Raw genomic sequence first — 60,948 nt, forward strand, 5'->3', positions numbered from 1 at the left:
AAAACCACACACTGAATCCTCCCGACATTTAGACAGACTTACGAAACTATACCTGTATATTAGTTTTAATGTGACAATTAACATAATTTATAATGAACTATAAAACATTGAGACCAACCATTTTGTTCATTTACCAGTATGTTAACATTTGATTAAAATGCTCTGTTTTACTCCTTTTTGTGTGTGTGTGTGCATTTCTTGACATTTAATATGTAATATAATTATTAAAGTTTACCTACTGCATAATTTTTTTGTACTTCAAATAAAATATGTCGCATTAAATATATGTATAACGTCAATACTTTAATTTTTTTGTTAATACATAACGCATGGGATGACATAATGAATTATCCGTTTTGAAAACAAGAAGAGATTAGAAAACGGAAGCTTCACATAACAAGTCGAAAGTTCGAGACTTCTAGATCTGTCATTAATTTGCCTTATTCAACTGCATATTTAGGGACATCTGTTTTTATCTGATTCTACACAAGGAGAAAACTGTTTCCTCTTCTTTGACTCGTCAGAAGGATTGCAGTGATAGTAATCGGATGCACTTCTTGAAGGTTTTGAGTGGAGACTAACTGATAATGTGCAGAACACTTCACTGTAGATTATTTAATGACCCTGATATAAACACGGGGAATGACGTACTTTTAACAATGCTGCCATAGAAACCATTTGATCTGATTTAAAAAGATATTTGAATTGAAGCTCAATTGTCAGGTGTCTTCCATTTAAGTTCCAAGGAGATCGAGAGCAGTCACGTAGCCAAATGGGTGAATAAAACATGATTTTACTTATATTTCATAAAACTAATAATTTTTCTCAAATATGACAATGATCTAAATGTTAATTCTTTGTTTTCATTTTATTGGATGATAGATTGTTTTTAATGCCAGTTTATTGAAATACTCTTTAACAAATCTTGCAAAGATACTTGTGGAATACATAATAGAAATGGGTGAAATTTCCAAGTGATCTATAATTACTAAAACTTTTGTTTGTTACCTGATTATATGTTGACAGCAGAGTTTAACAAAAGACAGTTTTGAAGTCGAATAGATAAATACAAGTTTGTCATCCAAAAAGCCGTCCAGGGATATTTTCTCTTTAAATTTGATGCTGCTTAATGGTCAGCTTAGAGGTTTAGAAATTTTTTTGCTTCTTTGAAAGAATTTGTTTAAAAAAGTGTTTAAATCAATTCATAGTCTTTAATGCCTGTGGACAATTGACACATATCTGTAGTGCAAAAGAAAAAAAAAGTTTAAAAAAAACGTGCAGACACAACCCCTATGACCGAGTTAATTGAAAAATAAAGATGTTGAATTTCAGACACAAATACACAGTGTCTTAGGAAAGTGAAATGTTTAATATTCTTTTAATTTTAGGTATGACAATATTTGTATTTGCCGTGGTCATATCTGTTATTTGTTTGGAGGAGATTGGTGGAGATATTCAAAACATGTCTGCTATAGAGAAAATGTTCATCAAACATATATTTCAAAAGTATGGAAACGAGTCAATGCTATCATTTGAAGGATTTGAACACCTTTACCAAAATTTAGAAATAGGTGATATTCAAATAACACACCCCTTAAATGAACATTTTCAACATGCAGACTTTGTATCATTGCATTCTGATCATAAGCATCAGCCGAAGAGGAATAGAATTTTGCGAAGAAAACATAAACATCGCAGGCATCAGGATATATTTTCTAAGGTAAGTTTGGACTATACATATCAGGTGATTTTTATGAATAAGCAAGTTATAAAGTTTCAGAGAAAATGAATATTTTCTCCTTTCTTTCTCTTGAAAATCTATCGCCTTTAATCAATCAATTAACTTTAAACTACTAGGATTTAGATCTGGGCCCCGTTTTACAAAAGAACTTACAACTAAGACTAATTTTTTCTCTTAGTTCTAAAATCTTATCAACTTCATAATTTTTTTCGATTATACTGATATAAAATATTACCGAATTTTTCTTAATCACATTATAATCACAATAATGTCAACATAAAAAATTAAATAAACTGTAATTACAAATTTGATCTTAGTCGTAAGTTTTTTTTTATATGAAACGAGGGCCTGGTTTTAGAAAGCCATCTGTATAAAAGAATGTTTAAGAAGTGGGCTCTTCCATCAATGCAACGCACCGATCAACAAAACAATATTTACATATTTTTACACACTTTATACAGATATAAATATAAACAATAAATTGTCTTTCTTTTATTTGTCATTATGAGAAGTAATAGTATAAACGATAAAATGTCTTTCTTTCTAAATATTGGGAATAACGGTTGCAACCATTGCAAAAAGCGCTATGTATTTTTCAGCATATTTGTTAAGCTTTAAAATACCGCATTAAAAAAGAAAGCATTAAAAAAAACAACAAAAAAACAAGATGTGTTTGTGAAACACTGATGCCCCCGTATGGCAGCTTATGATGAAGGTTAAAGTTTCTCAAATGCAAGTCAAACTCCAGGTCAAGAGATCAAAAATGTTGTTACCCAAAGAAAGGCCTTGTCTCAAGGAATATACCTGTGAAATTTGAAAGCCCTAGCACCAACTGTTCAAAAGTTATGGCGAAGATTAAAGTTTTTTAAAAGTAAGTAAAACGTCAAGGCCAAGGCCAAATGGGACCCCAAGGGAAGGTCTTGTCACAAGAGATACACATGTTCGTGAAATGTGAATGCCCTAGAACCAAACGTTCACATGTTATGGGCAGGATTAAAGTTTTTCAAAAGAAGGTCAACCTCCAAGGTCAAGGTCAATGCCAAAATTGCTGGTATCCAAAGGAAAGTCTAGTCACAAGGAATGCACATGTGAAAGGCCTAGCACCAAATGTTTAAAAGTTAAGGCCAAGGTTAATGTTTTTTAAAAGTGGGTCAAACTCCTAGGTCTAAGGGTCAAAGTTGTTGGTATCCAAAGAAAGGTCTTGTCACAAGGATTACATATGTAAAGGATGAAAGCCCTAGCACCAACCATTCAAAAGTTATGGCCAAGGTTAAAATTTTTGAAAAGAAAGTCAAACTTAGGTCAAGGTCAAAGAGTCAAAGTGGGTGGTATCCAAAGGAAGGTCTTGTCACAAAGATTACATTTGTTAAGTATGAAAGCCCTAATACCAGCCATTCAAAAGTTATGGGCAAGGTTAAAGTTTTTCAAAAGTAGGTCAAACTTCTAGGTCAAGGACAAAGGGTCAAAGTGGAAGGTCTTGTCACAAGGATTACATATGTGAAGTATGAAAGCCCTAGTACCAACCATTTAAAAGCTATAGCAAAGGTTAAAGTTTTTTTTAAAGTAGGTCAAACTCCTAGGTCAAGGTCAAAAGGTCAACGTTGTTGGTATCCAAAGGAAGGTCTTGTCACAAGGAATACACATGTGAAGCATGAAAGCATTAACTGTTCAAAGGTTTTCGCCAAGGTTAAAGTTTTTTCAAAAGTAGGTCAAACTTCAAGGTCAAGGTCAAAGGGTGTCAAAGTTGTTGGTATCTAAAGGAAGGTCTTGTCACAAGGAATACACAAGTGAAGTTTGAAAGCCAAGCACCAACTGTTCAAAAGTTATGGCCAAGGTTAAAGTCATAAACTTTTGCAAAATAGGTCAAATCCAAGGTAAAAAGGTCAAAGATGATGAAATCCAAAGAAAGGTCTTGTCACAAGGAATACACATGTGAAATATGAAAGTCATAGCTCCAACCAATCAAAAGTTATGGGCAAGGTTAAAGTTTTTGCGGACAAACAGACAAACAGACAGACAGACGGACGGACAGAGCAAAAACTATATACCCCCGACTCTTCGATACGAGGGCATAAAAAATCTAATTCACAAAGTGAATTTACTTTACACATTAACTTGAACATTTTTCAGACTAAGAATCAAACACGAGTGTAGAATGTTTCTTCATCTTTTGGTGTTCGACATAGAACTACACTGTATTATACACTGTACAAATATAGAATTGATGGAAATATATAATAATGTTAACACTATATGATATTGCTTACTTTTTTGCGTATATTACTCATTTAAATAGTATTTGAGAGTAATTGCTGATATTTGACGTAATAAAATTTTCTTTTGATAATTTTTTTTTAAAAACTGAACTCCACATTAATTTATTTTTAGATAGGGATGAAATGATATGTACTAAAAGGAACGATTAAAACATCAAGTGCCCTCGATTGCAACAAGTGTAGTACTTAAAACGCAGATATGAATAACAAGTGGTGACCTCGCAGTTGTCCAGTATCATCATTAACTGTATCAAATGACTGAAATGAAAGGCAAAAATGTAAATCAGTAGTGAGGTCTATTTAAAAAAAGGCATTTAAGTGTATTTTTAACACATGAGCATTGATAAACTACTAGTACTTTTAAATTAAACTGTCCATTATTTTCAAAGTGCCTTTTTCCTGTTGACATGATGAAACTTTTCGGGTTCAGTACTCTCGATGTCATTACTGCTGACCAATTTCATCACATGTGTCCTGTCATTATGGCCCAGGTGGATGGTGTCGCCTGTCCCCTTGCGCATGTGCAGCATCATAAGCTCTTGACAGATTCCCATGGAATGGAGGGACTTATCAAAATTCCACCAGAAGGTTAGAGCACTTCAATTTCTTTTGGCTTTTATTTAGGGTTAAAGTGTAGTCAGTGATAAAATTAGGGATAGAGTTAATTTTTTTAAAAAGAACTTCTACCATAAAATACTAGTATTGGATGTATTAGAACATCTGTATATTCCAATTATCTTGATACACTGCAAAAATAAATCTGTTAATTTACAAATTTAAAATGCGGAAGTAAAATTATTCTAAAAAAAAACCGGTTTTAATTCATATGGAAAAATATCTTTACTCTGACAAATATAACAATCATAAATCATAAATTGTCTACATGAATGGTTATTTAAAGCGTATTCGAGACCTCTCTATCCGGATATTTAATAACCTAGCGTTAAAATGAAACACGTGTCAACATCAATACGAGTCCATATTGTGTTAAACTACATTGGTATTGACTGTCCTAAGGGCAATTTGTTGAGATTTATTTATCATTAGTGCACGGCAAATGGAAGCAATGTATAGGCAATTAAAGTAATCTCTATTTTACAATGAACAATTCAAATTACTGTTGTCCCATATTGTAAAATAAAATTGACATATAGGACAAGAAATAGGTATAATTAGAAGTCAAATAATAAGATGGTTGATACACTAACAAAATTTTTGCAAGTCTCATTTTTTCACATATACTTTTCCAATATCTTTTATGTATTTTCTCTGAGTGAAACTACATAAAAATCAAACACAAACATTAGCGTCTACAGATATAATGATGACCGTAAACCAAAGAAAACTGTATACCTGTATTAACCTTATCACCAACATAATAAAAAACACTTCTAAAAATCATTATCATGTTGACCTTTAGTTTTTACAGCTAGCTTCTGTTGTGATTACCTCTCATATAAAATCATTTGATTTTTTCATTGGGACATTTTTAGAGCAAAGGAGCTTTACTAACAGATAACTTCTATTTTTACTTTTGCGGTATTTGACAAAAAAGAAAGAAACTTAGCTATACAACTTATAGCAATTACAGAAAACAGTAACTATCTGATTTTTTTCTTGGTACTGTGTAACTCACGTATGTCTTTTTAAAACACTTCTCTGAAGGTTTACAGATTTTTTATTCCAGCCTGGGGCTATGGATCCGCCTCTATCATTACTATCAGTTTACTAGGCCTCCTGGCTGTCTCCTTCATACCCTGCCTACAGAGAGTGTTTCTGAATACCGTCCTCCAGTTCTTGGTCTCCCTGGCAGTAGGGGCTCTCTCAGGGGACGCCATGCTTCATCTGATTCCACATGTAAATTTCCTCCAAGACAAAAAACTAGAATTAACAGTGAAACACATTTAAAGTGAATTCTGATTAAGCGAATTCGTGCTAACATCAATTGCTTGATCTTTTATTAAATAATGGAAAACAATGAATATTAACTGGATAAAACAAATAACATTGATAATGCTGTAATATCAGCCTACCCTGATCCTGTTTTAAAATATTTTATTTCAACTTAATATGTACATGAAGTAAGCTTTGATAACGATAGCAAACTTTCAAAGTTATTTAGTATTTTTTCACATTTATCTTCTGGTACAGGCCTTCACTGGTGAGAAAGAAGACAGTGATGAAGGACGTGGTGAGGTTTATAAAGGGTTGTGTGGATTAGCTGGCATCTACTGTTTCTTCATCATTGGTCGCCTACAGGGCATCTACATGAACAGAAAGATCAAGGTACTTAAGTATGAAAAAAGTGAAGATAACGAACAGTGATCGATCTCAAAAAAAATCTACAAACAATACAAATCTGTGAACAGGGCATAAAACACGGACCTCTGGACATTCCAGGGGTGGGATCAGGTCCCTAGGAGGAGTAAGCATCCCTTGTCGACTGTGATTACGAGGTATACAAGTATCTTTAGATTGGATGTCAAATACCTATTGATGAAATAATGATCAAAGTATATATAGTGTATTTCTAAGAGGGTTAGATTCATTCACAATAATTTGACATGATAAATAAGATTGATACCTAATCAAGAAATCCTTCAACACATACACATACATGTTTAATTAAATCTACAGCATTATTTCTATTATTAAAGGAGCAAGATAGAGACAGCAAAGAAAACTATTTAGACATTACATTGAATATTATTTCAAAGGGTAAGTTACTTCTATGTATGTATCTCAACATTGTTTGGCGTCAAATTCATATAAAAAGTATTTTAGACAAAAGATCTGAAATATTAATTTGAATGAACAGATGAAGAGACATCAGAAAGCGTCGACCTAAAACCCGTGGACGACAAAGACACCACCGGACAAAAGCAGATAAAAATGGATGAACACAGCCATTTACATGAACACAAACATTCACATGAACAGGAACATTCACATGAATATGAACATTCTAAAGGTCATGGTCATTCGCATGACCAGCCTGTTCCTCAGGATATGGGAGGGCTAGTGTGGCGGGTCATTATTGGAGATGGTATTCATAACTTCAGTGATGGAATAGCGGTGGGTGTAGCATTTGCTACCAGTATCACAGGCGGGCTAAGCACATCAGTCGCCATTCTTTGTCACGAGCTACCTCATGAAATGGGTACGTATTTAAAATATGTTTTAAACAAATATATTTTTGAAAAATGCCTTTTAGAAACTATTCCAAAATGTCTTTCTTGCTACAATAATGTTTATATTCTCTAATCAAGTCACTCACTACTCTAGGATACAAGTAATTTTAATCTGATGTTTAAAGCATATTCTCTGTCCGTTTATTCAGGTGATTTTGCGGTTCTTCTGAAGAACGGAATGACGATTAAGAAGGCTGTCCTGTGTAACTGTCTGTCTTCGTTGTTGTCATTTATTGGTATGGCTGTCGGACTCGCTGTAGGAAACATCGGAGATTCAAGTCCATGGATATTTCTTGGGATCGCTGGCATGTTTCTGTACATCTCACTGGTAGATCTAGTAAGCAATTATAAATACATGTACTTTTAAACTGTAAATCAAATAAATAAATTGAAACGAAATGAATTCTAATATAAAATAGATATAAATCATTATAAATCGGATAATGAAGTTTAATAGGAATAAAATGCCTGATTTTGTGAAATGAACTGTAGTCTTAAACAGTAATATACTTCAAATTTTCCTCTATAAAGGTGGCTATATTTTAATTTATACATAAGACCTTTATCTTTCAGCTGCCAGAGATGAGTTTACTAGACTCGGAGAACAAAGATAAAAGACCGTTTCGACAGTTTTTCTTTCAGTTAGGAGGTGCTGGGATAGGAATTGGAATTATGTTTTTAATTGCTTTGTATGAACATCAACTGAATTCTTTGTTCAACGAATGATTTCATGTCCACACCTACACCTAGTCGGGGCGTATCTGCGGAGGTTGGATAATGAAAGCTTATATATAAAGTGTGCAATAATATATGTCAGATCTTAATTTTAAAGTAAGGTGCAAACAAGTGGTTGGCAAGAGATCATCCAAAGTAGACAAAATAGTGAAAATAAAAGCAGTTTCTTATCCTTGATACCTTGATGTACAACAAACATGGATTTAGGTGTGAAAAAAGACTTTTTGATTGATTTATCAAAAGCATTCACAACATGTATTTGTGAACAAACACAATTTATCACACAACAATATTAAATCATTTATCAGTTTTGTAGATACAAACTAGCCATAACTAGAATATAGAAACGGTTAGTCCATTTTCAGACTGTCATTATGGCTGGGACCATTACATGGTTATTGACCGTCTAATCTTAGTTGATGACAATAACAGACACTAAGTGCATTAATAGTCATTTCCGAATCATTATGAATATTCAAATTATGTTCAATAAAAGTATACAATCACTCCTTAAGCCTTTTTTATGATAGTTATGTATTATTATTTCCATTAATGAAGTGTTAAAAATGTCAAAAGTTTGACCCCCTCTCCCAAATTAAGTTCTTTATGTCAGGTAAGTCCAAAGCTTTTTCTGAAGAAAAATTACAAAATTTAACATAATTTAATTTTCGGTGGCCTTTTCTTCCTTTTTCTTTTTTAAAAAAAAAAAATATTATCTGTATAGCACAAAATGATTTATATCTCAATGAAACGATATTAAATACATTAGGATTAAATTAGGTAAATATAAATTGTTCAAGTTCTCTGACCAAAAGGTCCTTACATCTAAATTAGAATACGATCGAATCGACCTTTACATTAACCAACTAATCGATTCTCTGATAACTTTGAATTTTATATGATTCATTTTAGTTTACACAGAATTTGTTTAAAATATTTTCTCATAAATGTCAAAAGAACCATTAAGGGTTCCTTTTTTAGTTGAACGATGTCTAGAAAGTATTTTTCAATTCAGAAACTTGTAGGTTACCATACAAGTGAAAAACCATTTTGATTATTATATATATACATGTACATGTATACTTTTGTTTTATATAATAATTCAGTATTTCGGTACCTGACTGAAATGACACATCGCCTTTTAAAAACCGCAAACATATCACTTATAGTTTCATCGATCAAACATGAGAAATGTTTGACATTAGTTTTATAAATGAGACATTTGTTACAAAATTTGTTTCTGACGACATGAAGATAACGAACAATAATCAAACTCAATGTCCTATTAAACAATACATATTGAGAACAGAGCAAACACGAACTCTGAAAACATCAGATGTGGGATGGAAGAGTTATAATCCCCTGTTGACTCACTGTGAGTCTTTTGTCTAAACTAGTTAAGGCAAGTTATCCGTAGACAATTCAGTATGAAAATAATGATCTAACAGTTTGTTAAAAAAACCATCAATATTCAACCTAGCGATACATGTAGGTTGTATTTTGCAAACAAAGTCATTAATCGACCATAAAATGTTGATTTTAAACGAGATTGTTGATACCCTTGTATCCTCAGCTTTTTGTGAGTAACCTGCCTCGAATCAACTGAGAGACATAAATGCCTGTCTAGGTGAAAATGGGATATTGCTGCATAAATTAGAGAAGCTGACGATCGACAAATTGACGCCATCAAGTCTATCATGATGTTAAACTTGTTAGTTTGTCATAAATTTCTTTCTCTAGTTATACATCCATATATGATTAAGATATGTTCGAGTGATGTGTTTTATCTTAAGTTCAGTGGGATATACTGAATAAAACATATAAACGATAATGAACATTGTTAATTGATAATGTCGTCAGTATATCTAAATGTCGAATTGAAGGCCTCAGGAGAAAAGACTTTGTTTTTTAATATACATTTAAACAGGTCTGCTAATGAAGGGACACTATTAGTACTCATACGAAATCTAACGGATTTTGAAATACCTGTCTTTACACATAGACAAACTACATAGATATTGTTGATAAGGAAGTTAAGCATCTTTCTAATATCAACTTCAGAGTACCACCTGTGTGCAGAATCAGAATGAGTTTTAACACAGTAAGCGTAGAATATGAAAATTTCCTAGTTTTTGTTTTTAATTGATGAAGCAATAACAACTATACATCGCTATTAACAACGATTTGATCCTTTCAAATAGAAAACAAATCAAGGAATATATGGTGTCATTGCAATTAAAAGATAATGATTTAATGAAATTGTGTATTAGATTGATTATTTGTTGTTTAACGTCCCATTCGAGAATTTTTCAATCAGAAAGAGACGTCACCATATGTCGGTGGAAGGCTTCAAATTTAGACCTATACTCAACACTTAGGGCCATTGAGCAGTGAGGGTCCTTTATCGTGCCAACGTGTACTGTGACATGGGACCTCGGTTTTTAAGGTCTCATCCGAAAGACCCGTGATTTTCACTTCTAGTGCTGGGCGCTTGGTTAAGAAACGGTCACTTCCTATGTTTACGTCTTAACGCGGCGCGGCGAACGAGAATCGATCCCGGGCCTCCCGATCACAAAGCGAGCGACCTGCTACTAGGCTACCGTGGCCGGTTAAATTGTGTATTAGTGATGAAACTGAAATTGTTTACTTGTATTGTAAATGGATACAACTTGAAGAGGTCAGTTTTCAATATTTTTAAGATTCCCAACAATCAAAATGATTTTGAATTATTGTACCTGGATTCCAAAACTCCATAAAAATCCTTACAAACAAAGATACATAGCGGGTTCCAGTAAATGTTCTACCAAGCCTCTTTCTTTACTCCTCAATAAATATTTACAGCAGTTAAGGAGAAACTTCATGAGTGCTGTACAACAGTATATTCCAGAAGTGGTGTAAATCATATTTGGATACTTAACAATTCAAAGGAACTTTTAGAAAATTTGAAATCACAAAATTTCACCAAAATCAATAACATCACAACGTACGATTTTTCAACATTTTACACAACCATTCCTCACAATAAATTAAAGTCCAGGCTTTTTGAAATCACAGACAGCTGCTTTTTCAATAAAAATGGAACTCGTAAATATACTTACCTTGTTACTGCTCATTTGCAATTTTATTTGCTAAAAACATTCTTATTGCACACACAAATACTCTGAAGTTGATATTAAAAAGATGCTTGAGTTTCTGATTGACAATATCTATGTAGTTTTTGGAGATCAGGTCTACAAACAATCTGTTGGAATTTCCATGGTAACCAATGGTGCCAAGTTATAAGCAGACTATTTTTGTATTCATGTGAATCAGAATTTATTCAAAACATCTAGAAGCATGAGAAGAAGAAAACACTTGCTGTGGCGTTCAACTCGACATTTAGATATATCGACGACGTATCATATGTCGATTCGATATATCCCAGTGAACTTAATACAAAAATAAGGACATCACAGAGTCTGACATATCTGTTTCATATTTGGATATTTTACTAGAAAAAGACGTTAGGGATAACCTAATAACAAAACTTTGCGATAAACGTTATGACTTCACTTTTTCTATCGTTAACTTCCCTTACTTTTACAGCAATATGCCCTTATCACCTGCATATGGGGTTTATGTTTCTCAGTTGATTCGCAGGAGCATGCATTACGTATGAACAATTTCTAAAACAAGGCAAGCTATTGACAAACAAGTTGATGAAACAAGGAAATCAACAGTCTCGTTGGAAATCATCATTTTGCAAGTTCTATAGTCGATACAATGTTCTTGTCAGCAAATACAATCTATAATTAAGTCGAATGCTGACCGACTTTTTTTTTATACCAATTGTTATTCACACACTGAACTGTCTACGGATTTTTCCGTTTTCCCGATCATGACAAGGAGCACACGGCGCGTGTGACCAGTCGGCAGGGGATGCTCACTCCTCCATGGCTCCTGATCCCGCCTTCTTTGTTTTTAGGAGGTCCCTGTTTGCTCTGCTTCCGACTTATATTGTTTAAATGGACTATTAGCTTGAATACCGTCCGTTATCTCCATATTTCAGGCACATTTATCGTAAAAATCACAGTATGTCAAAGGATAAATGAATAACTATTGACTGAAGATTCTTTATTTCAATCAAACATTAGCATGATTAAGTTTAAAATTAAAAAAAAAAAGTCGTATGTGTACGAGTGCAATACAAATACTGGTACATTGAATTAAACTTGATATGTAGTTCATGATAACCATTAGTGTTTTATGAATGTCATATGTACTTTTGAGGCTATCAAGTTATACTTATTTGATATTTGCTATTTATAACTAAGAGATTTCGATAATTTGCTTGGTATGGAATGAAGTTACATTACCAATCGCGTCCGCGGTTTGCAAGAAAGTACATTTGCCATGGTAATCAAAAATCTCAAAAGTTCGAGTTTGAAAAGGGATAATTATGGCAGTAGATACTTAGATTAATAGATTAGCTGGATTGGTTATCTATTAAAGACGCATAGTAAATAGTGGTATATTAAGTTTACGTCTAGTTCGTGTTATTCCATCAAAAATAGTTTAAGTTCAAAATATTTCCATGATGAAGTAGGAATGAGATCGGAGATAGAAACACGGCTTTTGAACAAAGTGCATATCCTTCCCTCCATACTGTAGGCGTAAGCAGTGCAATGTCTAGTCTTAACACATCTGTCTGTACATTTAAAGATGGAGGAGGACACTTCATCAGTAATAACCGAATCTGGATTTCGCGGTCTCTCGTATAGTCCAATCAGATCAAACTCTGCTTGTCTGAAAACCACGGCTGTATCTACAATTAGAAAAATCGCAGTTTTGATTACTGACAATGAATCATACTCAAAGAGTTTATATTCATTTGAAGGTAATTGAGGCGTTAATCATAAAATATAGTTGCAACTTCAATTAATTAATTAATTAGTAATTTCATAGTTTATATTCATTGTCTTGATTGACTTTTGTAGATTAAATTACCGTTTACTTCACAGGTAAAATTGAAAGCTTCCCACTTATGATTCTGTTGACAGGAAATGGTCTCTTGATTCGACAGAGTGGACAGTCTGTAGAACTGGTTACAAGTGAACGTCGCAGAAAGTCCGTCTGGGCTCAGAACATAAGCTCCATTGGGTAACGAGGACGGAAATAAAGGACAATAATTATCTAAAACATTGAGAAAGGGAAGCTATCTTAGCTTACATGCATACGATGCACTTATTTGAATTTCCTTATCAAAATCATTGATCATTTAATAAAGCCCCTATTTCCTTTGTTATATTCGATATGAAATCATAATAATGGTATCTTAATGGTTAATTAAACAGGAAGACAAACATAAACATGGAGAAATGCTATCGTTCCACTGTGCTGTACTGAGGCAGGTCACTGTCTTGGAACCAGAACCGTCTGCCATGTGTAGACTATTATTACAAGACACGGTGACAAAGGTACCGAATGTTACGTTGTTGGTGCTCAAGTAATATCCGGTGCCTGGTTCTTCCAGTGAGCTGCAGTTCTTTACTTTAAAGAAGGAAGATCATCGTTGCAATGCAGTTGAACACGTAATTTTGACAATTCAAGCATAAGCTCATATTATTGCATTTTGCTCAAAAAATATTGAAATGAATTCCCTTTGTCTTTATATTTTGTTAGCTTTTGTCAGGCAAAGAAATAGTTTTATAATCAAATGGAGTGATTAAACTCGCACCAATGCATTTTCCTACGTCATCCTTCCAGTAGTAATCACCGCCGGATTCCTGGCACGTTACTGTCTTTAACGTCGCGTTATTGTTCAGAACATATCCTGCATTACATTCAAATTGTAGCTGAGATGTGACAGTGAAGAAGTCGACAGTGTGAGGATGATAAGAAGAGGCAAAAGAAGCTTGCTCCTCAATCTTCCCTTCACAATGTGTATCTGTAAGTTAGAAAACTCTATTGGCTGATGTTGGGTACAAATTTTGCGCATAAATCAAGAGCTTTGCAAAAAAAGAAATCATAGGCAAAATTAGTTTTACTTACCGTATGTTCTGTAAACTGGCAGAGCTGGACTTTTTGTAAAGGGAAAACACCAAGTCTCTTGTACTGTTCCGTAAACATATAGAGAATTTCCACAAAAACAATGTCTTGAAGAGTCTGGAAAAGAACACAAAAATCAATATGTCGTAATTGAATTTACGAAAAAAATACATTAAAGTAATTTGGAGAAATAGAAAGCGATTTATTCAGCACAAGTACTTGAAAAAAGATGCTTCAGACAACTAAATACCTTGATTTTCATAAAAGGAATAAAACTGATAATATGATGCCTTGCAAGTGGCTCTGCAGTCTTCATCTGAAGATACTAAAGACTGAACAACAAAGTCTCCTTCCACATTCAAAAAGCATCCCAAATATCTCGTGGAATCTACGAAAAAACCGATATATAACCGATATGCATATTATTTCAACTTCTCAATAAACGGCGCATTTCACACACAAATTTTCAACGACAAAATATATTCTTACGGTTAAACTGTGACAAAGGTTGTCCATATAAAGATACACGGAGAGAAACCCGCTGCTGAGAAGATTGCGGATACAGTCTTAATTCTCGTGTTATGATTGGCTGGGAGTAAAATTGTATAACGCGACTGTATCTGTCAACATTTCCAGATATCTGAAACAGACAGAATACATATCTAAAACGGAAAGAATACATATCTAAAACACTTTGCTGCCGATTTCTCTCTTTCTCACATCAAGTATGATAAAATACTAGTATCCATATATATATATATATATATATATATATATATATATATATATATATATATATATATATATATATATATATATATATATACATGTATACATATACCATTCAGTAGAAATTCTATTTATGTATTTTTAGAGGAACATATAATAAAATATTTATTTAAAATCAATCACGTTAATAGTAGATTGCTAGAGCACTCAAATACCATGCAACTTACATTTGTTGAGCCATTGATTGCAACGACTATATCTGCATTCTCTAAATTCTTGTACATTAATATATATGACCTCACCCAGGACTCTGTTAGCACATCACCTAAAATAAACTTACAGTATATATCATAATTTATCCAATATTTATACTCATTTACAGGTCAAACAGCAAAACAGTCGCTACAGTAACCCAATTAGAAAATTGATATTTTTTAAATCTGTTCTACCATTACAGTATCATGAGAAATACTTAAAGGGCTTTGATAAAGCTTGTCACCCACATCTTCTACGAATTAATATGCCATTTTAAAAATATATTTACAACATTAAACCAATATAGAATAAGACTAAAATCATAAAGTTTTAAAAAACAATTCTATGTATTTCATATTACTAGTATTTTACTCCCATTATTCCTGTGTTGCTTGTAAGTCAGCATTGTAAAACTAGATTTTAACATTGCATCAACACCATACCTTGTGTCTGAATAGCAGTAATGATGTAGTCTTCTGTAAATGTGAACTTAATGTATGGTTCAGAGTCGGAATCTTCAGGTCTCCAGCTATGATCTATGCTGTAGTTAGCATACGCATTGATTCTGAATGGAAAATTACTTCATCAATATTGTATTAAATAATTGAAATCTTATCTAATTCAACTGATATAACCCATATATTCAACAGTTTACTATGAAAAACCCCCACTCAATATAAATAAATTGAAAAAAAAAACAATTTAATTAAGAAAATAAAATTTAAAAAAAAGCTTTCCAGGTAATAAATTCGTCTCAGAGTATTATGAAAATAGTAATAAACATTAATAAAACCTGTATAAAACTTTTCCTGATAAATTCCATATCATCATAGTTATCAGTGAAACCTTACCGAAAACCTTCATCTGAAATACCAGATTCTGTAGAAGATGGAGCAATGGAATAATCCGTTATAACTGATAGTGACGGGTCTAAAATAATGCAAAGCAAACTCCGTTTATGAATTCATTTTCAGCTGCATCTATTTAAACATGGGGTATTCTAAATGCTGTATAAGGAATGCATATTTTTATACTGGTATTCATTGAATATTTCCTTTATTTCATCATAGGAAAGAAGCTGTTACGAGGTCTTACCTTGGTCAAAACAAGTAACAAAGTATTGTGTGTTGTTTCTTTGGATAAAATATTGGCCAGGGATATTTACACCATAAGAATAAAGTTCTTCACAAGACTGCACGGTTTCCTCTCTGTAAAAGTCTGCAAAAAGATAATAAAAATTGTATGAAAATGTTATAAGAATTTAAAGATTAAAAAATACATTTTCACACGTAATATAGGTTGTTGATTTATGATCTAGAGATCAGTAAAATCAGATGTCTTAATCCTTTTTACTAATATATTTTTTTCAAAAGTAAAAAAAAAAGTTAAATATGTACGAATGAAATATCCATAATCATTTTATTCAATAAGTTGCATAATAATCAAACCTAAATCAACTAGGACTCCACTTTCTTTCGAGTCATCGCCACACATTTGAGTTTCGTGACCAGAACAAGCCTTACATTCACCATATTTGTTCTCATAGGTCAAGTTAGTATAACATCGACATCCTTTTTCACGAATAACACCATAACTAGCACTTCTACCGAGGCAAAGTTGAGTACATATTGATGACGTCATCGGATATATATATTGGTGTTCAAAGAGTAATGATCCATTTAAACTGTTTATGTCAATACATCGAACACTTCCTGGAAAAAAACCAATACCAAAATATATATTCAATAAAAAACACATGCAAAAGAGCATACCTATTTGAAAATACAAACCCAAATATATATTTACCGTTAACTGGGGATTTACATATGCCAAAGTGTTTCCCCGAAACCTCTTCCCATGCAAATGAATCCAGATTTAGTGTCATATATCCCATAGAACCATTAAATGTTACATCAGGTTGTGATCTCACAAAAAACCCTTCACTTGATGTGTAATGATCGTTGTGCAATCTGAATAAATAAAGTTTTTACCAAGCATACAAACAGCTATTAAAAGTATTGGTTAATTCTAGCAAAAATGCATTGTTAATTGTGCAATTTTGCCTGTCTTAGAATAATGCTAACTTTAAGTCCTTTTGCAGTAAGTATTCAAACTTGCGCAAAATGCTGGATTACAGCTTTAACGTGATCGTGTCTAAATAATGTTTCAAACCCTCTCAAATTCTAAAAAAGTGAGAAAATCCATTAAAGAAAAAAAAACACACAATACCTATTGGACGTTCCAATAAAAAGATGAATGTCTGACTGAAAAATTGGAATTATTCGTTTTAGAATAGAGACGAGTTCATCATTCAATGCAGGAAGAAATGGAAGGCTGTCATTTTCAATGCATTGAGTGGCAAATGTCTCTCCGGTTGTTAACATTGTTCCAAATCTGTAACAATGTTCTCTATAACCCCAAAACATAGGAGCAGAACCACAGTCTGTTATGTCTGGAAAGTCAGAGAGAAATTATAGAAATACATGTAGATATCTTGTACATTTAGGTTTACAATAGCATAAACGTTTTATAAAGTAGATAAAATAAATCAGGTCAAAAAGAAACTATATAAATATATATATATATATGAGATATATAAAACCATTAAGAACTTGTCTTCCCTATAAATCGCATAATTACCAGACATAGACAAAGCTTAGGTAAAAACATATGATGACAGACATAAAAATGGAGCAAATCTATAAAGCAAGCGTACACAGAAAAATGATGGAAAACACAATTATCTGTACATTCAAAGTATATCTATTTAATTTCTTCTTTTTTAAAAATCTAATGTGAATTCACACAAGTACCACCACCATTAAAGATCTAATGTGAATTCATACATGTACCACCAACATTCAAAGTTGAAATAAAATATCACATGGCAAATTTACTTATTCAAGCAGGTAGTTAACTATATATCAAACAGCTCTTATCATTTAATTTTTCCATTTACATACATTAAAAGATGATGTTACCAGTAAATCCACAAGTCCGTTTAAAAGTCCCATTTTCATTCTGAATTGTGTATGTAGCGTTATAAAATACTCCGTGTGAATACAGATGATCACAAGAAAAGGCAGGGTATTCAATATCATATTCTAAAATGAAAATATGTTTAAAATTATTTATAGTATAAAATTAATGAAAAAAAAAAATGCAAAAATATTTTGTTAACTTAAAATCAGAATAAAAAATCCATTAATTAAAATGTATTTTGGGAATCTTAGACTATCAAATAATGAAGCTTCCGTGTAAATATAATTCAATGTTAAAACAGAAAATTTTACAAGAGGCCCAAGGTCCTTAACGGTCACCTGAGTATAATACAACAATTTAGAAGTTAAATACACTGACAGATGAAGCTTTGTTGCCCTAAAGCAAGAGAAGTAGGAAGATCAGGATCAACAAAATAATTAGTCTAGTATTCAGTATCAACTCATAACTTAAGTTCTAATCTGTCCCCCACTTAATATTATCACCATGCAGACTATTAACATACTATTAGTGCTTCTGTACTATTTTTAAACCCATATTAAGACCTCTAGCATTGACCTCTCTTATGGTCTTTGAAGAACTTTTGATAAGATAAGTTATTTTTGTCTCATTTTTATTTATCTATTACTTACAGGTCTGCCTGATTATTAAAACTAAGAAAGTACTTTTTGAATTATACGATAAACATTCTTGCATAATTATTTTATTCTATTAATCTTTCAAATACAATATTTACAGTGATTAATTATCAAAGGTGAATGGAAAAGGGGAATAACTTCTCTCAGTAGAATATAAATTAATAGAGCCCTGTCCAGGACCAGAATGCTTAGACAAATTGTCCAGATGTTCAAAAATCTGGTAGAAATACGCTTACTCATATCATTTAAACTTTTACTCAGTTTGCTTTCGATGTGCCCAGAAGCAGAGAAGAATTTCACAGGTACAATGCATTTTCACTACAGATTCAACAAAGCCTTACCCTAACACCAGAACCCAAGACCAAAGGTCAAGAAATTTACAAATTTGGACGAGTTACCCTCATCATCATAACTATGGACTTCAAAGAATTAACACTTTTCCACTATATTATCAAAAGTCCCCCCCCCCTTCCTCGTTATGCCAGAACCCCTGACCCTAGGACCACAAGATTTAAAAATTCTGTTCAAAGCTCCCATCTTCATCATAGCTAAGCAATTTATTTATCAGCTCAACACTAAGGAACAGACAGGATTAGTTAATGATTAATTAATAGAATTCATGCATTTTCACAATATAATCAATAGAGCCCCCCTCCCCCCCCCCCTCCTCAAGAACCCCCAAAACTGAGGCCATGTATTAAAAAAATTTGGAAGAGGCATCCTTGCCTATCATAATCATGCACTTAGTTTGTTTAAATAATCTCCAGTAGCAAAGAAGAAGATTTTCATAGAATCAATGCATTTTCACTATATAATCAATAGAGCCCCGCCCTAACACCGGAACCCCTGACCCTGGGGCCATGAAATACACAATTTTTAAAAAGGCATCCTTATGCATCATAACCATGCACTTAGTTTGTTTAAATAATCTCCAGTAGCAGAGAAGGAGATTTTCAAAGAATCAATGCATTTTCACTATATAATCAATAGAGCCCCACCCTAACACCAGAACCCCTGACCCTGGGGCCATGACATTCACAATTTTTGAAAAGGCATCCTTATGCATCATAACCATGCACTTAGTTTGTTTAAATAATACCCAGGAGCAGAGAAGAAGATTTTCAAAGAATTAATGCTTTTTCACTAGATAGTCGATAGAGCCCCGCCCTAACACCAGAACCCCTGACCCTGGGGCCATGACATTCACAATTTTGGAAGAGGCACTCTTGCTCATCATAACTATGTACTTAGTTACTTTACTTAATACCCAGGGGCAGAGAAGAAGATTTTCAAAGAATTAATGCTTTTTCACTATATAATCTATAGAGCCCCGCCCTAACACCAGAACCCCTGACCCTGGGGCCATGAATTTCACAATTTTGAAAGAGGCACTCTTGCTCATCATAATTATGTACTTAGTTACCTTATTTAATACCCAGGAGCAGAGAAGAAGATTTTCAAAGAAATAATGCACTTTCACTATATGATCTATATAGCCCCACCCTGGGGCCAGAACCCCTGACCCTGGAGCCATGAATTTCACAATTTTGGAAGAGGCACTCTTGCTCATCATAACTATGTACTTAGTTACTTTATTTAATACCCAGGAGCAGAGAAGAAGATTTTCAAAGAATTAATGCATTTTCACTATATAATCAATAGAGCCCCGCCCTTACACCAGAACCCCTGACCCTGGGGCCATGAATTTCACAATTTTGGAAGAGGTACTCTTGCTCATCATAACTATGTACTTAGTTACCTTATTTAATACCCAGGAGCAGAGAAGAAGATTTTCAAAGAAATAAAATAAATGCACTTTCACTATATGATCTATATAGCCCCACCCTGGGGCCAGAACCCCTGACCCTAGGGCCATGAATTTCACAATTTTGGTAGAGGGCTCAATGCTTATTACAATGATGCCAACAGTTTGACTGCTTGATGTCCAGGAGTAAAGAAGAAGATTTTTAAAGATTGCATTATTTTTGGTGGTTTTAGCCCCACCCCTCAGGCCCCAGGGGGGCAGGGACCATGAAATTCACAATTTTTGTTTCCCTTCACCCATAGATGCTATATGCCAAATTTGGTTGAAATTGGTTAAGCGGTTTCAGAGAAGAAGCTAAAAATGTTCAAATGTTAACGCACGACGCACGCCGACGGACGAGAACGGATAGCAATAGGTCACCTGAGTGACTCAGGTGACCTAACAAAAGGAATAACAGAATTTTTAATTGACGAACAATGGTTAAAAAAATTATGCTTTGAATCTAATAATGCTGATGAATATTTTTTTTCAGTTTGTAAAAGGGGGACAATGAAGTAAATCAAGTGATCAAGTAAACGCAAGATACTGATACCTAGATTATAAACATCAACTTTATCCGCATCTGGGCAGTGCTGGATATTGTTTCCCAAGCAAAAGGCATTACTGTTCCCCAAAAGTCTATTGCTGGCACCCAAAGAATCAGGGGTAAGCAAATCTACATCTGTCTGATTACCACACCAGCACGTGTTTCTGCCAACCATGGCAAAATTCTGATCTGCCCCAGAGCAGACTTGTTTGCACTGAGTTAAAGTCATAATGCCATATCCAAGAATTAAAGGTTCTAAGTTGGCAGGATGCTGAAACACTCCGATAAAATCTGAATAAAAAAGTCAAGGTCTCCTACTTATGTTTAAAATGACTTTTCATTAAAAAAATCTTTAAAGTAGAATGTATTAATTTATGCTTTAAAAGCTTTAAAATGTTTTTTTTTCACTTTTGCATAACCGTAAGACATATAAATTGTGAACTTTTAATTCTTCAAAACAATTTAATTGTTTCTCCTGATGGAACATTTTGTATTCACACAATGTAAAGAGATTAATAAACTGAAACACTTGTTCATTTGTCTCTTCTGATACCTTTTTCGGTTTCACACACAGCTGCTGAGGCCTGAGTTGTGTCGGACGAGGTACCGATGAAAGTGTTTAAATACTCCTGGTCCTGGAACAGCACTCTTTGTCGATATGAATCTCCGGAGAAATCAGTATCCGTCATGTATTTTGACATTGAACCAGATGTCCATGCCGGTGCTCCAAGCAAAATCGATTCAAAATATCCCAGCAACACCACGGGCTTAACTAGACGTTCTGAACCTACAATTTGCAAAAGGTAATATACATATTATTTTAAAATATCAAAACTAGTTCTTGCCCTGGGGTCATATGCCGAGATTTCTTTTCATATATTATATTAGTTTTGTTTATAATAAGGAAAATGCCATTTTATATCGACATACCCATGATAACCTTCGCAATGAAATGATGCTGTTGTTGGTTGTTGATTGTAGCCAGCCTACCTCCTTGTTGTGCACATGCAGACCGCCATTCTAGAATTGGTTGGTATCCATAGCCAGTTGTCGAGTTTAAAAGAACACTATAACAGGTTCCGTTTAATGCAAACCATCCCTCTTCACAATCAGTAGAACCATCTAATTTCATAATATTTGATTTTAACTTATTTGAGCAAAAATAAATTTAGCAATCATTTCATTTTGCTATCTAAGAATTTTTCTATACTTTTAAAAAGGAATTTTAATTACCATAGAATTTACAATGCTGAATGCCACTTTTTAGTACATAATGGCCGTGTATTCTTATTCCAGCATCAAACAGTGTTTTACAAGAGCTGTACAATGGATATTCATCTACAAAACAGTGTCAAATGAAATGATTATCTGTAAAAAAAAACAATTTTTAATTGTTTTATATCTTTTATGTTCAAATATATGCATAATGTTTTACAATTCATGATCAAAAACCAATTATTGGCGAACACTGCAAAAATAAACATTAAACATTATAATGATATCTAATGATAAAATGTAATATGTAAAAGTAATGAGATACCTATCTTATAGACGGACACACTAGATTGCAAATCACCACAAATTTGAATCTTGGAGTTGGCGCATCTAGCTGTACAGGATTTCATAGTATTCACCAGAAGTGTGTCATTACATCGACACACTGACGGAGATAGCAGAGCGTAAGTCATATTTTTGGCACGACAAATTTCTACACATAGCTCAATCGTCATGCTATCCGAAGACAGGGCTACAGGAGAACTATCGTCGCTCAAAAAACAGCCCACGTACTCTGTAATGGCAGTTACATTCCAAATAAGTACTCGTATATGTTTTATCATTTATTAATCTACTTCCATCACTTTCTTGTGGTAAGTCATCTAGGATATTATTTTGTTTAATGTGGTTCTTATTCTTCCCACAAGTATAAGTATTCTGGAGTTGCTGGTGAATTCTAATTAACAATAACTATGTTGTATTTGGAGACCAGGTCTACTATCTTTAAATTCAAAGGGTACTTATTTAATTGTGCCCATTTATCAATACAATTTGTTTTTTATATTCCTATGAAGAATTTATTTCAAAAAGCCAAAAAAAAGAAAAAAAAAGAAAAAAAAAAGAGAAGTATTTTGCATTTTAAACTGAAAATAACATTGAAAAAGACAGCAGCATTTCAGACTTAGCTTAGAGTAAGTTTTTCATATACTATACTCATAATTTTTATACATGTTATCATTTAAGAATCATTTTACAGAATATAAAAAAATAACGTTGCATTTCCCCATGTGCACTTTTCAAACACAATCACAAATAGATCGGCTGCTCCTGCGACCGATTGTTATTTATTGATATCACTGACACAGCAACCTATAAAAAATCACCTTTCTTCCTTTAGATACGTTGTCTATTGCTTTGTTACATTTAAACTTTTTAATTTTTGAAAGTAAGTAATCAAAATAAATGAATGAAATGAATGAATGGTTTTCAATACTTTGTTTCAATGATAAAGTGTCTGCTAGTTGTTTTCCGAAAGATTTTATCATGTGTACAAGCCATATAGTCTTTGAATTTCGAAAAGTTTCCATTAAATACAACACTTTACATCGAAATATATATATTTAATATGAAAGACTTTGAATGAAAGACACATGACACGCTTACTAGAAAAAGGTGACATTGGTTGAATGACCAACGTTCTGCGTCACATGAAGCCTGCTTTGAATTCATTCTGTTCTCTGAACTTCTTTTTATGATGAAGCATTTGCATACTAACGTTTATTATGTATATCGGAGTCGCAAATTTGCAGTTTATATCACTGTATATCCCTTTTAACATTAAGAGATGACGGGGTTTACAAAATTACAATTTTCAGAATAACTTTTCCTTAAAATGCACAGATATACAGATCTTGTAAAATTAAACGAACAAAAAAATCCACATATCTATCTAAATATTATATATATAGCCTCTTAATTAATTGATCTTACTTTCACAAATTTCAATTATTGAGCATATCCACTATACAACGTATTTATATTTCGACGAATATATTACACGGGGTGATAGCGAATTCAGAAGACTAAAGCTTGCCAATGAGCTGAAGCATTTTCTAAGTTAGAACAAGATGTGTTTGTGAAACACTGATGCCCCAGTATGGCAGCTTATGGCGAAAGTTAAAGTTTCTCAAATGCAAGTCAAACTCAAGGTCAAAAGATCAAAAATGTTGGTATCCAAAGAAAAGTCTTGTCTAGAGGAATATACCTGTGAAATTTGAAAGCCCTAGCACCAACTGTTCAAAAGTTATGGCGAAGGTTAAGTAAGTAAAACGTCAAGGTCAAGGTTAAATGGGACCCCAAGGGAAGGTCTTGTCACAAGTGATACACATGTTCGTGAAATATGAAAGCCCCAGAACCAAACGTTCACATGTTATGGCCAAGGTTAAAGTCTTTTAAAAGTAGGTCAAACTCCAAGGCCAAGCTCAATGCCAAAATTGTTGGTATCCAAAGGAAGGTCTTGTCACAAGGATTACATATGTGAAAAAGTTATGCCCAAGGTTAAAGTTTTTCAAAAGTAGGTCAAACTCCTAGGTCAAGGTCAAAGGGTCAAAGTGGTTGGTATCCAAAGGAAGTTCTTGTCACAAGGACTAGATACTTAAATATGAAAGCCCTAGCCCCGAACATTCAAAAGTTATGGCCAAGGTTTAAGTTTTTCAAAAGTAGGTCAAACTCCCAGGTCAAGGTCAAAGTGGTTGGTATCTAAAGGAAGGTCTTGTCACAAGGAATAAACATGTGAAGTTTGAAAGCCCAAACACCAACTGTTCAAAAGTTATGGCCAAGGTTATTAAAGTCTCATAAAATTTTGCAAAAGTGGGTCAAACTCCAAGGTCAAGGTCAAAAGATCAAATATGATGGTACCCAAAGTCAAAGCTCTAACCAATCAAAAGTTATGGACAAGGTTAAAGTTTTTGCAGACAAACAGACAGGCAGACGGATGGACAGGGCAAAAACTATATACCCCCGAATCTTCGATACGGGGGCAAAAAAGGCTTTCTGGGTATACTATGCTGAAACAATTGTTAATTAAAGCATCAAATTTTAGTCAGAAGAAGATGAGATATTTTGTTTTAAAGAAATCATTACCTGGAGACTTCTCACAAATGAAATTTCTTTTCATGTCACCGAAACGTTCTATTTGTCCTAATGCGTCAATATATGCGTATTCGTCTTGAGTTGTATTGTAAAAGGTAAGGTTTCCCAGTTGTCTCCCCATGGACGACCGGAAATAAGATGAATATTGACCTGTAGCCTTGAAACCTGAAAATAACACAAATTGAGAGATCTCGTATATGTAAAGTACACGTAATTTTGAAACGTAATTAACCTACACTGAACACCATCTTTATAATTGAAAATAAAAGATTAATGAAATACATTCCAAAAAGGCTACTAAAGTTTTATTTAATAATCCCCCCCCCCCAAAAAAAAAATCAATCCATCAGCTTTGAAATATTTTATCCAAAAATATTTTCCCCCAATTTCTTCAGTTTCATAAGTTGGAAAATGGAAAATGAGCAAATTTCTTCACTTATCATCTTAGACACGTTTAGTTCCCCCTCCTCTTCCCCTCCCCCCGAAAAAAATTCACACCTTTGTTTTTTTCTTCCAAAAATAGAGCTTATTGCTGAACACCATAGGAATTTTAGTGTTTGTGACGTTCTAACGTTTTCCAGAATCTTAAATACTACGTTACAAGGGATTTGACCGAGATCGTTTCTCTAGAGTCGGTCAACGGTAATACTCATCGCTGACGTTTAACGGCTTTTAAGGGGACCAAGTAACAGTCTAGCCGTCCTTTTATCGAATACGGTATTACCTACATAACTAAATGTCTTTTTATGCATTTTTAGTCCATAATGAATTTAAATTGGGTCATTTATTTTATTGATTTATTCCATAGCAATTTTTTACCTTTTTTTTCATATGTGCGTATAAAACGTAGTGCATGATTCATTGATAACAGGTTTTTGCATAGCATTGTAGCAATTTACTACAAAATACTGCTGAAAAATGGAGCCCAGTAAGTACTCTCTACGCATATATTTGGGAGAGATAGAAAAGAGGGAAGGGGAGACGTACATTTATGTTCAAATTTTATCGATTGAATTTCAATGCATTTTTAAGTTTTAATACATTTGTATTCCCATATACTATGATTAATACCGACCGGCAGAATGTAAAGCCTATATTTAAATAGACATGCACTCCTTGATTCTGAGAGGGGGGTCTGGCAGATTTTGAAAATAAATAGTCTGTCCTCGACCGGCAAGAAAATAAATAATCTGTCCTTGACTAGTGCTACTAACCCCCCCCCTCCCCCACGAAATAGATTTTCCCTTTCTTCTTTTGCTTGTCAAACTTTTTATCAGAGTAGAAGAAAAGAGGAAAATAAATAATTTCTCCTTGGATGGAATAATGATACGAAAATGAATAATCTAACGCGAAAATTTTTACCAGCCCCTCCTTCAAAATTAAATGGTCGTCCCCTGATTGGACTGAAAAGGCACGTTCGTATGCGTTTTCTCAAGATGTATTATAAAGATAATAAGGAACAATCGTCTCTACCCCTACTCTTCCCTTTTCTTTCACTTTTCCCGCTTTCCTCCTCAAATCTACGCATTATAAATAAATTTTAATAAATAGGAAGATTCAAAGAATTCAAAATTAAGAATTGGGCGGAGAAGGGGTTCCTTCTCTCATATTCGTCAATAACGTGGAAGAGCTGTAAAAAAAAGTTGCGGAAGGGGCGTTGGTGAAGCTGATCTCTGAACGAAAACCATGTCCAAGTGTTCCCTCTGAAGAAGAGGTTTTGAATGAAAATTTGCTAATTCCTACACTGTGCATCGCAAGGGAGCGTGCTATTTTTTTTCATTATTGCATTTTTTTTAAAATGATTAAAACATATACTGGTTTATACATCGAGTTTCGATGGTTGGTTTTTATTTGGGTGCTTAAGCACTTTGCTGTATACTTCTTATAGTAAGAGGAGGTTATCATATGGTTTGTACTCCCTCTCTCTCTCTCTCTCTCTCTCTCTCTCTCTCTCTCTCTCTACAAACCCTAACTACGATTCTAAATGGTCGCTTTTTACGCATTATTGGTTTTATTATGATTTATTTCGAAGTTTGTACTTCGACCTAAAGGGAGTAAAGTCAGACATCTGATGTAACAAGTGGATTGTGGTCTTGAAATTTTCGTGACAGTCTAATGTACAGTTCACAATTGCAAGAAGCGATTCCATTTTTATTTTTTGTAAACATGAAGATGTTTAGTTAATCAGGTAAATGTGGCCGGAGGGGGACTGGGGCCGGCCCTCTTATATTATGTGCCCGTTAACGTATTTGAAGGGTAAAAACGAAGCGGATTGAAATGAGAGAATACCCCCCCCCCGCCCCTTTACACTTTTTGACGCAAAATACTTGAACCTGAGCTGCATGTACATGTAACGCAACAAAGATGTAGAATGATATCAACTTTATTGGTTTTTATTCAAAATCTTATACATGAGAAAAATAAATCTCTTGCTGTGGCCTTCAACTCGTCATTTAGATATATCGACGAGGTGTTATCAAATTTAACAATAGTTATTCCCATTCATATGTTGACACGATATATCCCAGTGAGCTTGAAATAAAAGACGCCAAAGATTCTGACAAATCTGTTTCATGTTTGGATATTTCAGTAGAAAAAAAAACGTAAATGGTTAACTAACAACAAAGCTTTTTCTATGGTCGATATAATGACCTTGTCAGCAAATACAATCTATCATAAAGTCATATGCTAACTGACGTTTTTCATACTAATTGTTAGGCAATTATTTACACGTGAATTGTCGACGGATTTTACCGTTATTTACCGATCATGACAAGGAGCACATGGTGGGTGTGACCGGTCGGCAGGGGATGCTCACTCCTCCATGGCACCTGATCCAACCTCTGATCTTTTTGGAGGTCCACGTTTGCTCTGCTCCCGATTTGTATTGTTTTAATGGACTCTGAGCTTGAATACTGTTCGTTATATCATATTTCATTTTTATAGTTCGATTGCGTTAATACAAGATAAATATTTCATTTCAAGTATGAATTGGTGATAAATATTCAAGCAGCCATTTTCTCCAAACTTAGTACTAGTGAATTGAAGCAACATGTATAAAGAATGAAAACAAATTAGATCAAAGGAAAAAAAATGCGTCTCAAAATTATTAAACATTGTAGTAATATGTGATAAAGTTGTCGCACAGTTGCTCATATCGCACTTGTTTCCTTTCTACCCCCTCCCTATGAAGGATATTTTAAAAATCTCTGCGTACGCTGTACTCAGTATTGTGTTTCCCGTTATGGATAAACTTACTGATTGCGAAAATGTGTTTTGGAGTACCTTTTTTTTTACGTAATGCACTGTATTGCAAGAAAAAAAAACCCTCCCAAAAACCCTGCGGCAACCTGCCGTATATGAGCGAGGATAATGGGTTAAAACTTTGCATACTGATAAACTGATTTATAATTAATAAGAAAGAAACTATCATACACGCGTTTTTTCTATGCAGATATGAACATGTACATGTACTAATTTAGCATTTGACATAATTATTGACAATTATGAATACGAATTCCCTTCTCGGCAGAAATATTCGTTAATTTATGGATACTTATAGTACATTATACAGGTATAATAAGGTTGTTTGGTGTATACATGTAGATCTATGTACTGTCACGAACAGTTAAATATTCATTCTGTTCTACAATTAGCTCTATAATGTTTCTCTACAGAATTATTCAAAATATATCATACTGCAATAGGCACATAGGAGTTTATTGTTACCTTTAATTTATTAGATACTCTTTGGACTTGGAAATAATGTTTCATTTTTCATTCGTAAGTCTGAAGAGTTCCACTTATTTACAAAATTTGGTATTCAAATATCCAGTCTACCGTGTTTTATGATTGGATACGAGTTTTGTAAAATGAATTCTGTTTGTTTTCATCCCAAAGCATTTAGCAAGGGAATTGCGAACACACAAGTTAATATCATATCATATCAGTATTTGTCGTTCAACAAAGTTCAAAATGAAGTTAATAGTGTTTTCTTCAAGAAAAGATTTCTGTGTGTGTCAGTGATTTTATACCATATAAGCAGAATTTTTAGCGAGGATTTAATTTTGGCATTATTAGCGAGGGTGTGGAGATCGCTAATATTGAATATTGCTAAAAATAGATTGCGTTTTATTTGTAATAGCTTCTTTAGTAGACACTTTAAAATCGCTAAAATTGATTCTCGCTAAAAATTAATTACCATTATTTAAAGATAAACCGCAAAATTTGCGTCTCGCTGAAATTTCCACTTATACGGTATTTTGTTATATAACGGATACTCAAAAAAAAAAAAAAAAAAAAAAAAAAAAAAAAAAAAAACCAACAAAACAAAACATAAATTCTAATGAATATACCATTGATTTAGCATATTTTACCTATTATCCATCTTTGTGTCGATGAATCAGACCGTACAATCGACAATAAGTCTTGCAGAAATACAAGTTCTTCTAGATCATCAACAGAAACCAACGAGGCTGCATGGCTAGCACAGTACTGTAGAGCAACTTTAACATATTTCACCGAGAGAGCAAATTTGTAGCACGAGGAATACCCAGGCCTCTTTATCCAGGAAAAGGGACAGTCTGTTGAGTTAAAATAATTGGACATACTACATTTAGGTAATCAAAAAATGTCGGAATAATTAGTTCACAATTTTGCCCATCACCATAAATAATTCAGTGGCCAACAGTTTTTGGGGGGAGGATTTACCATTTATTTTGTAAAGAAAGTAATATAACGTATATTTTTGTATAAATGAGAAATTTATTCAAATGGAAGTCAATTTTGCATATTTTCTTAACAATTCGTGGCACAATTTCGAGATGGGAAAAAACTTACCCGGATTTGGACAAAATGTCGGTTGTGATGAATTCAATAACATAACATTTATGTTACCAATTCCTTGTCGTTCGAGGACTTTACAATTTGCAGCTCTTATCTCATTTAAACCTGAAACTAAAAGTAAAACTAATTTGTAAAATTGGATGTATTTCACAAGGAAGAAAAACTGTTTTATTATTTTTATTTTTGATGCAATAATGATAATCATTTTCATTGCAAACCAGTTTTTAAGCTGTATTTGTTATTATTTCCTCCGCAGAGCTGGTGTTTATTTCCTGGACATGGAGACATACATTCTGACTCGGGTAGATGAGTTACATGTGACTCAACACTAGTGTTGGCACAGAGACATTCAATCCCCTTCAGTAAGGCGTTTACGGAGAGTTGACCACCACAAACCTGAATACACAACTGTCTGTTCATTTGTCCATTTGTGTATGTGGACACTTCAATATCTGGAGTGTTGCTGGCATCGAATTCAACGCATTTGAACATCTCTACCAAAAGGCAAAGTATTATAACCATGGCACGATTAGATTCAGAACACAAAGCAAAAAACTCTTTGAGAAAAAATTAAAATTTCATGTGAACAATTTAGTTTACCTTGTTCTTTACTACAAATAAATGGAGTCTCATTGTCACAAAGTCCATCAACCCAAGATCCCTTGTGAAAATATAAACAGTCATAATCATCAAAGGCTGGATTGCCAAGCCTAAAGAAAAACTCATTATTCAGGCTTCCATCTAACCATACATAAGACGACATGGAATGAGCATCTGTAGCACCAAAGCGCCATTTCAGATTGTATAGGTCCGATTGAAAATCTGTTGAGTGCGAAAAAAATTTTTCCATAGTTTTATCAAAATTTTTTCATAGTTTTTCAAAGAAAAACATATGCAGTTTTTCAAGCAACTTTGAAATAAATGTTGTTTTTTTTTAAATGTTACTCCTCTTTCAGTTTTGGTCTGAATTCAACAAAACGTGATATGCAACTAGAGGAAATCAAGGTTTATTATTCTAATTATCAATGTTATCATAGCTACAAAAAAGAAGAAAATCTTTACAAATGCCACTTCGTTCATTCTCAACAATACTTGGAACATGATTAGATATCAGGATTCAAAATTCTGTAAATATAATTATAAAAAAGGTTTTCTTTCAAGCCCAGGTGTTACTTTTTCAGAGAGGTGATATAATCAAAATAACTTTTACCGATTGAATTTCTGGTCTGATCGATATATATATATTTTTTATCTCAATTAAAATAATTCCCCTCTTTTTCCTTTCTTCATCTGTTGTTCAAGTGAAGGGCCAGGCCCATCAAAACATTTGGGTCACAGAAAATAAGAGTACTCTCATAGAAAATCTCCCATAAAGGTAATAAAGAGTTGCATAAATTCTTACTTCGTATGAAACTATCCACGAAGGCCATTATTCCCTTGTTTCTTAGGGGAGCAAGTGAAGAATTCTTTGACAAACAGTGGGACAAAGAATCACTGAAGTTCATGAGTTGCATTTCAAACCAGTAACAGCTTCCTGCGTACCCGACCCACCCTTCTTCACAAGAAGTTCCATCTAAAACAAAATCATTCTTATATTGCCTGAGGAAAAGTTCTTATAAACCAATTTATGAAACTCATATTTTCTTTAATTGTAAGGCATGTTTATCAAGGCAGTATTGCTACCATATTCAAACACGCTCGCGCAAGCGCGAACAAAGTAATTCACACTATACCATCAACAAGACAACAATATAACAGACTTTTCTTAGAAGAACTTACCTACAAAGCTGCAATATACAGGAACAACCATCTCCTTCAAGTAGTACCAGCCGTGGTTTCGTACTTGTTTTTCGTACAAATTCTCACAAGTTTTCTCCCGCCACAGATACAAAGCTACACATGTAAATTCAAAATAGATTAAAGCTGTTATCAGTATTAGGATGACTAATATTTTTCTCATTCTTACAAACATACCAGATATGTTTCTCATACTTAATCACATGTATTACATAAACCATATTTCATGTGTATATGAACATTAAATCATGCGATTATAAAATTTTCAATCGCTGTAAACATTCAATCATTTGTTTATAATGGTCAGTCGCAGACACTACAGATTTTTATACGACCACAAGAAAATGGATAGATTAATAACATTTTATACGTATCCGTACCTAGATTGTGCACGGTTATCGAATTGTCGGATTCGGTGGAGTTATCCGGGACAAACGCCCCGTTATCTGTTGTATTAGTGCACTTGCACTCTCCATTTTGTACAAAGGCATAATATGCATTTGCACCCGAACAGATTTGCTTGCAGGCAAATGCTTCGTCCCCATACACAGTGGTTGAAAGCGAGAATTGTAAAGTTCCCACACTGATAAATGAACTCATCCAGTCTCCTGGCAAAGGAATAAACAATGCGTAAATCATATTAATACATTAATAAAAGATCCTAAACCACTTATCCGACCATTTTACTTCTTGTGTTCTTCTTGATGTTTACTATTACCATTGCACATGATTGAAATTCATACAAATTCCAGAGACTCACTAGATGTGTAGACAGAGAGTTGGCCATTGGGACCCCCACAATAATAAGGACCTGCTTTGTTTCTGACTGGACATATCACATTACAGTCGCTTGAGTTTGGTGATGCCGAACCGGTTACAACGTCACCACAGTAGCAAATGTTCAAAGAAAGCCCTGAAAAAGATTGCACCTATACAATAGACAACGACAGCCCTGAAAAAAATATGCAAGTATGCAGTAGGTACGGTGGTTATATATAAACTAGCACTTCAACTCTCCCTTAGATTTTTGGTTGTGTAGAGTTCATTTGTACAACGGTTATGATTACTAGTATATTACAATTTTCATTTAAAAACTATTCTACTTAGTTAACATGAAGTTAGTATCTAAAGAATTCTAAATATCATACCAGCAAATCTAGCATTTTCCGTTGTACATTTCAATCGACAATTTGAAACCAGGGTAAACTGTGAAATAACTGTGAAGTTCTCCTGCGGATAACAACCCACGTATATATCAGCGGCTACAAGAATTCAAAAGGATTGTGTTTACTGCCAAGAAACAGACAAGACCAAAATAAAAATTGGACACATAAAATAATTTTAAAAGATATACTCAATAAAAATATCAGTGCATATAAATCTCCAATGTGGTCTAACCCATGCCATGTTAAACAATATAAATATTAGCACAGATTTTTTTTACTCACATCCAAGATCGTTTACAAAGAATGAGAATTCAACATATGGCAAAATGCTTGAAAAAGATTTCCAAAATCAAAGACCTAAGTCTCTATTCAAAACTAAGAAGCTTTTCTCGGCTTATTTCGTTCATTAATATTTTCGCATGTTCTAAACTTGTTCTAAACTAAACAGTGGTCAATGGCCAACAAACCATTTGCATTAAAAAAGATTTCTGCTATATATTACCATGCCAAACTATCTCCCCTTGAAAGAGGGTATGGCACTTCCTGTGAACAAACTTTAATTCACTTCACCAGTGGCCCAGTGACTCTGAAGAAGTAGTCGAAAACGTGAAACATTTACAGACAATAAACGACAGACAGAGGCGGGCGCCCGACAGAGAAGCCTATTTAAGCCCTCAGTCCAGGTGAGCTAAAAAAAATCAGGTTTCCCACTATTTTGATCTACGTACATTGGTATTTTTTAAGAAAATGTTTTGAAGTTTTTAATCCAAATATTGTTTTTCCCCACTTTTACTTACAATTGCATGACAGTGCTCCTTTATAATCTGTCCCTTTCAATGTCCAGTTGCCATCCTCCATACAGATATATTCCCCCCAGTGTAACCCCCTCTTCCTGCAACCCTCTTCACACACAAACTCTATCGTTGCTCCATATGTGGTCTCCGAGTTTGAGTTATAGTCTGTCTGTATCTTATCTTCGACTAAAGGAGGCCCACAGTCTACGGCTGTATGACATTGTGTATTGAATTACTACATAACTGAAGAAACCACATACTAGTATTCAAAAGAACAAATTTCACAATAGAAAAATGACATTTGACCACGATATGACGTATAAAGTTTATATGTAGCATTTCAAGCTTAAATCATATATTGACTAAAACAACAATATATTTTTAAAATGAAAGATACGTTTTACAAAAATATCTTACGAATAAGACCAAAAAAAAGAGTCAAATCCAAGCTAAAGACTGAGACAAAAAATATTGTTTCTGTTGTATTAGAAAAATATTCCAGAGAAAAATATTATATTTATAAAAGAAAAAATACAGAGATGTCTTATTTTGTCTTGATCGTAATTTTTTGTGAAGAGGACTACTGTATAGGGGGAAAATAACTCGCGGTGTTAATATTCGCTATATTCACGGTGTTTATAAATCCGTGAATTCAAGAAACAGTGAATAAGTTTTCAATAACCTCCATGTTATATTTGGAAATTTGAGATTAGACTACGATAGGTATATATACATGTATTACATGGTCATTTCAGTAATTACGAGTCGCACTTGTCATTCAATTATTTTAATTATCACGCGTTACTCTAATTTAGATCAGCAGATAATAAACCCGTATTTGTTAAAAAGCTGTTTTAATAGCCCACGATGCATCAATCAAAACACGTGGGTCATGGGTTTTGATTACCCGTGCATAACTATGTGACCACGTGTATTTGTTACCTGCATTATCATGCGTATTAGTTTTTATCGACATTTGTTTTTAAAAAATCATTCAAATAACTATTGAACTTGCTGAAGATGTGGAAGGATATTATTTCTTCGACCTACATTAACACACTTCTTACCGTCCAGTGGTTTTTCGCCGCGATGTATTATCCCTTCGGAAAGAAGATCTTGGGGTGTACATGCACTCATCGTAATAGTATATAAGAAAGTCATTCGACGTTTATAGTCAAGGACTTTTATTAACTGCACTTGTTTTAATTAGTCGTCAATTAATTATTAAATCTAAGTATTTTTTATAAACCTACCCTGTTGTTTTTAAAGTGAATAATGTCGTTCTGGATAAAACGGATATAGACAAGGGAGGTAACTTTTATTATATACCGGTTCCGCGAATTCAACAAACCGCGATCGTGTCAGGGGAGAGAAAACCGTGAAAATTACAACCCGTGAAATTATTCCCCTATACAGTACATAATTTTATAAGACATTTCGTTGTGTTTGACTGGATATAAAGTTACAAGATAAAACAAGCATTATATGTTGAACGTATGTTCGTGACATGAAAATTCAGCAGTTAACTTACTACGTTTATGTTTCAATGATATGTTTTGCCATCCTTTTCAAAATGTTCGTTTTAAACAAATGTTTTAAACAAATGTTGATATATTTATCAACATAGGCGCTAAAATCAATACACAGCTTAAATGTCATACGTTTACAGTATTTGATCATCGATAATTTTAACATTTTTGTTGCACTCCTGATCAAGAGCATGCAAGTCTTTAAAGAAGAATTGGGAGGCAGAAATTATATAGAATGTCTTTTGTTGTTTTAGTGAAGTTGTGGTGGAATAACTTGAATTTTATAACAATTTTTCGATGTATATTTTTAAACATTTCATAACAAAATTAAAAGAAAAGGTAAAACACATCTGGATTGATAAAACTAAATTTAGACAGATTTCAGTAAATACATGAAAACTGTCAATAATTTAGTACTGAATTATTCAAATATACTATTATTAATCAAATAATACGTATTATTTTGAATAGAAGTCATTTCATCATTGAATTTGGATCTTTAAAGAAATTGTTGCACTCCTGACCGTAGAAATATTTATAGACAGATCCTGTAGTTGATAGATTTATTTGGTAAAATTAACTTTGTGTATTTATTTTCCAAAATAGAAAGCAAAGAATCTTATACTGACAATAGTCTTTTTCGTGTTGGGGTGCAAAAAATCAAATGTTTTACTCGTGACATAAATGGCTATGCACAGATACTTGACTCTCATTAATGCTGCTTGTAATTTTTAACTTTTATAATGGTACATCAGTTATCGTTTTACGCTATAGAAATTCTATTTTGACTAACTTGTCAAGAGATTTTTAAAATCAGTGTTTTTGGCAACTCTGTTGTACTCCTCACGTGGTATACCACTTTTTCCAACATCAGCCATAACAATAGCTTGGTCAAACTAAAGTAACTACAGTCTTAATGTTAAGCTCAATACATTGAGTTTTGCAAGGAAAGTCTTTATTTCCAACATAAATCATTTTTTAAAAAATATCGAATTTTCAAAATGTAACAAAAATGTGCTGAACGCCTGACATTTTTAGCATCATTTTGGGGCATTTTTGTGACTTAAGATATCAATGAGACATTTTGCATGTATTTAGACAATATCAAAAGACATATGCTGAGTTATAGAAATTTCTTCTCATCGTCTGTATTTTTACAGCAGGTTGATAAACATGCTTCCAGTCATTTTTAAAAATTCATCCAAATAACTTGTCCTTTCCAGTTTTGTTGCATTACTACTTAAAGTTGGGTAGTTGAAGCAAATGAATTAATTACTTACGTTTCCTATTCTCTGACACTTACGTTGGCATATGAGTTCCGTTCCATTCCAGACACCGTCTTGTGTACAGTGAAGATGAGCGTTTCCATCTGACTGGTAGTAACCAACGTTACAAGCATAAACAACACTGTCATTGGACAGAAAAACCACGTGGGAATTGTTTGTTACTGTCACGTTACATGGCACTGAAAAATTGTTAAACTGTTATGTAGCTGCAGAACTGTAGCTCCCCGAAAAAAAAAATGTACCCAAGTCTATGACTAATTTACTAACATGTGCAGGACAAACTTACCGATATGTATTAACAAGTATTTTTGATTACCTAAAAATCAGTCACAAAATTTTCAACAATTTAGAATAAATAAATAATAATGGAAAATAAATAAATAAACAAGCAATATCATTTTTGTGAGAAAATTTTCCACCTAAAGATTTCCCGGAAAGTAGTCCATGCAATACAACTCTACACTTGTTAATTTTTCTGGGCTACAGGTGTCACTTAGGATACTACTGTTTCACTGTTTAAGATCAGTGTATTGTGAATGATCTTGCATTTATATTTGATAGCTGTCACTGAAACTAAGCTGCGAATGATTTTGTATTCATACACATGATAATCTCAGGTGGTATTATCCCAAGTTGATAATTTCGAATGCATTATAAATTTCTACACGTCAAAGGTTTGCCATTCATGAATTAGGATCTTTTTGGACAGAACAAAACTTTTTGTTTCAATTCGTGTGTTTTGAATTTTACTTCACATTCAAAACTATTTATCAAAACGTTCATAGAATATCTTCCAAAAAAGAGATGAAGACCAAAGTTCTTGGATATGTCGATTACATTGTGTTTGGACTCTCTCTGGTAATATCGTTGGTAATCGGGGTCTATCACTCTCGCTCTGGTGGGAAACAGCGCTCGGTACAAGAGTACCTGATGGGGAATCGCCGATTCACTTGTCTTCCGGTGGCACTGTCGCTGCTTGTAACATTTCAGTCAGGCATCAGTTTATTAGGACTTCCGGTGGAGATTTACTACTATGGAACCCAGATCTACATGGGGATCGTGGGTCTGGTTGTCGGCTATACCATCGTCGCCATTTTCATTGTCCCTGTTCTTTATCCTCTTCAAATCACTAGTGTGTATGAGGTAGGAAATTACATTTTGTCTTTACTAAATATAAAATACGTTGCTCTTTTCTTCTTTTTAAGACTATTTGCTTGTCTTACTTCTATTTGAATGCAGTTTTCTAAGGTGTTTGTCCTTGCAGTATCTGGAAATGAGGTTTCAGTCTAGAGCAGTAAGACTGGTAGGCTGTCTTCTCGGACTTCTGTTTACGGTACGTTTTATTTAAGTTTTCAGAAAAAAAGTTCTATGCAAGGTACATAATACAAGAAAAGTAATGGATACAAATAGATTTATAGAGTTTTATTTTTATTAATAAGCAGCTATTAAACATCATGATATAGAGATACATACATACATACATATAATATATATATATATATATATATATATATATATATATATATATATATATATATATATATATATATATATATATATATATATATATATATATATATATATATATATATATATATATAAGATATATATGTATAACATTGTATTATACATATATTATAAAAAATTTCAATACGTTAACAAATGACAATTTATGATTTTGTAAATAGATGACATACATGGCTGTTTGCCTCTTCCTTCCGGGCTTGGCAATGGAGTCAGGTAATGTGGATTATTTAATACGAAATGAAATGTTCCATAACTCAAAATTATAAGCAAAATAAAACTTAATTTCATCTATAAATATATATATATATATATATATATATATATATATATATATATATATATATATATATATATATATATATATACATTGTATAAAGCAAATGTTACTTAACATTTTGTAAACTTAATTTAACATTTTTGAATCCTTTAAACTTGAAGATAATTTTGACTGAATTATAAAGAGTCCTTTGAAAGAATTTAAAAGAGGTACATCCTAAAACGTACTTTGTGTCATACTTTTCCATTAAGCAACAAGGAATGGTAAGGGCTCGGTTCGACATTGAAGGTTTAAATTTTACATCCTCTGATAATACAATGAAAGAATCGATGATAGTGTACACAAAAGTGGAGAAAGCTGAATAACTGAGTAGGTTCAGTTTATACAAATTTCCATCGTAATAACGCTCAAGCATGCCCATTTTGCTTTAGTACAATTAAAAAAAAAGTTTTTGAAAGGTATGATTAAAGTTTTCTTTCTTTTTGAAGGCATATGCAAAATTCGGGGAAAAATATCTTCTACATATGTTATTCATAAAATTAACAATAGTTTGATCAAAAAAAAAAAAAAAAAAAGCTTAATAAAAAATATTCATTTTGAATGTCCTTTTTTCTTTTGTTTATTTTTTATGTTGTACAGAGGGGAAAAATCGGCAAGTAACAAATATCTTTCATGTATCGTATCTCTATCTTCATTTCAGTGACTGGATTCCCCAAATGGGCTTCCGTATCAGTTGTTGCTGTCGTTGTTATAATTTACACTATGTTGGTAAGTCAACAGCCACCCCCACCCCACCCTCTACAATGAATATTTTTGAATAAAAGAGCAGATACTGTCAAACATATTACATAGAGTATCTACATATATCTACCATTCTACAGAAACAAACAAACAAACAAGCAAACAAAAATGACGTCATACCCAAAATCTTTTGTAGGGAGGAATAAAAGCCGTTGTGTGGACGGATGTGTTTCAGTTTGTCGTTATGTTGGCCGGTATTTCGGTACTCCTAATAAAGGTACTAATTATGATAAACTGGTTGGCAAAGTACCAATAAATCTTACTAATACGTGTTAGTTTTAAATTGCAGTGTTTACTGTTTTTTTTTAGATCTATTATCAGAGAAGTGTAGAGGAACTATGGGAAACAGCCAAAAACGAAGATAGGCTTCAATTTTTCAAGTACTTTTTAAGAAAAAAAAGAATATGTGTATGAATTTCATACAAAGATGTTATTTTTTATATAATATTCTCATTCTTCACATTCTCGCTCTCGCTTCTTCAACCAAAATGTTACTTATCAAGTGGTCCAGTTTACTTTAGTACACAGACAATATACCACAGCACCTAACTTATTAAAAAAAATTTACATTATTTTGAAAGTTTTGATGCTGATCCGACGGATAGGCAGACATTTTGGGCAGTTACCATAGGAACAATTACCTCATGGATAGGAAACGCTTTGAGCCAGTCCGGAATTCAAAGGATTTGCGCAACCGAATCTATAGGAGAAGCAAGAAAGTAAGTCTGTATATCGGAAGCTCCGGAAGTTCCTATCAGCCTTATAATGGCGTGGTCAATGTGGTCCGAGTTGAAACCCTTTAATGCCCTTTCTCTTCGACAATGAATATCAAACTATTGTTTACTCTATTAATTACAATAAATAGCATTATATTTATTTACTAACGATGAAAAATATTTTTCTTTAGGCTCATATAATCATCCATTAGCCAATTAAATTTTCACGGTTATTGATCAATAAACCTTTGTAAGGGAGTATTTCCTAGTGGTTTCATAATAAATTTGTTTTATTATACAGAGCATGGACCTTCATAATCCATCTTTTCATATACAAATTGGTTCTACATTCCAATTAACTTTTATTTCAGTATAAAATAGAGAGTGTAAAAGTTTGCGGTCAACCGTTTCAAAGTGCTTAGTTTTGATTTGAAAATGATTATCTTCACTGTCCTAAAATGTTTGCATTTAAAGGTACCCTCACAGTTACAACGGCTATCTAGCCACAACGGAATCTGTATACATACGAAAAGGACATTGCAACTGTGCAAGGAAATTTCATGAACAATGCATACTTCAACCCTTGCATTTGAACGTTTACATAGAATATTGCAGAGAGAAATCTTAATACAATCTCCACACCCGATATTTCTTCTGAGTATATGTACCTTTAGGCGACAGGTGTTCCAAACATCTCTAGATGTTGATACAAATTGCTTCATTTTCACATGCATTACTTTTAATTAATGACTCTTTCAGATCGGTACTTTTTAACTTACCAGCGGCTGTTTTATATGAGACTCTGATTACTTTTTTGGGTGTGACTATGTTTGCTTACTTCTCGATTGCCAAATGCGATTTACAAGGCGCCGGATTGGTCCATAGTTCGAATGAGGTTGGTATAACCGCCTGAGTTGTAGTGTTTTAGTACTATCTCTTCACCTTGGCGATTATTAGGTTATGTCAATTATGTCTTTAAGCTCAGAGTTAACTCGTCATTGTAATTGCTAAAAATTCGTTGTTTTATAGAAGATCGTCAGTTGAAAACTGGACCTTGCACTGCCGACTCCAGATCGTGTAGAAAAAGCTAAATTTTGGATCGTTAATAGATTATTAAACGAAATACCGACTTATGTATTTCTACCGGTTATATTAGAGTCACTCACTTTCGATTTGCAAAACTGATTTATAAATGTTTGAGTTAGTTACATTTCTTTTGTTTATTATTTAATACATTTGGCTTTAAATGTTCTTGAAAACTTTAAAGACAACTATATATTCAATTTTTCTATTGAAGCAATCATCCTAAACTAGCGTATCCATCATTGATTTAAACATTATATGGTTTGCTTGGTTGTAAGTAGCTTCCTGTTAATTACTGAAACAGTCAGAAACAATTTAAAATATCTATACGTATTTCAAGCCATATACAACAGGGTGATCATTTTCACACTGACATTAAAAGAGTATGAACCTTTAAACCTTAGTGTTAATTAACTTTTCTCTCTCTCTCCCTCATATTTATGAAAATATAATCTTTCACCTTTTGTTGCAAATTGTAAATACAAATGATTATCTCCCTTCCGACAAAGAAGATATTTTGTTTACTTTAATTACTTTCATGTTCTTCTCATACAACTGTGTTTGTGCCATAATGTGTAACCAAGATATCTATAATTTTGAAATGTGAGTGTATCATCATGAAATATGAAGAAAACGAACGGTAATCAAGCTCAAAAGTCCATTCAAACAATACAAATTTGGAGCAGAGCAAACAAGGACCTCTGAAACATAAATGTTGGGATCAGGTGCCATGGAGGAGTAAGCATCTTCTGTCGACCGGTCACACCCGCCGTGTGCTCCTTGTCATGATCGGTTAAACGGAAAAATCTGTAGACAATTCAGTATAATGACCTCACATTTAGCACAATTGTATGAAACGTTAGTCAAACTGATTCGACTTAATGATAGATTGTATTTGCTAAAAAGGTCATCGTATCAACCATAGAATTTGCGAAATGTTGACTTTAAACGAAACTGTTGATATTCTTGATTTATCTTATTTGTCAGTAAATTGCCTAGTTTTGGAAATTGTTCGTAAGTAGAGCATGCTGTTGCGTATCGAATCAACTTGGAGACATAAACTCCATATGCAGGTTATAATGGTATATTGCTACATAAATAAGAGAAGTTGACGATAGAAATGTTGAAGTCACCTAGTTTATCATAAAGTTTTGTTGTTAGGTTACTATTAACAATATGTCTTGAGCACTATGACCCAGATATGAGCTTTATATTTGACCCCAGCCTAAAAAAACAACAAAGAAAAAACAAAAAAAACCCAAACAAAAACAAAAACAAAAAACCCAAACCCCCCCAAAAAAAAAACAAAAAAAAAAAAAACAAAAAAAAAACACCCCCCCCCCACTTTGGCACGTTTGTAATAAAGAGACCTTTCCACTCATTTGAAAAGTTAATGATAATTTTTTGATAAATTGTTTTCGTTTGTTCATGAAGTTGATAGTATTTTACTACCAATACTGTTGATTTTCTCTCAGATTGTGCCGTATTTCATGATGGAGCAGCTGTCCGATATTCCCGGATTGGCGGGACTATTTCTTGCGAGTTTGTTCAGTGCTACATTAAGGTAAGTCGATAATATTAATTTTAAATCATAACTACAACAACCGACAACATAAGGGTACTGTTTAACTATTGAAAGTTCATCTCCGCCCCTTTGATTACATGATATTTTTTAATGTCATCAAATGACCATATTACGGTTTAATGTCTAAAGTTACTGACTAAAGTAACTAGTACAACATTTATTGAGAAAAAGGGCTGCAAAGTCTTCACATAGTTAACTGAGATTTATTTGTTACATTTAGAAAAGATGTTCTGTTAAAAATACAGTTAAATACAATACGGAGATAACAAACAGTATTCAAGCTCAAAAGTCCATTCAAACAATATAAATCAGGAGCAGAGCAAACACGGACCTCTAAAACAACAGAGGTGGGATCAGCTGCCATAGAGGAGTGAGCATCCCCTGCCGACCGGTCACACTCACCGTGTGCTCCTTGTCAAACTAAATCAATTTTACCTTACTTTGCGAAAGAACAAGGTACGGTTTCAATACAAATCTTGCCCCGTGTTTTTCTTAAAAATAAAAGTGATGTAAAAAAAATTAAAACTCATGCTTTTTGAATTATTGAAATTCCATGCAGAAAGATCATACAAATCTTTTTTCTCACATGACCTTCCAAATGCTAATTGTGACGTCATAAACTTGTGCATTTTCCCGTATTTTCATAAAAAGTTGCAGAAGACATCAATTTTCAATGGAATTTTCTTTCAGATAATATTGTCCACAGGCATCGCCCACAAAGATTTTGAGATATGTGATTTTTCAAAGAATTTTACAAAACATATCTAAAAATTAACGTGGGCGACGCCTGTGGACACTATTTTCTTAAGGGAAATAACCCTTGAAATGGGTCATTTTGAGGCTTTTTCTGTTTAAAATAGAGAAATGCATCAAATTAATGACGTCATATATCCAGAATGGTACTCCGTCATGCTATATTCATTCCTGATTTATTACAGTCATATACTCTACTAATATTTAAGCCAGTTTCAAAATTTCTTGAAAACATTAAATTTTTAGGGCACAATAAAGCTAAAACCATACCTTCTTCTTTGTAAAGAATTTAAAATTAAATTGTCAAAAGAAGTAAAACTTTGGCTTGCGTGTAGATGCGTTTTCATGTATAAAGATACCCTCATCCAATATACAATCTAGATGATAAAAAGGAGTTCTTTTTCTCTAAGTCTTAAATATAACAAGATTTTTTGCTATGTACTCCTGTGAATTACTGAAATATCTCTCAATCTTTCGGTCTGAAAAGATTTCTTTCTCAAATTGATCTCTCTCTCTCTCTCTCTCTTTATTAAAATAGAAATAGTTACCTCATTATGATTAAGAAATGTCCTTTGCTGAAAACATATCTTTCTAATAAAAAGAATTATTTCGGTTATCATGAAAGAAATCTTGTTTTACAAAATAAAGAACTCCGTGGTATGAAAGATCTTTTAAACATCTAAGAGCTTCTCCACAAAGAACATACTTCTCATTACATCAAGAAGAGAGAGTGAGTTACTTTAGCAACTGAATTATGAAAAAGCTACCGGGGATTATTTTCATTTTAATCTGCCTTTGGAATTTCCAATAATTTTTTTTCTCAAAAATAAAGTCAGACCTTAAGGGTGGGTCGGCCTTCATTTACGAACGAAAAAAAATTCTGGTCATATAAGACAATTCATTTCAATCATGAATTGTCTCACTCATTTGCCTGTTACCAGTCTTGACAGACACTCGTTATCAAGGACTAAATTTATACTTATTTATTAAACACAATGGTCTATTGTTTAAGGAAATTCGCGATGCTACGGAAAGTGTAAGCACTTTTTTGTTTCACAGTTTTTATTGCATCTGTCTTCTTTACCTTCCCGAATTTAAAAATATCTGTGTCATCACCTAGTTTTGAATGCTATAAAAACAGAGAAACATGAGAGAGATCACCAAGTACTTATTTATTCTAGAGTGATACAATCAATTCTAGACAGTTCGATAACAATTAAGTTGTATGAGGTATAATTATTATACGTATTGTTCAATTGCTGCAGGTTTCCCAGAATATATCGTCGGCAAGATTTACATTTCAATGTGCTGTTGCTAGTCTGCTAATTCGGTTTTTATTTTGATAGTGGTAGCGTGAAGTGTTTGGTAAATTGAGGGCATCAGACGGACATGTACTTTTCATAACGGTATAAAAAATAATATCCAATTGGGATTTCAAGCTGACATATCCTCTTCCTTGCATGCTAGTAAAAAAATCTTTTTTTTAGAAGCAAAAATATCTTTTTTCGAAACAAAAATATCTTCAAAAGGAAAAATTTATCTCTTTTACTTATGAAATGTCTCTTTCTAAAATTCACAGACATCTCTTATACAGTGGAAGAACCCCCCCCCCCCCCAAAAAAAATACCCTCCCCCAAGAAACAAAACAAAACCAAACAAAAAAGAAAAAAAAAACAGAGGTAATCACCTCAATGAATGTTATGTGTATATACATATAAGTAAGGCGAAGTTTCGTACCAGTAAATGTTCAATGCGATCCATTAATCGAAAGTAAGTTCATTACAGTGACTTCTACCAGTCAGTACGAGAATCTTCATGCATTATCCATTCAAGTGCGATCAAGGAAATATATAATTTCTTGGGAATTGACCTGCTCCAAACATTTTATTATAGGCACTTGTCAAGAAAATATACATGTTTTTGTTTGTTTGTGTTTTGTTTAACGTCCCTCTCGAGAACTTTTCACTCATATGGAGAGGCCACCACTTGCCGGTGGAGAGCTACAAATTTTGACCTATACTCGGCACTCAGGGCCATTGAGCAGTGAGGGATCTTTTTCGTGCCAGCACCTACTACGACACGGTACCTCGGTTTATACAGTCTCATCCGAAGGACCGGTCTCCACGTCCCACTATGGGATTCGAACCCGCGACGTAAGGATCAACTCCTTACTCCGCGACTATAGAGCGAAAGCTCTAACCACTACGCCACGTGGGCGACAAAATATACATATAGATTAGTTACAACTTCTTAAGCATGTCTAATGCAAGGTGTTGTATCCCTAAAGTTAATCAGGTTTGTCAAAGTAAGACTTATCTTCCTTAGGAATGGAAAAGCTTGAAAAAATTTAACCTGTTCACTCATCCGGCAAATACAAGTCAGATGAAGTTAATGAAATTCTGATATATGCATCACTCATGCTTGTTCAGTACAATTAGGGCTTATAGATACTGGAAAAAGGCCTTTTTAAAAATTTCCACCTGATCAGTTATCTTGCTAATGCAAGCATGTGAAGTATGTCTGGTATTGTATATCATCTGATTGACATTTTGGCGCTGGTAGGTCTTATAATTTCTTGAAAAAATTAACATTGAGGTTTTTGGGAACAAAAAAGCCAATTCAAGACCGGAGACAGAAACAGCAATGTAGAAATTAAACGGGTGATAGAAATATCAATTTAGAAATTAAAGGGGTGATAGAAATGTCAACGTAGAAGAAATTAAATGGATGATATGAAGTATATAAGTACATGATTTATATAAAGGATCCCAATGAAGAAAAACAAGAGTTACATAACATCCATTTATGTTTTTTTTTTTCCAGAGGGTTTCATTTCATTTTTGCTCTCAAAAGTGCTTCAGTAAAAATAATTAGACATGATGTGCAGACTAGGAGAATGGGGGTCCTGTCCTCTAAGGCATTGACTATGTTCTAGATTATTTGTCGATCTTTCATGTTTATCACACAGCTGCAATTATCAGCAATCTACTGAATTGAAACTTATACTGCCTTCAGTAATTTACTGCTACATTAAAAGGAGAAAACAAATATCTGAAACGTTTAAATTTGGTCTTTTACTCTGATTACATGGTATTCTGCAATTTACAAGTAATGAGTAAATGAAGATCCACAATTGACATATGACAATGCATCTGTTTAGCAATATTGCAAAATGAAAAAAAAAGACTGGCTGTAAAAAGATGGCTTTTTTAAAAAACTAAGATTCAAGCATTTTATTTTTCTTGTTCTTTATGAATTAAATACAAAACTCAGAATTAATTCAAGTGACAGAAAGTATCTTAAGAAGTTAAATACTGCAATATTTTTACAAGTATTTTTCTTTTATTACTATGGAATCATTTTCGGGGGGGAAGGGGGCAATGTTCGTTGATTTTGTGGGTCACCCTTACCCAGAAATTAACATCCCCACGTACTTTTATTTTGTAAACATATTGATTCATTGAATCTAATGTAGAAAACGAGTACCCCACGAAATAACCCCCCCCCCCCCGCAAACAAGTAAAATTTTGCTTGCCTACGAACATTGACCCCCAGGAATTAAACGATTCCACAGTACTTCCATTATCATATCGTTTGCCCCCAAGTAAAACCACTTGATTTAAAGGCAAAGGATTAAAAACGTTGTTCTTTTAAAAAAAAATATCAAATCCAACCAGCCAAACAAACAAACAAAAAAAAAAAAAAAAAAAAAAAAAAAAAAAACAAACAAACAATCAAAGCGGAAAGTGGAAAATCCCATCGTTCATTTTTCAAACATTTTGCTGATAAAGAAACTATAACATTATTGTAATAACATCTTAACCTTTGACCCAGATATTTACATTTTTTCTGTCAAGAAAAAGAAACTTTTTTTGGGAGGAAATAAGATAAAGTTATCTGGTGTCAAACTACTTCGTTAAATACCATCACTAGTATCGTCTTATGTATCAATGTACTTCTTTCTCAGACAACCTTACATCCTAGCGGCAAGTATGAGATTAAAGACTATAAGTGATATACTTTAATACAGGTTCGTATGTTGTATTAATTAAACCCTTTGCCCTTGACTTGGCCTTTAAATAAAGACCCTGGCCACCAATTCTCTTTGTAGCAAGTATGAGATTAAAAGGACAATTGAATTTATAGGCATTTTTGTCGGAATATTTCATTGTTTTTGACCCTAAAATAATTAAACTTCTTTACCCAGTCATTCTTCAGAAATTTTGCAGCTATGACTGAGTCAGATAGTATACTGTACATGTATATGGGTTCACAACAAACTAGTGAGTACACAAACACGCATGCACACATTAGGCTAGTTCTACCCCCTGATTTTGCACTTCAGCACAATGTCGTCAGGACTTAGCGCAATATCTGCCCTGGTTTGGGAGGACATTATTCAGCCTTACTTCCAATGCTTCACGCTGCGACAAGGTTCTATTGTCACCAAGGCTACAGGCGAGTATTGTTCGTTGAGAAAGATCATATGTATTTCTTAATAGAATCATGATAATATAGTTTGGAATACGGACAAAAAATTGTTTTTATTAACTGTTACCTAAAAGTGGTATTACATGTAACCTCTGCTAAGAAATACTTGCCAGACAAGTGTATTTTTCTTCTTAGCAGAGGCTACATGTAATGGTGATCTGAAAATTTTGATACCATATATCTCAAAGAAAGGAACATTGATTTAGCAAAACCGTGAAGACAAGAACAGATCGATGTCATAAATCCTGTAAACACTACCAGTTAAGATCAGAGCAAAAACACAGACCCCTGGAAACACAAGAGATCAGGTGCCTAGGAGGAGTAAGCATTCCCCGTGAACCAGTCACACCCTGAGCCCTCTGTAATGATCGTGTTAATGGAGATAACCGTATTCAAAATTATTTGTTTAAATATTGGCTTAACAAATTGGTATGAAACAAGCAAAAATTTGACCCAACGATAAGTTGCATTTGCCAAAAGGTCAAGTGAAACTTGAAATAAAAAAAAAATCACAGATTCAACCACATTTGCTTCATATTTGAATGTTTTACTATGGCAAACTAAATTAAAGTTGAATTACATGACAAAGCGGAAGACTTCAGTTTTTTTTTTCATCGTCAACTTTCACTATTTATGTAGCAATATTCCACTATCACCTGCATATGGTGTATATAATTACCAACTGCTTCGCAAGAGCATGTTATGGGTACGATTTATTTCATAATCTAGATTAATTACTGACAAATAAGTTGATGTTACAGGGTTTTCAATTGCTAGTCTTGTTTAATTCTACGGTAATTATAATGACATCGTTCGCTTGTATTTTGACTGAAGTGTTTCATACCAATTGCTAGGCCTTGTTTTATACTAATTTTGACAACGGATGACCTGATTAATATATGCGCTCAGTGCGATTGTGACCGGTCCTTAGGGGATGATTACATGTACTCCTCCTAGACACCTCATCCCACCGCTGATATACCCTGGAGTTCATTTGTTGTCCTGCTCACAATTCATATTGTTTACAGAATTTATGAGATTGATCAGTTTGTTATTTTCTACTTTTCATTACACACTAGTATGTTATTACTAAAAAAAAAAAATAAAACAAAAATAATGCAAGTCATGATTTATTTTGTTTATAATTGATGTTTATATACATTTTAGTTTCTGTTTTTGGTGGTATAATTGTCGGAATGTCATTTCTTGCCATGAATTTACCTGGCACAATAACGCAGGTAAACGGTCTACACTAATCAGAAATGTCAAAAATCACGGTCTACTATAATCAGAAATATCAAAGATCACGGTCTACTATAATCAGAAATATCATAAATCACCGTCTACTATAATCAGAGATATCAAAAATCACGGTCTACAATAATCAGAGATATCAAAAATCACAGTCTACTATAATCAGAGATATCAAAAATCACGGTCTACTATAATCAGAGATATCAAAAATCACGGTCTACAATAATCAGAGATATCAAAAATCACGGTCTACTATAATCAGAAATATCATAAATCACGGTCTACTATAATCAGAAATATCATAAATCACGGTCTACTATAATCAGAGATATCAAAAATCACGGTCTACAATAATCAGAGATATCAAAAATCACGGTCTACTATAATCAGAGATATCAAAAATCACGGTCTACAATAATCAGAAATATCAAAGATCACGGCCTACTATAATCAGAAATATCATAAATCACGGTCTACTATAATCAGAGATATCAAAAATCACGGTCTACAATAATCAGAGATATCATAAATCACGGTCTACTATAATCAGAAATATCATAAATCACGGTCTACTATAATCAGAAATAACATAAATCACGGTCTACTATAATCAGAGATATCAAAAATCACGGTCTACAATAATCAGAGATATCAAAAATCACGGTCTACAATAATCAGAGATATCAAAAATCACGGTCTACAATAATCAGAAATATCAAAGATCACGGCCTACTATAATCAGAAATATCCAAAATCACGGTCTACTTTAATCAGAAATATCAAAAATCACGGTCTACTATAATCAGAGATATCAAAAATCACGGTCTACTATAATCAGAAATATCATAAATCTTTTTGAAGTATCAGATGAAATTGTTTTATGCTCGATTTTCTGATAAAAACTATTTATATAGTAAGTCGAGAATCATCGTAAGACATATCTTATTTTTTACCATAATATGCATTAGCATATGCCTCCAAAGACTTCATATACCCATGGTATCTAAGGTCATTGAGAATACCCTAACATATATTCTATCCCATCCAGCAATGAATTCCTATTATTTAACACAAGAAATAATATGGCACTGATTTTGTAGAAACTGATCAATCATAGTTTGTTCAGAAGATTTTGGAAGAACAAGTTTTTTTGTACAGAAAATGCAGAGGACATGTTTGGTAAATTAGCTATTAGTATAGTCTATTCTTCAAAACCAATCCAGTCGCCCGCGTGGCGCAGTGGTTAGAGCGTCTGCTCTAGAGTCGCGAAGCAAGGAGTTGATCCTTACGTCGCGGGTTCGAATCCCACTGTGGGACGTGGAGACCGGTCCTTCGGATGAAACTGTATAAACCTAGGTCCCGTGTCGCAGTAGGTGCTGGCACGAAAAAGATTCCTCACTGCTCAATGGCCGTAAGTGCCGAGTATAGGACAAAATTTGCAGCTCTCCACCGGCAAGTGGTGGCGTCTCCATATGAGTGAAAAATTCTCGAGAGGGACGTAAAAGAAAATACAATCAATCAATCAATCAATCAAAACCAATCCAAAAACTCCTACTGTAGCATCTTATTTACGTTGGAACTGTATTTTTTGCCAAAGTAAGAACACAGAAATGAATAGCGACTGCAGAAACAGCGCGTAACTGCTGCTCGGGAAGCGAGCTCTATAGACAAACGTCTAAGAACAGTGGAAATACAAAATGAAATCTATACATTCGCCAGGCAAATTTTTGTTTGAAACCTTCCCAGAATTCTTTTGCTACCACAATTTCATGCCATAATGGCAAGTGTGAAAGACCCGCAGTTATCATGAAAATTTAGTTCTTTCAGAGAGCTTAAAAGAAACAAAATAGCTGTATCTACTCTATGTAATGCTTTTTGTTAAAAATTGCTCTAGGCTTATTTCAACTCCATTATGAAAATGCTGATTACTTACGACGTCAAGAACGTCACAAACGCTTAAGTTTGATTGATTGATTGATTGAATGTTGTTTTACGTCCCGTTCGAGAATTTTTCACTCATGTAGAAACGTCACCATGTAACAGTAAAGGGCTTAAATTCAAATTTAGACTTTCTGTCGGCACTCAGGGCCATTGAGCAGTGAGGGTTCTTTATCGTGCCGACGCCCAGCGTGACACGGGGCCTGGGTCTAATCCAAAGGAGCTGCAACTTTCACTTCAAAGTGCTGAGCGCTTGGCAAAGGGAACAGTTGCTACCTATTTTTTTTTTATCGACTTAGGTCAGTCGCGGCCATGATTCGAACACACGCGACCTTCCGATCACGAAGCGAGCGCGCTACCGACTGAGCTACTGTGACGGACGCTTGAGTTTGAAGTGGCATATCAAATAAGTTGTTGTAAAAGTGTAAGTTTTGTAAAGCTTTTTGATGGAACAACTGTACTCCCCCCAACGGTCACACCGTAAAACATTTTTAAAAACGTGTTTGGCAACTCTTCTTTTGTTTTCTCGTAATTTTTCTCTCTTAATAAAAGTTAACATTATTTAAAAATAATTTAATTCTGGTTGTAACGCGCCATCTCATTGGCTGAAAAATTATTTAGTATTGTATAAGCTATGTTGACTACATCATCACAATATGATCTGACGTCAAAACGTACCAATCGATCCGCTTGACGTTGGATTTAAATTGTGTACAATTTAAAGTCATTTTTAGTGGAAATTGTTTCTTTTTTCCAGTATACTTGTAAAAAATAATAAATTATATGGAATAAATTTAATAGCTACCCAAGTTATACTTGTGTAACCTAGGTTGGAACTGCTTACACTTTAATTTTTTCATAGATTGCAAGATGCGTACTTTTGTTTTTAGTTATGGTTAGTCTCCAAAAAATTATGATATGTATCAAAATTTAGTAAAGGCAAGTATTGGCTTCGCGTTTTCCTATCATCATAATCGTTAATTAAACGGTTAAACAATTCATAATTACAAATATTGAAGACGTCGATTTTCTTAGCTCACCTTTAACGAAGTTTGGAGAGCTAATGTTATAACCTCGGTGTCGGCGTCCAAGGTTAAAGTTTTTGGAGCAGATTTCTTTTCAAGTACTTCTAATCCCTAAACTGATCAGAGATGCATGGATGATGCTTCTAGTGTGTTTCTTTGTACCAGTCAAGGTTTCAGATGCTACAATTTCAGCTAAAGAATAACCAGGTTAAAGTTTTTGGAGCAGGTTAAAGTTTTCAGAGCAGGTCTCATTTCCAAAGTAACTACATAAATCCTATATTGACCAAACTTGTATGGATGATACATCTAAGGATGCACACTACCAGGCTTGCTTCAGATGCTGGATCTGACCTACATTTTCCGGATGAGTGACCATGTTAAAGTTTTTGGAGCAGATATCATTTCCAAGTAACTATAAATCCTATATTGACCAAACTTGCATGGATTATACATCTAAGGATGCACACTACCAGGCTTGCTTCGGATGCTTGATCTGACCTACATTTTCCGGATGAGTGACCATGTTAAAGTTTTTGGAGCAGGTCTCATTTCCAAGTACATGTAACTATAAACCCTATACAAACTTGCATGGATGATACATCTACGGATGCACATTACCAGACTTGCTTCGGATGCTGAAACTGACCTACATTTTCCGGATGAGTGACCATGTTGAAGTTTTCGGAGGTCTCATTCCCAAGTAGCTATAGACCCTATATTGACCAAACTTGATTGGATGATACATCTAAGGATGCACACTACCAGACTTGCTTCGGATGCTGAACCAGGTTAAAGTTTTTGGAGGAGGCCTCATTCCCAACTACCTATAAACCCTATCTTGACCAAACTTGCATGGATGATACATCTAAGTATACACACTACTAGACTTGCTTCGGATGCAGAATCTGACCTACATTTATGGATGAATGACCAGATAAAAGTTATTGGAGCAAATCTCATTTCAAAGTAACTATAAGGCTTATAATGACCAAACTTGAATGAGGATGCACACTACCAGACTTGATTCGGATTCTGAATCTGACCTACATTTTCCAGATTAGTGATCAGCTTAAATTTTTTGGAGCAGCTCCATTACCAAGAAACCATAAGGCCTACCTGAACCAAACTTGAATGGATGATGCATCAAGGGATAAACACTCTCAAAGATGCTTCAGATGCTGGCTTTGACTTACATTTTCTGGATAAGTGACTAGTTTAAAGTTTTTAGATAAGTTCATTCCCAAGTAACTACAAGCCGTATCAGACCAAAATTATATAGATGTTACATCTAGAGATGCACACTGTTAGATTACTGAGTACTAGTTTAGTGTGGGACTTTGCCTTACACAAAGATAACATTCTCTGTGGTGAGCTCTGTTATCTTTGATTACTGGTATGTTTTATACTTATGGAATTATTTTGGTGATAGATTACATTAGGGACCTTATCTGCCACATCAGGACCTCTTGTGGGAGTTTATCTTTTGGGAATGATTTTTCCATGGGCCACAGCCAAAGTAAGACATCTCTCATTGCTGTTGCCTACTTACCATCTCTCTCTCTATCTCTCACAATTTGATTTTGGTCCAGACGAAAAAATTAAGTATACGTATAGATTTCATTTTTTTGGTTATGATGAAAATCGAACTTCATCAACAAATATCCCACTTTAGTATATTTATACTTGAATATTTAATTCAACTATTTAAAAATTCTTTATCAATAACAGTGCATTGTGACTTTTCCGTCAGCAAACATTAGTTGCATGTTTCTATGTTTTACAGTCTGCTGTCGTCTCTGGGGTTCTTGCGTTTTCTCTATGTCTTTCTATGACGATTGGATCGAACCTATACCCCACTAAATACCCTCAACTCGACCCTATCCCTACGTATGGCTGTAGTGGTTTCAACTCCACACTAAAACCCCTATATAATGTCTCAATCCATTCCGTCAATACCACAATTAGTGAGCAATATAATGGAAGACTGATTGACAACATTCAACCTTTTCATGCAGTAAACTATACGCTGGTTCCACCCACTGGACAAAGTGAAGATAACAAGCAAGTATCGTATGGTCAATTAATTCTATAATGTCAAAAATCTATTTTATTAACATTTTATGATTACTGTTAATTGAAAAGATTTGTACCTGTCATTTCAATCATCTATAGCTATTGAGTGCAAAAAAATATTTTCCGTCTTTATGTTAACATTATTACGACCATTGAGTCCTGAATAGCCTCAAAACTGTTCCATTTTGTAAATATTTTTCTTTGAAGTGCGCCTTGGTTATTCCGGGTCTCGTTTCTATGGTACCACGTGACTGGTGTCGTCACCACTCTCATTAGTGGAACCATTCTTTCTATCGTTTCAGGTTTGTAAAGTAATGATAAAAATAAGATAAATATTTTTACTTGAAGACAAGGGTCAGAGAGAACACTTTGAGGTCGATGAACTGTGGACATTTATGTACAGCTTCATATATGGATAGAATTTCCTTCCTTTTGTTCGAAAATACATGCACAAAATTGAGAGAAAAAGTAGCAAGACCGATTTACCCTAGACGCTATTTATAAATGAAGGAATACATAAAGTTAGAAAAATAATTCCAAAAATAAATAAATGATTGATTTTAAACACAAACTGAGAATGTATTAAATATATGGTCACTCATTAATACAGTAGTTTAATTACATTAAATATCTAAAAGATTTTTTTTAATATCACAAAATACCTTTTCAGAAAAGCAATACAGATTAAAGTTGCTGCGTAAAAAGGAATATTGAAAGAAAAAATACAAATAACTTGAATTAAGTCTTATGAATCTGATTGTTAACTCTCCGTCAATAAATACACACGTCGAACTAACATACAAGCACAGGCACTTGGGGTATGGCGCACCCCCCCCCCCCTTTTCCATTTTTTTTTCTTTTTAAATCTGGGATCAAGTCACCTTTTTCCTATTTTGGTATTCTCATATGCACTATATGTTAATGATAATGTAACCCTTTTGTAAAATGGAAAAAAGGGTGGAGGGTTCCATACCCCAAGTGCCTGTGCATACAAGCCCTAAAACTATCATAGTCAATACTGTTGTCCAGCTTCAACGGAATTATTGTGGAAGAGTAATGGACCAACTTTATAATGTCCGTGTCCCCTGGCAGCACAGTGATGACGAAATACATGAAAATTTACTGTAAATATGGATAACAATGTACTCAAATTGTCAATGATTAGAAACATACTAGTATTACGTTAAAACAGCCAAAATTACGACGAAATTATAGTAGCTTTTCTTCTTTATATAATTTCGGTCGGAATCGGCTTAATTTGGATATTTTTTTAAGTAGATAAATTTGCCACCTCTTATTTCTCTCAATATAACTGTTTCCACCAAATTTATTGATTGATTCAACAATTTGTACTTTGTATGTATTACAACATGAAGAGAAAGTTTTCAGATGGATTCGTAATGAAAATTGGATAATGAAGTCATAAGTCACTTGTTTAACTCAATTGAAGACCCCCCATTTTTTTTAAAAGATATATTAATAGTTGTATTATTCGTTGATATTATCAAAGATAAGGATTTATACTATGAATAATATTTATTTAATATTAATATTTTAATTTTAATATTACTTTAATATTATCTACTTATAAGTATCTTTTTCATATAAAATAAATCAAAAACGTAGTAAATGTTTAACATCATGTTGCCCGTTTTGCACTTAAAATTAAGCACTTACCAAAAATAAGACTAAAAGAACACTAAATTTTTTTTTATGTCACCATGTGTTTAAACAATTGCTTCAAATAGTCTACTTGAAAAAAATAATTAAAATCCATGACATGCGAGGAACCACCCATTGCCTGGTATTTTGGTGGACTGCCTTGTTACAACGCACTTTGAAAAATTACGCAATTGAAAAAAAAATTCAAAGTGCGTTAATTTTGGGACCACTTTAACGCACTTTGAAAAAAAAAATCTTTTCAAAGTGCATTTTCTTGTCAAAAACGCACTTTGAAAAGATTTTTTTTTTTCAAAATGCGTTCATATCGACCATATTAACGCACTTTGAAAAAAAAATGTACACGGCTTAGTCAATATTCTCTCTCATTCATCTATTTTTCTATCATATTCATCTATCTATCTATATATTGTGAACATATATGAAACAATGGTTGACTTATTTATTTGAATACTCACTCGACTGAAATTTTTACCTCGTTTACTAATAACTTTTCTCAAAAAAGTTATGCAGTCAGATTACTTCTAAATCTGTAATTTGATATAAAAAAAAAACGCTAGACATGTCAAATAGCATGTTTTCATTACCATGCAAATGCACTTTTTCTGAGGAATCATTGTGGATACAATTTGAATAAAGGTTACGCAGCTCTCTTCTTTAATATAATAGGGTGCTTAATTCTTTTTTTTTCAGGAAAGCTTATCTCAATTTTTTCATCTATTTTCCGTTAACTCAAATTTATTGAGAGAAATAATATCAATGTCATACCAGTTATGTAAATAGGAAAGATAGAGAGTTGAGCTGAGGGACTTTCTACCTGTCTTCTCCTCGTTCTCGATGAGAGTAGATGAATTCATCAGTTTTTCGGAAGAAATATAAAAAAATAATGCTGTCCATTATTAAAATCTAATTCCAGAATTTTTGTTTTATACGTATTTTTTCAAAGTGCGGTAAGTGTCTCCATGGTAAAAAATGTTGATGTACACTCTTAACGCACTTACGCACTTTGAAAAAAAAAATTCAAAGTGCGTTGATTTTGTCCAAAATTTAACCCACTTTGAAAATTTTTTTCAAAGTGCGTAATTTTTTCAAAGTGCGTTGCCACACTGCCTCTTAAAATCATATGCGAGCACCATTTTTTTTAAACCTGTACCTATACTGTTAAGTTTGTTTTTTTTAAATTTTGCACTGTTAACTTTATTTTAAAAAATACATTTCCTTATGTTTACAATAGACAGATAGATCCAATCTCAATATCATGGAGAAAATTAAAAACAAAATAACTGTCTGTCTGTCTGTCTCTCATTTGTTAACTATGCCTTCCGTGCCGGCAAAATGTAAACAAGGCAATAACAACTTGCATGCACTACACCACTCAATTCCTAAAACTCGTGTAGTTTGGTCAAAAAACTTCAGAAATTTTAGCGCTATGGGCATATATAACACACACTAAATCAACCCAAATATGTCCAGAGAAAAAAAAAATGAATCAAATTGCATTAAAAATCCGTATATATATATATATATATATATATATATATATATATATATATATATATATATATATATATACATATATATATATATATATATATATATATTAAACTCTATAATTTCCTAATAATCATAGTTAAGCACTTGATATCTCATTTACTCTGTCCATTAGGAGGATTTTCTGACATACCATGTGAAGAGAGGTTTGTCTTCCTATTCGTCAGAAGACTAAATTGCTACCGGAAGCGATTGAAAATCAAGCAGCCATTGGCCCATTATACAGAATTCAGGGCTTCCTTCCGGTCAAAATACGACGACGAAAATCGTGCATCTTTCCGTTCCATAGAAAAACACAGTGAAACTCGCTTGCAGAGCAGATAAGCACTACTTTAATGATTCGGGAAGATAAAAAAAAAATACTCACCGTTGGTGGAATGCACTGTATCTTTTATCAGAAGGACTGTCGGATAGAAGTAGAAAAAATGTCAATTTCAAAATAAAATTATTAATTATAAAAATAGAAATTACATGTCATTTTTTGATTTCATGATAAATAGGTACCCACCAGTAAATATAATCTCCAGAAACATAATTTCATTTTTTGTTAAATGCGTCAGTCATCTGAGCAGTGTTCACTGCTGAAGTGATCAGCAGCGCCTGTGTCAGATAAATAGTTAGTAGATCTGCATTGATCCTCTGGACACCTCAATGATTCCCTGTTTTCAGATACAAAAGCAGATACAAACTGCAGGGAATACTTTATCGGTAAATGGAAGTCAGAAGTGCTATTTCATTTTGATCAACAAATTAAAGTTAAAAATTAAAATTGCACAAACATTTAGAAACCATTCAACTGAAGCAAGTCGTCAGTTTACCATCTTTGATTCATTTAATGAATCAATCAACATTAAACACAAATTTATAGCCACAAAAATCAACTTTTTTCCCCGGAAATTAAATGTTAGAAATCCATAGGTCATTTATTTGTACTGTATTATAAACTTTCACGTTAGTTGTCACTGCGATTTTTATCTTGAATTAGAAAAATTAAGTGCCCATAATATCAACTGACACCTTTTGGATACTAGTAAATATAAATTTCCTCATATGATTTTAAAAGTTGTATAAGTCGTCGCAAGAGTCCACCGTTTGATGTGTGTGGAATTGTTTTAAAGTGCACATTCTAGTGGATAAAGCCCGTTCTTTGAACACATAAAACTGATATTTTTTCCTGCAAAGTTGATACAGAAATGTTCGGCACTATTTAAGGATGTTCCCTAAGTAGGTACGCCATTTCTTTCATGTCTTCATAAATACATTTATACTGGAAAGTAATTAACTACTAAAACAACCTTATAATGTATATATTGTGATACTTAAATCGAAAGAGAGATGTTATGCTTCTAATTGAAACACTTTGATTCACACATCCAGACAAGGGATTATTTTATCCCCTCAGTGATTTCTCTTTGGGCTATAATTAAAAACACATCAAAAAGTGCAAGCAACTCATCTACACATGTGTATTACATATAATTACACCTTTCAAAGTGGGTGAATTTTAAGGATTTTTGTGTTTGTAGTGTTAATTGCACTCTAACACAAAACATCTATCATTTATTGTGAAAAAAATTATTAGAAATTTGAGAGAAATTCAAAAAATGTCTTGTTTAAAGTGTTTCCAGCATTAACCTTTTGATTATTGCAATAAAACTATTCCACCTTGATTGTAGATTTATGAAATTTCAAAGGCTCAAGCATTTAAATTCAACTTATACTTAAGCAGATTGTGCCATTTTGAAATAATAACTACATGTGCAAGCGTCCTATGATGGGTTCCAAAGACAACATATGTCGTTTTTGGCTGTCTTAGCAATATAACATCCAAAATGAAATATTTAAAGAATGTATTGATATTATTAAAAAAAATCAAGGTAACTAGCTATAGATGCCACCAACTGATGTCATGATGTTAAATTGAGAAAATCAGCTAAAAGAGGTACATGGGCTACAACGCGTCAATATGGCCCTGCTGTTCTTCATCATCAGATTTTTTCTCTTGTATATTCGTATGTAAAACTTTGATCCCCAGTTGTAACCCCACTCTACCCACCAGGTGTCATGATTTGAACAAACTTGAATCTAAACTATCTGAGGATGCATGCTTCCATATTCATATGACTATAATCATGACCTTTACTTATCTTGAGAAGAAGATTTTTGAAGATGTAATCCATATCCTATCCTAAGAATCATGATTTGAACAAACTTGAACGTACACTACCTTAGGATGCTTCCATAACAATATGACTAATAATAACGTTGCTGTTCTTTAGAATAAGAATTTTAAAGATTTTTTCCTATATGTTCCTATTTAAAACTTTGATCCCCATTGTGTCCCACCCTACCTTCGGGGGTCATGATTTAAACAAACCTGAATCTACACTACATGTACCTGAGGATATTTCCATATCAATATGACTAATCAAGGTTTTGTGTGAAGTAGGCTAAAGATCACTTTGGTCCCTCTACCCTAGGAAAAGTCAACCCTCGTATGATTAAAAAAAAATATCTGTAGGGTTTTTTCTCTTAGGAATAAAAAAGTTATTAAGGGAGATGTGGCATCTTTAAAACAATACTATTTAATAAAAGGTATAAAAACAGGTAATGTATTTTTTTTCGTGTTCAATGATGTACAGATTGTATACAAACAGTCCATTGGATAATTATCACTACACGCTTTAACGTGTACGTAGTTATAATTGCAATATTTTGAGGCTGTTTTGCAATCCATTCAAAGTTATTTTAGATAGAGTGCTTCATACAAAATATGTTTGAGAAAGCGTCCGAGGATTTTCAAATATTCACCTGGTGGACACTGATCAATTGGTTTGACAAGACGGTATTACACGATCTCTTCTATAGCAATAAAGCACAAAAGGTTCTGTACTTCTAAACATTGATTGAGATAATCAACAAATATTATCTTCCCCTCAAGATTGATTTCGAATCAGACATGAATTCCAAGAACAATCCAGGAATTGTTTGAAATGATGTCCTGAAAATCGTTGACGCACTGCCTATAGAATCCATGACATCAAACACGCTGTGGTGTCAAAAGGAGCCCGTAACATTGTAAAGTTTGAATCAGGTTAAAAATCAGGTCTATGAGACAAACTAACTGGAGTACAATATTGAAAGGAATTCGGTCTGCTTGAATGCGCAAGCGCGCGAAAATGTAAGCAGCATTTGTAAAGGACGTTGATTTGAAGAACACTAACGTCAGAAGGGCTTCTGTTTCTGTACTGAACTCAACGGGAACTGTGTAGAAGAAAATACACGTACACGCGGATATAAACACAATGTATATGTACACAATAGGCCAGAATACTAGCTTGTTAACACAAATTACGGATATGAATTGTAGCAAGTCGACAAAATATCCTATACAGATCCGAACCAAGAAAAATCCGCCGCTGTTTCCGGTATATGGCACTCCACTCCAAACTGACATCGCCTGCATGGTCATATCCATCATTGTCCATCACAATAGAAGAATTCAAATGACAATTTCTAACGTACACAGTGAATTTATTTAAAGTATTCTGTCCTGTTATGAGAACAATAGCATTTAAAGACATGCATTCATTGTGAAGTCCTGCTTGTTTTCCTTTTCTAGTTAACCTCTCGTGTACTAATAAATAGAGGATGAAAACCTCCATGAAAATCGGCATATTAATTTTCC

General features: G+C 33.4%; 3 protein-coding genes across 3 annotated transcripts; 2 read left to right on the forward strand and 1 right to left on the reverse strand.

Moving 5' to 3' along the window:
• Window positions 1–957: 957 nt before the first annotated feature.
• Window positions 958–8,398, forward strand: LOC133175727 (zinc transporter ZIP6-like). Its single transcript, XM_061310834.1, has 9 exons — window positions 958–961; window positions 1,389–1,720; window positions 4,407–4,605; window positions 5,705–5,874; window positions 6,169–6,303; window positions 6,675–6,735; window positions 6,836–7,177; window positions 7,358–7,545; window positions 7,782–8,398. The coding sequence occupies exons 1-9, from the start codon at window positions 958–960 to the stop codon at window positions 7,932–7,934; spliced, it is 1,584 nt and encodes a 527-aa protein (XP_061166818.1). The 3' UTR covers window positions 7,935–8,398.
• Window positions 8,399–12,454: 4,056 nt separating this feature from the next.
• LOC133175728 (uncharacterized) lies at window positions 12,455–22,673 on the reverse strand. Its single transcript, XM_061310835.1, has 19 exons — window positions 22,484–22,673; window positions 22,177–22,281; window positions 21,874–22,065; window positions 21,497–21,730; window positions 20,950–21,234; window positions 17,184–17,406; window positions 16,761–16,924; window positions 16,403–16,666; window positions 16,050–16,172; window positions 15,806–15,884; window positions 15,398–15,519; window positions 14,927–15,024; window positions 14,460–14,610; window positions 14,221–14,358; window positions 13,974–14,087; window positions 13,660–13,869; window positions 13,287–13,472; window positions 12,930–13,115; window positions 12,455–12,747 (listed from the first exon to the last, which is right to left on the reverse strand). Exons 1-19 carry the CDS (start codon window positions 22,671–22,673, stop codon window positions 12,479–12,481), a joined length of 3,333 nt encoding a protein of 1,110 aa, XP_061166819.1. The 3' UTR covers window positions 12,455–12,478.
• Window positions 22,674–37,407: 14,734 nt separating this feature from the next.
• Window positions 37,408–57,681, forward strand: LOC133175730 (sodium-coupled monocarboxylate transporter 1-like). The gene is made up of 14 exons (XM_061310836.1): window positions 37,408–37,607; window positions 37,771–37,839; window positions 38,195–38,246; window positions 39,011–39,078; window positions 39,248–39,328; window positions 39,717–39,830; window positions 40,528–40,722; window positions 42,386–42,474; window positions 47,594–47,706; window positions 48,907–48,977; window positions 53,386–53,472; window positions 53,740–54,017; window positions 54,237–54,331; window positions 57,376–57,681. Exons 1-14 carry the CDS (start codon window positions 37,437–37,439, stop codon window positions 57,582–57,584), a joined length of 1,692 nt encoding a protein of 563 aa, XP_061166820.1. The 5' UTR covers window positions 37,408–37,436; the 3' UTR covers window positions 57,585–57,681.
• The last annotated feature ends 3,267 nt before the right edge of the window (window positions 57,682–60,948 follow it).

Source organism: Saccostrea echinata, unplaced genomic scaffold (assembly GCF_033153115.1).
Source record: "Saccostrea echinata isolate AGI-Se365-2 ecotype Australia unplaced genomic scaffold, CSIRO_AGI_Sech_v1 ptg000064l, whole genome shotgun sequence".
Taxonomy (NCBI): Eukaryota; Metazoa; Mollusca; class Bivalvia; order Ostreida; family Ostreidae; genus Saccostrea; species Saccostrea echinata.

What these genes read in the sequence shown, in the direction of transcription:
- LOC133175727 (XM_061310834.1), top strand. An exon ending in ATCAGGATATATTTTCTAAG is followed by an intron (nt 1,721 to 4,406) that starts GTAAGTTTGGAC and finishes TTATTTTCAAAG; the next exon opens with TGCCTTTTTCCTGTTGACAT. An exon ending in CGAGCTACCTCATGAAATGG is followed by an intron (nt 7,178 to 7,357) that starts GTACGTATTTAA and finishes CCGTTTATTCAG; the next exon opens with GTGATTTTGCGGTTCTTCTG.
- LOC133175728 (XM_061310835.1), bottom strand. Translation starts at nt 22,673, where the DNA reads ATGACGATTGAGCTATGTGTAGAAATTTGTCGTGCCAAAAATATGACT. An exon ending in TACTGCTATTCAGACACAAG is followed by an intron (nt 15,025 to 15,397) that starts GTATGGTGTTGA and finishes AGTTTATTTTAG; the next exon opens with GTGATGTGCTAACAGAGTCC. An exon ending in TGACGTAGGAAAATGCATTG is followed by an intron (nt 13,473 to 13,659) that starts GTGCGAGTTTAA and finishes CCTTCTTTAAAG; the next exon opens with TAAAGAACTGCAGCTCACTG.
- LOC133175730 (XM_061310836.1), top strand. Translation starts at nt 37,437, where the DNA reads ATGGGGAATCGCCGATTCACTTGTCTTCCGGTGGCACTGTCGCTGCTT. An exon ending in TGGTCCATAGTTCGAATGAG is followed by an intron (nt 40,723 to 42,385) that starts GTTGGTATAACC and finishes ATTTTCTCTCAG; the next exon opens with ATTGTGCCGTATTTCATGAT. An exon ending in TTCCATGGGCCACAGCCAAA is followed by an intron (nt 53,473 to 53,739) that starts GTAAGACATCTC and finishes TATGTTTTACAG; the next exon opens with TCTGCTGTCGTCTCTGGGGT.